Below are 72,089 nucleotides of genomic sequence, written 5' to 3' on the forward strand. Positions count from 1 at the left end.
TCATCAATGATCATTCCATCAGCACCAGACCCTCTACAAGTGATTAACAAAGCTTTAATCTATGATCTCCCACTCAATTTGTATCTTGAAACTGAGAAGGGCGATCTGTTTACTGGATACCACTTTGGTAGCAATATGAATTCCATTACTCCCAAGTGTGCGACCTGCTCAGGAAGGATCAACTGAAAATGAAGTTTGCAACTAATAATGCTAACAAAATAACTAAAAAGCAGGACACAACAACACCAAACTAAGAAAAATCACATCCCAAACAGCCTAGCACAGTTCACACCCCAAAGCAGGACACAACAACACCAAACTAAGAAAAATCACATACCACAGTTCACACCCCAGATTAGCGCACAACTTATAGGGCTTTAAGAACTAGAACATAGATGGCAAAAGCAGCTTGAAAAAGTTTTGAGTTTGACTACTATTCTTCTTGATATGGTTTGAGAAGGGTAGCTAATACATCACCATGCCACCAAAAGTAACTGATAATTCTTTCGCACCAGACCATGTAAGAGTTGCCCTTGCAAACCTGTACTAATTGTGAATGTGGAAAAATGTTCTAAAATATCAAAGAGAAGGCACATCAATAACCTCTCCTTTATCTTCTCAAGAAAATGCCAGCTGGAAAGAGCTTATGTCATGCATGCAGCAAGCTAGATTCTTTTAGCTTCATGGTTTTTGCATGCAGCCTTTCCAGAATGCAGGATTTGCTTTGAGTCGCTGCTTCACATATGAAGTTCGAACATCCTCTACCATTTTGTTAGCCTTTCCAGCCTCTTCAATGAGACCAAATAGAGTCCTCAGGCAGTCCTTCCTATTCTCCTCGCGGTCTTCAAATCTGAGGAAAAAGAAATATTTATTCCTGGTAAGCCTCACAAACTTCAAGTGCGTGTATAAAGGAGCACCAATAAGCAGCAGTCAAATAATTCCTAACTAATTGTTTCAACAGGTAGTTACATAATAAAACGCAGTTAGAAGATAAGCCTAAACATACAGTAACAGTGACCCCGTAACAAGATCAGACATTAGTAATTTAGATGACCCACAATGTGACCTTACCTTTCACTAGTTATTGTAAGCTCGTCTCTCCCAGGATGGTAGTGGTTCCCAACCAATTCTCTTAAGCAACGAAATTGATGTTTTGACAGACCCAACTCTTTCACCGTAACAGCCAATTTGACTTTCCTGTTTTTCGGATGCCATGCATCACCACCAGGAGCAAAGACCACCCTTGTTTGCCATCTAAGAACCGGCCCTTCACCTGGCGGGTCATCCAAATTCTTGTTCTTATCTGGCAACATATTGTCATCAAACTGTGGAGCATCCTTCTCCATCAGTTTTGCGCACTCCACGACCACCCCATCCTCAAACTCCTTGAACAATGCATAGCCTTCTTCAGGAGTAATCTCACCATTTTCAACCCTTTCACCTATCTCATCAAATTTAACTTCCACCTTCTTCTTAATTTCGTCTGGGTAAAATAAAACATCCAATGAGTCAATGAATCCAAATACAAAATAATGTCAAATAGATCACCAAAAACTGACTCTACACTCTGTAAAAGACAAGTTCAGGTATTGTGTCCTAAAGAGACAACGTTACGTGAAACTGAAATATAATAAAGTTTGTAACTTCGTACAAGCTATCAAAAAATTAGCAAGCAAGGATATATATAACTGACTGAAGAGTTAAAGAATTTTGCTATGCAGGTAACATGTAATTTGCTCAATCAAGAAATTTGCATTTACTTTTTCATTGTTTCTACCACACCTCTTTGAGTTTTAATCGTTCTTTTCTTAACTACACCAATTTCATAAGCCTAACGGGAAAGGAATTAGAAAACGAAAATTTATTTAACTATAAAACTCATTGTGGATTTGATACCCTGTGCCCATCAAAGTTCCGGCATTATCAGTAGGATAGCTGAATTGGAGCATAGATATTATATTTAGTTGTTAATTGGAGGAAAGAATTTATGCACCTGCCTAATCTGAAAAACTTTTCAAGAAGTCATAAGAGCATACAGAAGTAGTACCAGGTAGAATTTTATCCCAGCTAAGCATCTCCTGCAAAATCTCCTCACACTCCTTCGTATCCCTAAGATACCCATGCTCGGTAGCCTCTTTTATCATATCATCCCACTTTCTGTCATCCATGTTGAAGAATTGATCAGACGCCATTCTCCTTTTCACTAAATCCGTTGTGTCATACAAATCTTCAATCTCTTCATCAGTGGAGTGAGCATCCTCAAAATCTGATTCAAACTCTTGGTCATTTACATCATCCAGGGGTTTCATTTGAAGCTCCTCCATTAACTCATCATCTGTATGCTCATGCTTTCTCGTCAACTTCCTCTTTAAAATTGCTTCTAGAATTGATGGTAGCGCCTCTTCATTGCCCTTGTTGAAGTACTCCTCAATCCGCGTCTTCAACTCTACAGCAGATATAATAAACAAGATTACTTAATATGAAACCAAGATACACATTTAAATTTAAATATATAATCCCCGATCTTATACAACAAAGTACTCCTAAAGGAATATCCATTGGGCAGAACGCCATGAAAGTTGAAAAAGAACTCCTTTTTCTGGGACATTGCAATTGGAGTAACAAACATAGAGACGATAATAAACTAGAACCCAGAATTCTATCCTTTTTTTATAAGGACTAGAACCTAGAATTATGTCCCTTAAATTGTCTCCAATATCTTATTGTTAGCAATCAGCATTAATTATTTTATTTTTATCTCTTGGTGTCCGTGCAGCTTACGCATCTCAACTATTCCACCAAGTATCTGCTACCTCCCACCAACACAGATACGGGTAACTCAGCATCAATCATAGCAAAAGAGATCCATTAATTTAACCAGAAAAATCACTCTTTTTATAAAGATTAATCAGCAAAATCGCTAAATAATGCAGTTTCCTAGTATACTACATGCATCATAGACCAAAAACTAATTTCGTCCATACTTTTGTCAGCGAGGAAATTAACCCCACAACCCCATTTTCGCATATTTCAGAAATTACAGTCACTGAACCCCCAAAAAAATATGAAGATCAGAAAATACAAGTTTTCCCACCTTTATTGTTGATGTCTTCAACATTGAGAGAGACCTCTTTCTTTGTGGGTTCGTCCAAGCTAGTCTCGGGCGTCTCCGGCTGAGGGCTTGGTTCAGATGCGTTCTGATTCGATGAATCATTTTCTGATGATGAGAAGAATCTAAACTTTGAAGGGAAATGAGAAACAACTGGGGAGTGTATGATTTTACTACTGCTGTTGATATAATTCAAATTTGATTTGAAGTTTTGAGAGATATGGAAATTGCGAGAACACAAAGAAGTCTCATGGTTTTAGGGTTTTAGCTCCCTGTGTGTTACAACTTTGCCTGAAGTGTTAAGTAGATACTATACAGGGAAATAACATAGGAATGACAAAAAAATATTTTTTGTTATAAATAGTTTGTACATATGTTCATGTTGTTAATATCATAGTTTGTACATTGGATGCTACATTGGATATTCATATTGTGAATAGCTTAAAAATTAAATCTACTACTTTATGTCCATCATCTTTACTTTTTATGCCTATAAACAGCTATGTAATTGCAATGGAAATATACAACAAAGTGAAAGAAGAAAAGATTTCTTCCTTCTTTCTATCTCTTCTTATTTACATTTTACTGCATTGCTTTTATTTTATAACACGTTATCAGCACGAAGCTCTAATTTTATTCTTAACTCCCGCTAAGTTGAGCCATATTTTATTAAGGTATGTATCATTATAATCATTTTATTTATGGCAGTACATATCATATGCTCATTGTTTGCAGATTACTTGTGCGCTTGGGCATCTTAAATAGTTTAAGTACATTGCAGTGATAAAATAACTATTTCCTTCCGTACTCAACTCTTAGAGGACCTCAAAGTCATCAAACTAGCTCTGCACTAATGATATACTTATAATATTCATGGACTCCCTAGATCAAAACATATCTTTAAGGCATTTTAAAGAACTGTGAGAAATGAATTGACAGGCAATAATTTTATAGTTTAATTACTTTATATTTATTGGAACATATAAATAATGTTAGTCACGTTCAATTCTATTAACACATATATATCAATAATATAAAGTGAAATGAAACAAGTATGTAATTTCTACTTTATGGCAAGAATAAAATGAAATAGTAGATTGTTAACATGATATAACTCTATTTTCATTTCTTTTACCTTAATCGTTTTGTTTTCATTAATTATTTATTATTATAATTATTTCTCTAACTTATTCATCTTTTATGATAGTTTTCACTATGTCAAATTTATCAAAACTTGAATTTGTGGCACTTGACATCACCAGGAGGAACTATTTACCATGCATCCTTGATGCTGAAATTCACCTTGACGTTAAAGGTCTTGGAAATACTGTTATACAAGGAAATGAAACATCAAATCAGGATAAAGCAAAGGTCATGATTTTCCTTCGTCATCATTTGCATAAAGGGTTAAAAACTAAATATTTAACCGTAAAAGATTCACTTGAATTATGGATTAATTTGAAAGATCGGTATGAACACCTAAAACTTACGGTATTACCGAAAGCTCGGTATGAGTGGATACATTTAAGGCTGCAAGACTTTAAAACCGTAAGTGAGTATAATTCTGTCATCTTTAAAGTAAGTTCTCTATTAAAATTATGTGGAGACACTATCACAGATGAGGATTTATTGGAAAAAAACATTTTCTACTTTTCACGTTTCAAATGTGGTGCTACAACAACAATACCGTGAAAAGGGTTTTAAGAAATATTCTGAGTTAATCACATGCGTACTTGTGGCCGAGCAGAATAATACTCTATTAATGAAAAATCATGAAGCCCGTCCCACTGGGTCAGCTCCATTTCCGGAAGTGAATACTGTAGCAACATATATCAGTTTGAAAGAAAACAAAATAATTACCGTGGTCATGGACATGGTCGTAAACGTGGACGTGGCAGGGGACGAAACAATTATCGTCATTATGGTGGAAATAAATTGGAGAACAATAAGTGTTCTCAAATTAATCATTCAAAAGGTAAAACTAGTATGTGTCACTAATGTGGTATGAATTGTCATTGGGCACACATTTGTCGTACGCCAAATCATTTTGTCAAACTTTATCAAGCCTCCCTCAGAAAAAAAGAAAATAACGTGAAGGCACACTTGACCTTTCAAAATAATGATGATGAAGCAGGTCCCTCAAACAAATATGATTCTAAGGCACATCTTGCATATAAAGATGATGATTTTGGAGGCCTAACAAATATTACTCATTTAGAAACTGGAGACTTCTTTGAGGATATTGATTGAAGAACTAATCATCTTACTGGGGAATGAAGCTATAAAAGTTGTTATTTTTATGTTTGCAACTAGTTTATTTTTCTTGAGTGTATTTTCCTAATGCATCATGTGTGGCTAGTTTCTACATTTCTAATGTATTTCTTAATGTTTTTTTCCTGCTTGTCTTTCATATTTCTTATGATGTATTATTTGTCTTTTTTATGAAGAATATGAAAATTCCCCAGTCTTCAGTTGGACTCAAGATTAATAAAGATGATATATGTCTTCTGGATAGTGCTACAACACACACTATTTTAAAAGATAAGAGATATTTCTCTTATTTGGTAATGAAAGAAGCGAATGTTAATACAATATCCGGTAGTACAAGATTAATTGAAGGTTCTGGAAGAGCCAATTTATTACTACCAGGAGGAACAAATTTGGCTATTGATGAAGCACTATATTGTAGTAAATCTCAAAGAAACTTATTAAGTTTCAAAGATATTCGCCAAAATGGCTATCATATTGAGACTACAAATGATGAAAAGATTGAATATCTTTATATTACTACAATAATGTCCGGTAAGAAATATGTGCTTGAAATGTTACCTGCTCTTTCCTCCGGCTTATACTACACAAGTATTAGCAGGATTGAAACACATGCCGTAGTAAACGAGAAGTTTATTAATCAAGATAATTTTATTATTTGGCATGACTGGTTGGGTCATCCTGGTTCTAATATGATGCGTAAAATAATTGAGAATTCACATGGACATGCAATGAAGAACCAGAAGATTTTTCAATTTAAGGAATTCTCTTGTGCTGCATGTTCTCAAGGAAAATTAATTATTAGACCATCAACTATTAAAGTTAGAATGGAATCCCCTGCATTTCTAGAACATATACAGGGCGATATATGTGGGCTCATTCACCCTCCATATGGACCATTCAAATATTATATGGTTTTGGTAGATGCATCTACAAGATGGTCACATGTGTGCTTACTATCAACTCGCAATATGGCATTTGCGAGATTGTTGGCTCAAATAATAAAGCTAAGAGCACAATTTCCAGATTATGCAATTAAGACAATTCGTCTTGATAATGCTGGTGAGTTTACATCCCAAGCCTTTAATGATTATTGTATTTCAACTGGGATAACAATTGAGCATCCGGTTGCTCATGTTCATACACAAAATGGTCTAGCAGAATCATTGATCAAACGCCTCCAATTAATTGCTAGACCAATGCTTATGAGAACAAAACTTCCCATTTCAGTATGGGGTCATGCTATTTTGCACGCAGCAGCACTTGTGCGGATAAGGCCCACAAGTTATCATAAAGTCTCCCCATTGCAATTGGCTTTTGGTCAGGAGCCAAATATTTCCCATCTTAGGATCTTTGGTTGTGCGATATATGTTCCAATTGCTCCACCACAACGCACAAAGATGGGTCCTCAAAGAAGGTTGGGGATATATGTTGGATATGAATCTCCTTCTATTATAAAATATCTAGAGCCGATGACTGGAGATTTATTTACGGCAAGATTTTCTGATTGTCATTTTGATGAATCAGTATATCCAACATTAGGGGGAGAAAATAAGCAGCTGAAAAAGAAGATAGATTGGAATGCATTACCACTGTCTCATTTAGATCCTCGAACAAATCAATGTGAACAAGAGGTTCAAAAGATTATTCATTTGCAAAATATTGCAAATCAATTGCCAAATGCATTCACTGACCTACCAAGGGTGACTAAGTCACATATTCCAGCTGCTAATGCTCCAATTCGACTTGATATCCCGGCCGGACAATTAATTAAAGCAAATGAGTCTAAGCCATGCTTGAAACGTGGTAGACCAATCGGTTCTAAAGATAAAATCCTCGAAGAAGAAAAGGAGCAAGTGATCAAAGTGAACATAACACAGAGGTAGTGGCTCAAGAAGAGCCCCAAGACGTAACAAATGATAAGACCTTAAGGGAGGTCCAGGTACCTCAAAATAATGAGAATGAAGAGATATCAATAAATTACGTCTCAACCGGAAAAATATGGAACCGAAATAATATTTTTATCGATAACATTTTTGCTTATACTGTTACTGTTGAAATAATGCAACAAGATGAGGATCTTGAACCAAAATCTATCAATGAATGTAGACAGAGAAATGATTCGCCAAAATGAAAAGACGCTATCCAGTAAGAGTTAACTTCACTTGGAAAACGTGAAGTCTTCGGACCCATAGTTCTAACACCTGAAGGCATAAAGCCAATAGGGTATAAATGAGTTTTTTGTGCGAAAACGAAATGATAAAAATGAAGTCGTTAGATATAAGACGCGACTTGTGGCACAAAGGTTTTTCCAAAGGCCTGGAATTGATTATATGGAGACATATTCTCCTGTAGTGGATGCTATCACCTTCAGGTATCTCATAAATATGGCAGTGCAAGAAAAACTTGATATGCATCTAATGGATGTTGTTACAGCCTATTTGTATGGATCATTAGACAACGAAATTTTTATGAAAGTACCTGAGGGATTTAAAGTGCCAGAAGCATATAAAAGTTTTCGAGAAACTTGTTCAATAAAGCTTCAGAAATCTTTATACGGATTGAAACAATCAGGTCGTATGTGGTACAATCGCCTGAGTGAATACCTGTTGAAAGAAGGGTACAAGAATGATCCAATTTGTCCTTGTGTCTTTATAAAAAGGTCTGGATCTGAATTTGTTATAATCGCTGTGTATGTTGATGATTTAAATATCATTGGAACTCCTGAGGAGCTTCCAAAAACAGTAGACTGTTTGAAGAAAGAATTTGAAATGAAAGATCTTGGAAAGACAAAATTTTGTCTTGGTCTACAAATTGAGTATATGAAAGATGGAATATTTGTCCATCAATCAACATACACCGAAAAGATTTTAAAGCGATTCTATATGGATAAAGCACATCCATTGAGTACCCCGATGGTTGTGAGATCACTTGATATAAAGAAAGATCCATTCTGACCTCATGAAAATGATGAAGAGCTTCTTGGTGCTGAAGTACCATATCTTCGTGTAATTGGGGCATTAATGTATCTTGCCAATAATTCCCGACCAGATGTAGCTTTCTCAGTAAGCTTATTGGCAAGATTTAGTTCTTCGCCAACACAAAGACACTGGAATGGTATTAAACATATATTCAGATACCTCCAAGAGACCATTGATATGAGTTTATTTTATTCAAATGAATCCAAGCCATCATTGATTGGTTATGCAGATGCAGGATATTTGTCTGATCCACACAAAGGTCGATCTCAGACAGGCTATTTATTTACAAGTGGAAGTACAATCATATCATGATGGTCGACAAAATAAATTATGGTTGCTACTTCTTCAAATCATGCAGAGATAATAGCCATTCACGAAGCAAGTCGAGAATGCGTTTGGTCGAGATCGATAACTCAACACATTCAACAAACATGTGGTCTTTCTTTGAAAGAGAATATTCCAACAATATTGTATGAAGACAATGTTGCATGCATAACTCAATTGAAAGGAGGATATATCAAAGGAGATAGAACAAAACACATTTCACCGAAATTCTTTTTCACTCATGATCTTCAGAAGAATGGTGAAATAGATATACAACAAGTTCGTTCAAGTGATAATTTGGCTGATCTGTTCACTAAGGCATTACCAACCTCAATATTTGAAAAGCTGATATATAAGATTGGAATGCATCGTATTCGAGACATTAAGCGATTTTTCATCAGGGGAAGTAACTACACGCTGTACTCTTTTCTTTAACCAAGGTTTTGTCCCACTGGGTTTTCCTGGTAAGGTTTTTAATGAGGCAACAAGCAATGCATATTATAAATAACTATGTACATCCCAATATTTTTTTTGTAAGTTCCTAATGAGACACATTATCTTGCATGGATATCCAAGGGGGAGTGTTATAAATAGTTTGTACATTGGATGCTACATTGGATGCCCATGTTGTGAATAACGTAGTTTGTACATTGGATGTTATATTGGATGCTCATGTTGTGAATAACTTAGAGATTAAATCTCCTACTTTATGTCCATCATCTTTACTTTTTATGCCTATAAAAGACTATGTAATTGCAATGGAAATATACACCAAAGTGAAAGAAGAAAAGACTTCTTCCTTCTTTCTATCTCTTCTTATTTATATTTTACTGCATTGCTTTTATTTTATAACAACTTTTACATTTTTACTAATAGAAAAAGAAAACATTGTAGATCGAAAAGAATGTTAAAATGGGGGGTTTTGCTTAATTGTTTTTCCCGACGACGAAGCGTTTATTACTAAAAAATGTACTTTTGAATGTTGACTCTGAAATTGAAATAAATTCTTTTTGGTAAACTAGGTAAAATAAATATTTTAAATGTATATAAAGTTAACTAGTATTTCAGTGGGCATAGCGCATAAATTTCTCTTTCTTTTACTTTTTCTTCTTCTTTTTCTCCTGTCCCTCTGGTTTCCTTTTCATTTTTATTCCTCGTCTTTTGGAATAATTTCTGTTAATGGATAGTTAAGGTGGAAAGAATTGACATTATAAATTATTATTATTTTTATTTCTTTCTCTCGCCACTTCGAAATTTCTATTTATTAAAAGTCTACAAGTATCGCTTCAACCATGAAAAAAGGTCCACCTCGTATTAGTGGTGGAAGTTGATTATTTAACAAACTTAATTTAAAATATTATGTTGCTTTTTACTACATATAGTTTATTTTATATTCTTGTCTTTTTTTTTTGTTATTTCTTATTTTGTAAATGTTTGCTGTTTAATCTTGTTTATTTACGTGGTAAAATAATTGTTTGTTGATATTTTACTCTTGTTATTTTGCCATTTATTTGTTATATCATATTAATGTGAACAATGTCTTTTCACCAATTGTAAAGTAAAAGAAATAAAATTAAGAAATGGAAATTTTAAAATAAAGCTAAAATCAAATAGAGTAAATTTAGAAATCTAAACAAGAACATTAAATTTGCTAAGTTGTTAGCGTTTATGTACAGTAACTAGTTAGAATTTAAATTTTGTAAATCATCTACTTAGCATTTAAGGTATATATATATATAAATATTTACGAATGATAAAGCTGAAAAGGAAAGGAAAGGAAAGATTAAAATTTCAGATTCCACTGGCTCAAGGTAAGCCTCTTGCTATTTGTCATTGGCCATCAAACTCAATTGCTATTTAAATCTTATTACATTATACTATTAAATTCTTTGTTACATAACGATGAAAAAACTTTTTTTATGTAATGACCGATTTGGTGGAGTTATGTTGTTACGGTACTTCTTTTTAAAACTTTGTCCTCAATATAATTCTAATTATTCTTTAACCTACTTTTAATAACTACTCAACCCCATATTCTACTTTGTACAATTATTCTTCAAATTGTTAGCATGTGACATTATGAAACAACAAAAATTATCCAATCTAGTCAAAAATTGTATTTTTAAAATAATATAGTATAATACAATATAATACGACACAGTGCATTAAGAAACAATGTGTAGTAACAACCATCCAAACAAGCTTCAAGGTTTTTCGAATTACAGAAGTAACAAAGCTGAAAGGAAGCTATTTAGAGGAACAAGATCCTCCAGTGCAATTAGTTCCAAACCTACTTTATGAAAATGTGAAAGATTAAACTGCCAATTTAATCCTTTATGCCTAAAACTCATATTTTATGTATTTCACTTGAAACTTAAATTAACTAATTAATACTATTAATACTTGAAAATGTACTTCAAAGATAGGGGTGAGCGTTCGGGCAGTTCAGATTGCATATGAAAATTTTTGTTTGAATTTTAAATTTTCGGATTGAAGAATTGACAATCCAAATCCAATCCAATAAGTTCAGATTGGATCAAATTTTTTAAGTTCGATTTTGGATTAATCGGTTTGGATATTTTGGATTTTCGATTTTGAGCTTATAAGTTGAAATGTTACTTCTTTTTACAAAAATGAATATCCAAATGAAGTACTCATATTAAATTGCCTGAAAAGTTCCTCATTCTCACCGCAATCATCTAAATGAAGTATTCAAGTAAAGAAATAATTATAAAAAAAAATACAATATAGACATTAATACGGTCAATAAAAAGTAGAAATAGTAAAACCATATCCACATAGAAAGTATTCTCATAGTAACTTAGTACTCCCTTCGTTCCAATTTATGTGAACTTGGCACTTAGTTTAAAAAAATGAAGACTTTTATAATTTGTGGTCCTAAACAAGTCAAAAATGATCCAGAGTATTTGTGTGATTATAAAAGCTTCTCATTAAGGGTAGAGTTGGAAGTTTAAGCTAAATTATTTCCAAATTTAGAAAGTGATCATTCTTTTTGGAACAAACCAAAAAAGAAATAGGTTCACATAATCTCAGCAGGAGTAACTAATATTGAATATATGAGATAATATCTAATGAGTAGAGTATTGAACTTATTACTATTAACATATGAATAATGAACTAAATATAAAGTATAAGAATTTTGAATTTGCGGATATCCAAAGTTCCAAGTACCAAATCCAATAACCAATCCGAAATCCAAAATCCAATCCGCAATTCGAAAATCCAAATCAAAAATCCAAAAAGTTCGGATTTGAATTTGAATTTCGGGTTTGCCCAAACTATGTCCACCCCTATTCAAAGGTATTAGGCCATCTAGAGTTTATGCAATTACAATGACGGAATCATGAATATACAAAAACTTGATACTCTGCGCTTCAACTCAATTGGAGTCGGACTCCTTATCAACAACATCATGCTGTCTAGGCTGGGCTTGAAGTTCATTCATTCATTCCTCATCTGATTCCTCACTTTTTCCAGTCAACTTCCTTTTCAATATGGCTTCAAATATTGATGGGAATGCTTCTTCGTCTCCTTCAAAGAATCTATCTATCTGCTTTTTCAACGCTGTAATAATTCGACAAGAATCAATTTCAGATATGAATCCCAATCATTGTTTCAATCCTCTCTCAGTTACTAAAACAATATCACTTTCAACCTAATTATCAAAGTGCTCAGAATCAGAATGAATTACTAGTAATCAAAACTTTAGTAATTGAAATAAATCTAACAAATTAAAAACAAGCTGCTTCCTTTTAGCGGAACTAATCCAAACCTAAGGTGGATCCAGGATTTCAAGAGTATGGATGCACTATTATAAAAAGATGGATCTAGAATTCTCATTTGACGAGTTTAACTTTTGTCACTTAACCTGGACCCACTAAACTTTTGAAATTATAGGCTCAAACTTTATACTTTTTAAATTTTTATTGATTAATACACACACATATATATATATATATATATATATATATATATATATATATATATATATATATTGTACCAATGGAGTTCTTGAGCATAGGTGCACACACATATATTTAAGTAATTTTGAAAAATATACTACTGTTATATATGATTTAGGAAAATAAAGATGGGTTCATTTGAATCGATACTCTAATTGCCAGATACGCCCCTGATCCAAACTAATAAATATTGTAACTTTTGGTAAAAATTCACCCTTATTGCTGATATCATCTTCGTCTTGAAGGTTATTGTCATTGGTATGACCCGAATTTGATTCAGCAGGAGGTTGATTAGGGCTTTTGGATGTGAAACGCCTATAGATGGGCCAAAATGAAGAGGTAGCGGGGTAAGGGTTCGGTGTTAACAAACTGCGCGAACAGAGATAAACACTTCTGGCGAGAGATCGTTGCATCTCGATCTTCTTCGCGCTAGGGTTTTAGGAGGGGTTATTGTTCTTGAGCTTCTATGAATTTCTTTATCGATTCAACAATGTCATATCTTTACCGGTTCTTTCCCCAAATGAACAACTCAGTAAAGGGCCATTTGGCTAAAAGCCCAATGTGATTGTGACCCATGAAAAGATGGAATAATTGCACCAGCGTTTTATTTGGCCGCCTCATTTAATCTAGATAAATTTTCATAAAGCACTATCTTTTAGTGGTAATTAGCTATCTATAGATACTATTTGCTATATTACGGATTGTAGATACGTTTTCTGTTGTTATAAGATGTATTCATATAAAAGATATTACGGATTGTAGATACGTGAATCAGGAAAGTTCAGCTAATCAGTTGTTGTATTCGAATGTATTCGAGTGTATCGACTGTATTCATGGCGTGAAACATGGGATTATAGCTGGACAGATTATTGTATTCGATTGTATTCGACTGTATTCACGGCGTGAAACAGGGGATTACACTGTTTTTAAACGGAAAGTGAATCAATTAATATAATAGACTCCTAATATAACTCAACAAACTCAATTATAACACACAAATTTTGTATTTCCAGTTATAAAAAAGATTCTCAACCGAAAAATACCCCAAAAATATAACAATCTTCAGAGAAATTATATAATACATCTGAATATATAAATTATATTAATTAAAAAATATATATGATTCATGGTATATAGCGAGACAGTGAACACAATGAAATATATATAATACAGCGGGATACATTGAAATACAATAGAAAAAAAGACAGTGAATACAATGAAATACATGGAATATAGCGAGATACATTGAATTACAATGAAAAAAAAGATAATGAATGTAATGAAATACATGAAAATACAGCGTGATACGTTGAAAATACATTGAAATATATTAACATAAAATCAAGTTGCTCAGCCCCAAACTCTGTCGTCTTTGTTCCAGAACAAACCCTAGATTCCGGTGAATTCACCGTCGAGCAAAAATCCTGAATCTCACCGTTCCCACGCATCAAAATTACAAACGGGGTCACGAACGTTGTTGGCCATTCCACGGGCGATATGAAACCCCGAATCTCTAACTCTGGTGTGAGTCATTTTCATCAGTATAAGAAGCTGCAGGAGAAGTGGGAAGAAGTCCAAAGTTTGAATTCCATCAAATCCATCATCTTCTAGTTTTAGGGTTCCTTTTGTTTATGGCTTAAGGGTAGGAGGTGACCATAAATAGATATTTGGCTATAAAAAAATCAATAGGTAGCTATGGAATATAATTTTTTAAAAGGGTATTTATTTAAAATAAATAAGGTATCAACCTTTGCTATAGGAGGTAACTAATCTTTTAATCTATACCTATGTTTTAATTTTTTTTAATTTGTACCCACTGTTTAAAGAACTTTGGACTTTTTTCTCCTCTTTATTCTTCTTCTTCTTCTTCTTCGGGTAACAATAATTTTATATGGTGTTTGTGAATATATTTGTAGGTAATTTATGATATTTTACAATGGTGAGCTATTGTGGCGCTTTATTTTTTACTATTGTTTAAGGTTTTTTCTTTTTCTTTTTCTTAATTGCAAAATGGTTTCATTAGATTTATTGTTGTTTTGACAAATTGATGATTGAGGTTTGTTCTTGATATTTGGACGTTATGTTTCAAATTTGAGCTCATTTGGAGTAGATTTAGGAAAACGTTTGTTGCACTTCAGGCCTTTTGGCCTTAAATACACTTGAAGTGCAATTTTTCACTTCACACTTATTGGTCTTAAGTTTAAAGAAACGTTTGTTGCATTTCAGACCTTTTGGCCTTAAGTGCATCTGAAGTGCAATTTTTGACTTCAGACTTATTTGGCCTTAAGTGTAGGAAAACGTTTGTTGCACTTCAGACCTTTTGGCCTTAAGTGCATCTGAAGTGCAATTTTTCACTTCAGACTTATTTGGCCTTAAGTGTAGGAAAACATTTGTTGCACTTCAGACCTTTTGATCTTAAGTGTATTTGAAGTGCAATTTTTCACTTCAGACTTATTGGCCTTAAGTATAAGAAAACGTTTGTTGCACTTCAGACCTTTTTGCCTCAAGTGCATTTGAAGTGTAATTTTTCACTTCAGACTTATTGGCCTAAGTGCATGAAACCATTGGTTGCACTTTAGACCTATTTAGCCTTAAGTGTATCTGAAGTGCAATTTTTTCACTTCAAACTAATTTTTTTTTAACTTCCGACCTGATAAGTCTAAAGTTGATCTTAAAGTGGGTAGACTTGCAATTTTTTTTGCAAAGTGGTTATAAGTTCAATTATGACCCCGCAACCAGGTATAGATGTAAAAGCCCATGAAAAGATGGAGTTCAGGCTTCATTGATATTTGGGATTTTGGCACGGTGTGACAACGCATTCACATAATTAGCAGAAAAATGACATAATTATAGATATTGGCACCAAGTAGCCAATAAATATATATCACAACATGTATATCAAAATGTATATTACAATTTTATTTTCGTTCTTTGTATGTATCAAAATGAAGACTAAAATTTTGTTTTCCTTCGTTGTATATCCAAACTATGAATTTATAAATGTAGTTATTCAAAATTTATTGTTGTCTCTATACCAATGTATATCATAATAAAAACAACTTTGTATATCGCAATTGGTTGATGTTGAATATGCTTAGTCAAATATTACAAGAGCCAAAATGAAGAAAAAAAAATCAGTATTTCAGAGACTGAAAGTCCGAATCTCGGTAATGAAAAGATAGACACGAGCTTTTACTCCATTGAGTATACGTAATTTGCAAGAACAGTTAACCTTAATCTTCAATGTAGAAAGAGACTGGTTCTTCTGTTGCACTAATGATTAGAAAATGAAATCAATTAAGCAGGTGCAATAGAAACCTTGTCAACCTCAATAATATATTCAAGAGTAGCAGATGGAGGAATTTGTAGCCCTGTTCCTAAATCTGCTCCTTCTTCACCAAATCCCAAATTAGGAGGAATAATCACTCTTCGTTTTCCACCAGCTTTCATACTTTTTAAAACATATTCTATACCTTCACAAATTCCCTTACTATAAGGTCTTGATCCCATTACTAATGCCAATGGCCTCTTTTTCTTGCCATCACCACCAAATGTATCCACAAATACTTGTCCACTGCCTTCTACACTTCCCTTCACATCTATCACTACTAAGTCCCCTGGCCGTGGAGTTGCACCGCCGCCGATTTTCAGTTCATAATATCTGTTGGAAGATTCATGTGTTTTGATATGCAATTACAACTACAGTCAACAATATGGGATTAATTGATAAAACTATTCTTTTTTCATATTAAAATAACTGGACTTAAACCACTATAATAGTAAAATCATCTTGATGGGTAGGTTTTGTTATTATAGTGAGTGAAGTCCAATTACCTTAATGTGAAAAAATAGATTTGCGACTTTACTGGATAAAGTATATACCTTATCCCATTGGGCAAGACCACCTCTTCTTCTTTCTCGACAACCCTGATGATTAGGTAAATAGTTGAAATTTATGGATTAAAGATTTGATGATTATATAGAGAAGAAAAAAAAATGCGAATGCGGAACTACAAAAGATGTAATTTTACCTTGTATTTGTTTCTTGTTGAGACACTTCAAGGCGAGTCTTGATTTGCTCAGAAACAACACCAAAAGCAAGAAAACCAGCCCAAGCAAGTCCAGCACCAAGGCCAAATCTCCTTGTTAAGGAAGAGGCAATCCAATCGGTGGATTCTGCACTCGTCGATAGGCGAGCAGGTTTACTAGGCTTTTGCTGCTGCACATTAGCTGCTGGGGCAGGTGATGGAGGCTCTGAAGAAGTTGCACTTAGATTTTGAGATGGTGGTGGAGTTTGTGGTTGTGGAGGTTGATTTGGTGGCTGAGAAGGAGGAGGAGTTTGTGAGGATAAAGAGAAGTTAGTTCTGGTAATTGGGTGAGACACAAATGGTGGTGATCCAAAGAAGGTTGCCATTTTTTTGGATATGATATGAGCATATGAGAGAGCTGCAGATATTTGTAGTAACTCAACTGCATTCAGTTGTAAATGGTCCCTACCTTATCTTTACATGCCTCATTTTTTTTCCTCCCTTTTTTCTTATAGACTTTAAAAATAGTGGTGTCCGAAGTCCGAACCAATCCTCCTTTTTTTAATATAAAACAGTGTTGTCCGAGCCAACTTATGTACAGTTTGACTATTCCACCGGTACCCATTATTTCTCTTCAGCATCAAAGATTAGAGAGAAAGAAAAAAGACATTGAACGTTCTTCTAGAATTTGAACCTTTGTCTTCCATAATTTTCACCTTACTACATTGACCACTAAGCGACATGCTTAAGGTTTAGGGTTTAAAGTATAAGGTTTAGGGTTCAGGGTTGTCCGGCTTGAAAGTCTTGAAAACTCCTTGTGCCCAAATCATGCCTGCGCTTTCAACTAAAAGCTTCATCAACAGGGTAGATGGTTAACCAAATCTTTAAAAAAAAAAAAAATTAAAAAAGGAAGAACATGGTAACATCTCTGCTTCTGCCACTGGATAATCAACCATCTCAATTTCATTGCTTTTCTTTCGGCATCAGTATTTGATGAAAGTATTCTCAATCACTCTTTAATTACAAAGAGATCCCAAAAATGAATATACATGAGAGAAAATACACAACTTTGAGGACTGTGGGTTGACAACTACCAGAAAACAAAAGTAAGAAAAAAGAATCACAATTGACTCAATATGAAGTATATGTCTTGTTAACAGATCCTTTGGCTTCCTTCAGTTTAGGGTTGAGCAAATATGAACCTGTCTTCATTTCCAATAAAAGATAAAAATTCCGTTTCCCTTCTGTCCTAAACCTGTTGTGCTGCTGGATTATCCAAGTTTCTTTATGACCGATCCTTTTCTTGACCTCTGTTCCCCAGTGGTTTCATTACTTGTGAACTGGTTATAGGTTTTTGCAGTGGTTTCAAAGCAGCCATTATCTCAGCAAATGATGGCCGCAACTTTGGATCTCTGCACATTAAGCAGGAAAAGCAAAAAAAGTATTAAGATTTTAACATCAACAAAAACATAGATGACCTTGTATCCGCACACAGCAAGTACTATATTTTGTCAATACTAATGGCATGATTGTCATGCCGAGGTGCTTTGATACCGACATCATCTATAAGTGACTCACTCCATCTTTTTTTCTTTCTTTCTTATAACGGTGATGTCTAGGCAAACTTGTGTACACTTTGCCTATTCCACCATGTCCAACTACCCAACCAGCATACGTACCGGGTAACTCTCTCCATCAAGGCTTAGGCAAGCAGGAAGAAGTCACCTAGTATTTTTTGTCTCTGCTTGGATTTAATCCCTGATCTCCAAGATTTAAACCCACTTCATGATTACTAGGCCACACCCTTGGATGCAGGATTTTCAGGTATGTTTTTTCAGATACAATCATCAAATTACTCATTTGATTTCATATAGTAGGTTATACAACTATGATCTCCTTGGTAGACTTTAAAAGAAGAGACTCGAACCATTACATTATCTAAAAGTACTGAAGTGGTAAACCCAGCTACATTGACACTTTGAGGTCACTCTACAACGAATCAACAACCCAAGCAACCCTTACTCTTTATAAGTGTGTCATTGTGCAGATATTAATAGAAGCACTGAACACTCTAATGGAGGAAGTGAGCCTGACAACATATGATAAACACTGATTCTTATATTAACCAAAACCATTAGCTTGCCTGATAAGCTCTAAAGAAGTGAGTAAAAGATAGTGGAGGAAGCTCAAATAGGGGCCGAATGACTGAAATATTAAATGTTCTCACGTTTGCCAGCATTTTCTGATGATGTCTGCAATAGCAGGATCCATGTCATCTGGTATGTCAAGACGGCGATGCTGAAATCCAACTGCACCAACAACTTGCATGGGGTTCATTCCCCCCCATGGCTGCTGCAGAGTACAGAGCTCCCAAAGCACGACACCATAGCTATATACATCACATCTGTACGGCATGATATCATAGCACAACATCAACAACCATATATAAAAAACAGCGAAGGAACTCATTGTTGAAATATGCCACCCTAATATTTGTAGGATTCTTCTGATTCTTGCCTCTCTTTTTTTTTGTTTCAATTAATACATCTTTATTAACACTTTGAATAGAGTAATATGGTTTTAAGACATACTTCTCATCTGAAGGCTCATTTCTCAGCACTTCTGGGGCCATCCACTCGGCCTGAAAACAAAAAGATGCAGCAGATTGGTAGTTGACGCAGAAGGACGGAGTAAAGCTAGCAACAACAAGAGTCAAACGTATGAATTATAATGCATCAAACTCTTGCAGAGAATCATGATACAGAAACTTGCCGTACTGTTTGCCGGCTTTAGTTAAACCAAAATTATACATAATACATGAATAACTTTAATTCAGTGAAACTTCACAAAAGCAGCAGTTCCATTACCTAGTATTTTTTGATAAAAGTAAAAACTTACTAATGTGGGAAAACTTACCGTATACAAGTGCTATACAACAGTCCATACCCTAGTATTCGAACAAAGACTAATGGTTTGCAAGCCTTAATTTCTACCATCAAAACTGTGATCATTTTGTGAAGCACAGGCTTAACTACAAGAGTCGTCCAAGTTAATTACAATATAGCAAACTTGTCTTCTGAAAATTGACAGATTCAGCAAGGATATTCCATTATAACTGCTAATTCCCGACATATATCAGCAGAAAGGGAAAATTTACATATGGTATTATGACGAACGGCAATGCATACAATATTAATAGAACTTTCCAACTTTATGAATACTATAACCACTATATAAGATGTGAAGCTCCTCAAACAACGGAAATCTACAGAATTATATTTATGCATCAAGGTTTAAGAGAACATGTGGAACGACATTAGAAATAAGCAAATTATTGTCATCTCGGAACTGCCTCCCACTATATATGTTTAACTACTTCATTCAAAACTAATATATAAAGAGCAGGAGTCCTACTTCTGCAACAAGTCCATCATGCGCTCAGGTAACAAGGTAAAACCTTTTTCACAACTTTAGGATTAAGTTCTGATAATCTCGCAAAGGACTAAAATATGTAACTGGAAGCCTAGATACATGCCATAAATTTAAGTTATTTTTGAATCATGGATCACAGCGACCACCTTTTTGAAGTAGAAACTTGGCAATGTAAACATCTCCGAAAGCCTGAAGTGTTTTAAGACCAACAGCATGGAGCTATCTTCTACAAAAGGGCTGATATAAAATGATGTACAAAAATTAGATGTATGCATGACTGGAACATTACAAGTTCCATCAAGAAAGGCACCATAATGAAATAAAGTCGTGGAAACAAGAAGCACCGTATGGAGAAGAATATCAAGCATTGGAGAATGTCAAAGCATATTGGCAAGACACAACAGCTAAAAGAATGTAGAAACTATGGGAAATGAAAAGACAAAGGTTGAAAGAAGCATGTCCCAAGTAATTGAATCAAATCCCTCCTGCTTACCGTCCCAGCAGTTGACCTTGAAGAAAGAAAGGTGCTCTGCTTCATTCTCGATAACCCAAAATCACATACCTAGAGTCACAAATAGTTATGCGTTACATGGAAATTGAATTGAACGATGCAGTATCATTCCCTAGGTTTCCAAGTTAAGGGACTCCACCTTCACAACCCAGTTCTTATCCACAAGGAGATTTGGAGACTTCAAATCACGATGAACTACCATAGGAGTGCAATTGTGTAGATAGTTCATCCCTCGAGCCTGTTAGTTCAATAAATTACATGCAATAGAAAGTCACCATGTAATCTAGAAGGTCTGAACCAATGGAGAAGTTAAAAAGAGAGAGAGAAGTGGAGCATACAGCATCAAGAGCCATCCTCAATCTTCTCCGTTCATCTAACTGATTGTTGGACCGATGAATTAATCTGTACAAACTACCTCTGCAAACCAAAATATAATTTGAATTCAAGCATTCAAATGGTTAAATCTAAAATTCGCAGCTGACAGACAAATTACATTTAAAATTTTCAAGCTTCATAAAGGCAACTTGACAACTTCAAAAATCTTGGAGGACAAGAAATACCCCAAAACAAAAAATAACAGTGTTTTGATGTACCTATGAAGAAACTCGGTAATAATTGAAAGGTTTGGAGGACGAGTAACAGCACCCATGAACAGGACTACATTAGGATGCCGGAGTCTTTTCATGATCCTCACCTTCCAAGGCAATATTGAGTTCGAGTAAGATTGAGATCTTCATTTTATGCTAAATAACACAACAGTTGCCAGGATTACAGCAATGGCTACTGACTTTGTTAGTGTAAGAAGCAGATTACAAATGGTTAAATGCACAAATATATTTGCAACAACCTTCTGAAAGAAATCCTACTAGGAGTAAAAAAACTATGAAGAATCTTAAAATAGAAGCCACGTAATTTAGTAAAATCACTTAAGATACTGCATCATTAACAGTTCGAATCAGGCAAATCGGTCAAAGAATTGAACTCACTGGAGAAAATTTTCAGCAGCGTTGGATGATAGAAAGGAACTGATAAAAGAATGACTACCTATCATCTATTTAGGACATACTGTCAGTTTGTTACCAAAAGCTACAAAGTAAGAAGAACCTAGAGGAATGATGTAGCTGAATAAACAGCAAACATGAAGAAATGTTTTCATATAGCTTTTGACTCATATGCAAGAACGAAGGATCAATTTAGAAAACAAACAATTTTCTGACAGCTTGAAATTGAAAATTTAAACTCAGTCAAAAAAATAAAAATAGATCTGAATAAAACTTGGTAGCATGCCAGGAAATAAATTCAGAATCATTGAACATATTTACATGATCATCAAACAACTGAGAAACGGGAAGGTTACTTGACTCAATCAGTTAGTCACTGAGAAACGGGAAGGTTACTTGACTCAATCAGTTAGTCTGCCATTACAAACCAGGACATGATGCACAGAAAGCAAAAATGATTTTGCCAATTCTAGTTGGAAGTGTATACTTCCATTAAAGCATATATGCAGCATACTTCCCCGTTTCGATGTTGGCCCAACTTTAGCAATATATTCCTTTTATTACTCTGCATGGGTCACTATTCTTTCACAAAGATCAAGCATTCTCGTTACACCAACCTCACAAAATCTATCTGATGTAATTCCACACTTTTTTCTTTTGACATGGTAAACTCCTCTGTCAGCACCCCTACCCAGGAGCCAACTGTGGCCTATTCCCACTTTGCTCCCCTGGTGGCTTGAACCCCCAAATTTATGATTGGATTATTGGGTCTTTACCACTAGTCCTTCTCTTATCCCATCAGTTGATAATTATAACTTAAAAGCAAGCATTACTTTCCGCCAGTATCCTGTGCTGGACTATAGCGAGTCAGCGACTAGGGCATGAATTGAGCTAGTCTTCTTATTGTTAGGTCTGTAGTACTAGGGCTTGTATCCACATTTTAGTGTTCTTATTCCGGAATCTTTACAGAAAATTAGAACTTCCTTCGGCATTTATTCATTAGCTTTTCAAAATTGTTCACTGACTTTCTAAAGATTCCGAGGCATGCATCATCAAGAAGAAAAAAAATAAGATATCTGATTAAGATAGTAATGATATGAATTGTAATTTACAAAATTTGCTGAAAACCCAGGGAAAACGGGCCTATGCTGGACAAGAAAGGGTATACCTCACTCTTAAATTCTTCAAGGGATTCACCAGTTATATCTTGGTCTATGAATTTCTTCACAGCGACTTCCTGAAAATAAGAAAGTTCTACATTGTATCAGTTTAAGTTGGTGACAATGATGAAGGCTTGTAAGAGCAATTCATTTTTCCCATTTATATTTGACGCAAGTGAAGTATGACTTCATAACCCAAATACAGATTTTAGCAACAACCTGAAGTTAAAACAAAATAAACAGTCCATACCAAACTTAAGATATCAGCTATATCACATTCACCGCTAATCCGCAATAATAGTGGCCGTGAAATCATGAAGAAAGTGATCCAGTAGGACATTTTCCCGAAGAGGCATGGACATTCAAAATTTACAAAAAGAAAAAAGAAAAGGAAACTGCCAAAAAAGTCTATTACAACTTTAAATAATGGTCACATGCTAAACAAAATGTAATTCATAGTGGACAAACTTCTTATTAGTTTGTTTATTTATTTTGGGAATGACAAGTGTAAGAAGATTCAGTAAGTTCAGGAAGAGCAAATATTTTTGTAATTGACTTATTGTCGGCAGCTTCGGCTGACCTATCTATGTTGAATCAACTTAGAGCAATCATGCATGTCCTCGGTATACTAAATCCCACATCAGGTATATACAGGATCTAATAAGGGTTTATAAAGGTCTTTGAATGCCCTTAAATACCCGGTATGAGAATTTGTATATCTCCAACACTATTCATGTAACACTCCTCAAATCTATAAAAGTTTCAAGACACGTTAAATATAGATTATAATTTCTATAATCTTAAATTATACTTCTATTATGGATTTAAACCCTTGTGATTGATTTTTTTTGTTATTTCTCTATTTATAAATAATTGGATATACAATTAGGGGAATATTAATAATTTTAATATTATTAATTATTAAAAACAGGTATAACTAAATACTACTAATTAAGTCAAAATAAAAAAGACAAAAAAAAATAATAATACTAAAATAAGCACGTGCCAAGCCAAGCCCATAAAGGGTTGTTGGACCAAACAGAATAGCCTTACAAGAGGTGTAAACATAATAGCCTTACAAGAAACAAAACAGAATTAACACTCAAGAAACAGAGGCAACAAACTATTCACGCAGGCGACGAAAATTCTAGGGTTTTTCACAACTCACTTATTCTTGAACTCAGAATCAATTATTTGACGGGTATAAATTAGATTGGGGCCTACGTATTAGCTCAAGGAGTTTTGAGGTGAGTTGATATAACCCTTTATTAAAGTAGTTTAACTCACAAAAGCACGCATACAAGGTGTTTGATGAATTGCTTAAAAGAGCTAATATGCACTTAATTGGAGTGTGTGAGTACCTATTAGCTTAGAATTATTTTCCAGCTAAAGTTTAGATGATTATTTTGATATATGTGCATAAATTTTCAGATTTTTGTGTTATGCTTATATGTCATTTTCATGTTGAAAAATCATGAAGAAGCAAGAATCTTTAGAAATAATTTTGAATGTTTATTTCATTCTTATGCCATACCTTACCTTTAAGGATTCCAGAATAAGTATGTTTGAAAGATTTAGACTTGAAAAGTCACAAGAAGAAGTTTTAGAAAGAAAAGATTTTTGAAAGTATCCTCTATTCTGAGAAGGGATCATCGTCCAGGCCAAGGGTCCTGACCAAGGTGTTGATTTCCTGAAACTACTTGTGTCAAAGTAGGGAGCACACGAGCCGAGGGTCTCGTTGCTGAGGATTTTGCCTAGCCAAGCTAAGGTATGGTACATGAGCGCTGAGAACCATGAAGCGAGTGACACCTCGTGGATTGGGCCTATTCGATCAGGTTGGGATCGAACCCGTGCCGATCACATGGTAACTAAGACAGAAATAAGTCAGGATAGTTGGAACTCCCGAAGTACGAAACAACAACAACAACCCAGTATAATCCCACTTAGTGGGGTCTGGGGAGGGTAGTGTGTCCGCAGACCTTACCGCTACCCTGGGGTAGAGAGACTGTTTCCAAATAGACCCCCGGCATCCTTCCCTCCAAGAACTTCCCACCTTGCTCTTGGGGAGACTCGAACTCACAACCTCTCGGTTGGAAGCGGAGATATTTTTTACGAAGTGAAGTATTTTTTTTAAAAAAAAAAAGAAAAAGAAAAGAACTTCTTTTAGAATATTCATAAAGTGCTATTATGCAATTATTTTAGAATTCTTCTTAGAAGCTTTATGTTTCCATGCATTTAGAATCTTTGCTCGTAATGTATATTTTATTAAAGTTTCGTTTCCTGTCTTTGAGCTTCACTGAGTACAATGGATGATACTGACGTTCTCTTTTGGGTACCTACGTTGGTCTGCGGTACAACGTAGGAACCGGTTTTGCAGGCGAGCAGGCTACAGTTTAAAACTTCCCTCCCTTCTAGTGCTATTGATGAGCTCCACTTTTGTTCGTGGAGTATTCCTTAGAGTCATCTTTATTTAGTTATTTCTTTGTTTACTTAGAGAACTGGCCAGGAAATCTCATGTCCTGAGCAGTGCGTCAGTTTATCAGTAGAGGCTTCATAGACACAGTCAGTGGGTTAAGATTCAGATGTTTTTGGATAATAACTTAGTAGTATTTCAGTAGTTACTACGAATAAAGTTTTGGAGTTGATTTATTTTAAATATTTAAATTAATCAAAAGTATTTGGTTAAAGTACTGCCTTGTTGCATATAAAGTATGAAGTTATAATAGATTTAATAAGCACAGATGGTACGCTCGATCATGTTTAGTGATCGGGTGCCGGTCACGGCTTGTTCAAAAAATGGGCCGTGACACTTCAGCATGCGTGACAGAATAGTTTGTCAAAGAATATGAGGATCCAACCCAAAACTTCAAGTCAAAGAATATGGAGCAGCTCAAGGCCATTATAAACTATTCGGGAGACTCTTCAAAGCTAATGTGGTACAAATTTATCTCCAAGAATACGAAATTGTAGATAAAACTTGGCAGTCTTCAATAACTTCACACACTAAGAACCTCCACAAGTTTCAGATGCCCTATATCATTACTCTAACAACTTGCATCTAGTAATTAGATGATAAAAGAAGTTCAAGCTCTCAACTATGTAAAGGAAAAAAATGCAAAAATTCATTACAGAAAAACCTAAAACTAAAGAAAGAAATCTAATTTGCACAAGAATACATAAACTTACAGTTCCGTGCCAGTCTCCACGATAGACCTCTCCATAAGATCCTGCAATGGGAAGATAGTGAAACAATGAAAATGTAACACGACACAGGTTTTACCTACTTTATAGAAGCTTCTACAAATGTAAATATTTAATGCAGGTCAATACCAAGTCCGATACGCTCACCCAAGGTGATATCCTCGAATGGAATCTCACAATCTGCGACATCATCAAGGGTCACATCAGATTTAACACTATCATTACTGGTTGACCTATCTGATATTCTTTCACTCTCAGAATTCACTCCTAATGCCTCATGCACTTGATCACCACTACCCCGCTGCTCATACACAGCACCATCTGCATCTCCATCAACTCTTCCAGAGTCTATTAAATTAAGGAAGAATGCAGGACTATCTGGTGAATGAGCAGACGGCTCCAGGTTTTCGTATTGCTTAGTGACAGCTGCAGTTGTTGCTACCACTGCTGCAGCTGTGGCTGTCACAGCAGCTGCAACAGGGAGATCAGCTTTTGAACCATATGTGGTCTTTGCTGCAGCAACCACCATTGAAGAGGCAACCACAGCTGCTGCTGCCGCAGCAGCTGCAGCAACAGGCATGCTTTTTGTGAATTTCACTGCAGCCAGTTCAGAGTGTGGAGAAACTTGATGCCCACTAACTTCTCCGCCATCAAGATGAGGATCAAATGGCCTAAGGGGATTGGCCTTGGACATACCATGATAAGGCAAAGGAGGCAAGAAACTATTACGATCTAGATCAGCTTGACTCTTGTTTTTCTCAATCTCATCGCTCCCCTTACTTTCCATATCCTCTGGCCCAGATTTTCCCTCCACAGGGGACACATCCAACTCCTCTGTATAGACTTCAGTGAACAGATTTGGTGGTGCAACAACCCCACTTTCAAGTAAAACATCATGAAGCTTTTGAGCTAGCTGTGGATTCTCTTTAGCAGCATCAATCATGTACTGTGAAACATCCTTAACTTTCATTCGCCGTACAGCCGGGGAGCTAACACCTTCAGTCCAGGAAGGTGACCTTGCATGTGTATAAGGAGATCTTGCATGCCCAGTCCCGGGTGAAGTTTCCTGTCTTTGTCCCTTCTTCACGGTCCGAAGCTTTGTAAATTCCTTAGAGGAGTTATTGCATCCTTTCTCAGCTTTAATCTGCTTTTCTGAATTATTACTAGAAGAGGGAGACGCATTTTCTGTGCTGCTTTCCCTGAACCTGGATCTCCTCTCTGCCGTTCCATACTCAGAATGATCTTCTGACGAACAAGCAACCCCGCTACTAGAAGAACCCATATGAGAATCAACATCTTTGTAAGATGGACTGATGGAGAGGATAGATTCCTCATAGTCTACTTGTGTTCCAGATGTATCAGAGGGAATAAGGGTGCCAGGGTCTGCCATCAAATCAACAATATATTCCCTGCAAAGCACATGACCTTGTAAACAAAAGAGGCAACTTCAGGAAGAGTAATTATATCCTAGAATAAACTTCTTTTCCGAGAAGAATTAAAATTTATATTTATAAATTTGTTGAAAAACAGCACCAATCTAAGCACCAAAAGAGCTACAAATATGAAAGGAAAAAAAAACAAAATTAAAGGTTCAAAATAGATCACCTAACTGCTTTAAAGAAAAGTTGTGTATTTAACTTATCAAAAAAGAGTGTAGTAGCAAAAAACAAAGAAGATTATCCAGCAGTGTTGCTTGAATGTTTAAGATGCCCTTGCTTATGAAAATGCTAACTGACTGTATACCAACTAAGTTATGAAAAAATAGGAATCACAAATGAAATTAGTTCGAATAAAAAAGAAAAATGGTAGGAACCTTCCATCTTCAATCTTTACATAGTTCATTGCAACTTCATCTGAACCTGTGTATTCTTGCCCCTTTACTAATCGGCAAGGGAGCCCCACACAATCAGCCAAAACCTGCACGCATTTTCAGAAGTAAATCAAATCATGGCCAAAAGGAAAGGGCATGGTTGACCATCAGCACAAGCCAAGTGATAGAAAATCATAGTAGTAATAATAAACAACTATAAGAACTACATAATGGGGTGAAACCCAAAACCTTTATCAGAGGAGGTGCTATTGTGAACCCCATAATATGTTCTAGACACATGAGAATCCAACTTGATTAGTCCTCGGGACAAGCTACAGGATTTAGCAGCAAATCCTCATGTCATTTTTAGCTATCTTCATTTCTTTCCTTTTTTGGATCCTTACAGGATTAAGAGGAAGTTTACCTTCACTCCTTCAGTATGTTTTACTATTTTCTGTGTTTGAAGGAAAATAAGAAACTGAAATCACACAGACATGTATACAGACACACACAGATAGAGACAAATAAAATAAGTTGTTTGAAGCAAATATTGGCTTTCCTTCTTAGGTGAGATATGTGTTGCCATTCTTTTAGCTTATTTGAATAATATAATTTGTTTGACCAAAAATACATTGCTCAAATATGAAAAAGATGACAAACAATATCTAACTTGAGAAAGGAAACGGCATGGAGATCTAAGCTTTCTTACTTAAGAGAAGGCAAGGAGCAAAAGAATCTTTTTTCGTAGAGAAAAGCTAAAAGAATTCCATCTTGAATGTTTGGCCTGATCTGATTCCTTTCATACTTTTTCTTATTCTTTAACTCTTGAAAACAAAAAATACTGACATCTAGTCTCAAAATTGAGATATGCAATACTAAACACTTTACAACAAAAATAAAGAAAAAGTTGGCAGAATGTGCTAGCCATAGGTGTAACGGAATAAATTTTATTGAGTGAGAGGGTATGGAACCTAAACTTTAAAAACATGAGTGCCTACAAGCTCTGTTTTCTGCAATTTCACTTTTCAAGTCATTTTGAATTAAGATACAGTCAGTACAAAGCTGTTATTCTTTGGCTCAAAATTTTAACGAACGCAGCAAAATTTCATTTTAATCAAATCCGTCGAAGATGAGGGGGATATAGTTAAATATTACTAAAGACTAACAAATTACAGGGGACAAAGGAAAACATACTCTAAGTTAATATCATGCATCAAATGCATCAACAGACATGATGTTTGATATGTAAAGCTACTGATAAGTGACAAGGATATCATGCAGACACTTGCCATTGATTCTCCAGTAAAGATGGGGATATCACTTATGCACAAACAGAAGAAAGATAGATGAGGAATGCTGAACAGAATGTGGGGGACATTACTGGATTCAACTCAGATTTGATTAAGGCACAGCATACTTGAATTGACATCTCTATAAAGGACGGATATAGCACACCTGCATACAACACCAGAAAAGACGGATGTGGAATGCTGAACAGTATATGGGGAGGATGTACTGGATTTAACTCATGTTTGAGTCAAGTACTTCAAACAAAGATTTAAGAAACATTCAAATAAAACTGAACTAAACTCGTCCAATAGCGTATCCGTGGCACACTTCTATTATTCTACCTAAATGAGCTCCATTTGTTTATATTAAGATAGTATGCCCTCTATTATAAAACTAATAAGCTTTCTCAATGTGCATGTAGTCTTCGCTTAATAGAACATGGGTATCATTACAGTCGTGACACAACTGTGAAAGTAAATCAGGCTTCTTACGTAAGATAAGGAAATTCAAACATCTCAATATCATAGTCAACCAGCACTCCTTCCTTGACCAAACAATTACACATGAAACTACTGAGTTTTATATATTTCTCATATACATATATATATATATACACAACAACAACAACAACAACAACAACAACCCAGTGTAATCCCACAAGTGGGGTCTGGGGATAAATATATATACACACTAATTTTAAATGTTTTGAAGGTCAAAAGAGTCAGTACCTTGAATAACAAAGCACGATGACGAGCCAGTCCAATGGTCAAAGAACCGAGAGGCAAAACCATGCTCCCAAAAGTGGCCTTTAGATTATAACTAAGACTTCTCCATGCTACTAACATGCTTTCAGGATCACCAACTCGACCGCCCATGTGTTCAGAAACTAGCATAGCAAGCGTCTGAACCAAATTGCCACCTGTAAAACCTATGGATTCTGACCTGACCTTGACAGATATCTCTAGAGCTTTCTGTTCTAGCATCAACAGCTTGGAGTCCGCAGCTCTATTAACAAGGATAGCTTCCCAAGCGATCTGGTCTGATACCGGTGTTCTTTGTAGATCAACAAGGGAGGGCATTTTTGAGGAATTGGACTCTGTCATGATCCCATACAGATCATAAAAACCATCGAGGATCTCGTCATCAAAGCTTAGAGCATTGTAATTCTGTAAAGCATTCATAATTCTATAAATGTGAGATAATTCATGTGTTAGAATGGAATATGGAACAGAAACATGGATGTTTTCTACAAAATAAGTATCATGAGTTGATCAAATAATAGAGTAAATATTCGAATGTTAGATAATGGTATTTTCTATAAAACCTTGTTCTCTGGCTGTGTTAACTTTATTTTTTTTTTAAATTATTAAAAACAGCTCACTTACAGTTACTAAAAAATGTGTAACAAGAAAATCGGACAGAACAGAAAAAACAGGAATGTGCATGGTAATTACTCTGACAAAATAATAGAGATAAAAAACCCTTGTGTATGAACAATAGCCTTTTTAACAGTGAAATGCCAATTGAGAATTTGGTTATGCAGTTAGGGGTTGATCAGATATAAGGCTTCCCAACCCCCAAACCCAACCAAATAGGAAAATGGAAGTAATGCACATAACTCTTCAACGCATGCCTGCCAGGATTGTACGTTAATTACAAAAGAAAGATTTGGTTACTGAAGTCTATCCGAATGTTTTCTCGTCCGGTTTGTAATTTTAGTCCTTTCCTGATTAATTGTAATTAATTGTAATTTCTGGTCCAGGATTGTTAGTAAGGGTGTGCTTCTATCTTCTTTCAAATCAACGGCATTGAAATAAGAAAACCAGGATTAAAAGAGAAAATGAATCGAAAATGAGAATTAACCATTTTTAAACTCAGGTCATTTCCTTTCATCTACAGAGTGTGAGAAGGACGAAAACAGTGTGTCAGGGAAATGCATTATCTAGTATAAGCGTGTTTTCTATAAAACATGAGTTGAAACTTCCCTTTACTATACTCCTTCATTGCTCACCCTTTAATACATCCATCGAGCAAGCAAGTGCACTATGTTTTCTTTTACTTCTAAGATTTTCCATGAACTTCACTGCCGCATTTGGAGACATGTATTTCAGTAAAAATTCACTGATGAAGTCTTGTCTTGCTGTAACATATCCATTCTTTTTTCCTTTTCTGATAAATGATAACATATCCATGTTTAACAGGTACTATTCAATACGCCGCATCAGAATAACTATAATACACTATAATAATAGTATTTCAGTGTCAACGCATCTTCTGTTCCATGTAATGCCATCGAATTATTCTCCCGTGTTGTTATGTTTCAATGTCTTCATAATTCTGCCATGAAAATTTTGACCTCCAGCTAGCTTGAGACCACATTCGATCTAGAAGAACGAATGGTAAGAACCTAAGCAATTGATTGGGCATTAGGGTTCCATGATCCAGTACCAACAGCTTGAGGAATGCCAAGTACAATCAACGGCAACATAGTGTCAGTACCATTATCATTATTCGACAATGATGGCTCAATGAAGACTGGATTTGCTTAACAGCAACCGCATATTAAACCCCTGTTCCAGGCTTCCAGCAATGCTTAGCTGAAACCAACCTTTGACCAACCAGAACAGTATAACAAACTTGATCACCAACACACAAGAACTTATATTGTCAGACTTTTAAGTAATTCATTAACATGCTCAATTAGGTCCAAAAACGGAAGGGGGCATTGGAGCAACGGTCAAGTTGTCTCCGTGTAACCTATAAGTCACGGGTTCGAGCAGTGGAATCAGCCAATTCCATTGATGCTTGCATCAGGGTAGGCTGCCTATATGCCTACCCTATATCACACCTCTGTGGGATGCGGCCCTTCCCCGAACCCTGCATGAACGCGGGATGCTTATATACTGGGCTGCCGTTTAATTAAGTCCCAAAACAACATGTTCAATTCAATTAGTTAACCTAAACTAAATGCCTATTAATGCAGAGAGGAAGCAAGCTAAAGAAAAAACAATTTAGAAACAACCAAATAGATCAAAACAAACTTACCCAATATCTATAAGCAACAATTTCAGCTGGAGTGTTCTCTGGGGCACAAGAGCCTAAACTTATCTGTTTAACAGCTTCAATCTGAACTGCCTCAGGATCTTCCTTTGCACTCAACTCCAGAGCTAATTGTATTTGATATTCTTCCTCTATATCAGGCTCCCTCGAATTGCTAGACTCCGAATCGCGCCTTACAGAATCTAAAGCAGCATCTAATCCACTACTACTAGCAGAATCACAAGGTTCCATTCTATTATTATTCCCTCTACTCACATTTGAAGATGATGGAGGACTAGGACTATTATGCCTATTAGTAACTGAATTTAACCATCCTGAAATAGCTGAAAAGGGCTTATTATCAGGGAATGAAACATCACTTAATCTCTTGGTCTTTGCTGATGACGTTGACCCTTCTGAATCCACTGATTCATTTGGCACTAAATGGAGTTTCTTGAGAAGATTTTTCATTCTTGTCTTAACTAAACCTCTGAACAAAGTGTTAAAGAAAAATGAAAGCAGGCCATAAACCTCTCCATTGTCTCACTCCAAGCATGAATCTCAATACCAAAAATCACAATAAACAACAAGTACAGAGTTTAATCTCCTTTAATAAGTTCAGGTCAACATCCAAGAACCCAGCTGGCAAATTCAAGAAAATAGAATTATCCCCTTGTTGGATGAACAAAGACTCAATCTTGAACACAATTTAAGAATCCAACCCGGTTGATTTCTCATATATGCACACATGTATTATGTCACGAGACAAATATTCTATCTACTGACAGAAAAAAACATTCCAAAATCAGGAAAAAAGAAAAAAAGGTTGTTCTGTTAATAACTCAGTAACAAGACCAAATCAAGAAAAGGGGGGAGAACAAAAATGCAAGAAAGATATTGGATTGCGTGAAGAGAGAGAAAGAAAGATTGGAGTTTACATGAAGAATGACAAATTCTATACTACTACTAGTACTATTACAAGTCATAGGAGTAATTAAAATTAAAAGCGAAAAGGGGGTAAGTGGTCAGTTGGGAAAAGGGGAGAGGGGGCAAAAGACAGCAAAGACCAACAACAAGTGGTCATTCTCTCTTTATTACTATGTGCCAACTCCTAATAAAGAGAGAATGACCCCACTTCTAATTTTTGTAGCACACCACCCTGGCCTGGATTTCCCACAAAACCAAGCTAAAACGTTTGTAGTGTACTACTACTATATTAATAAATACATTATTATATTATAAACAATTTTGCTACGATCCAAAACCAGCTTGCCTTTCATTCTCACCCATCATTAAATTGTGGTGGAATAAGCAATTTTGAGTTTGAAATTTTGGAAAGAAAAAAATATATTTCCATTTTAATAAATTTTATGGTGTGTGAATTAAAACTTATTAAGATTATGATGCTGATACCAAATACCAGATGAAAAAGCCATGAAAATGGGTTATGATTTGAACCACGAAAAAGTTTCTTGTAGAAATGCAAGGTAAGAGTGCACAAGGACGTACGCAGGAATTTTTGTAAACAATATCGAAATTTATAGAAGAATTGGAATATAAGTTTGATTGTCATACTTTTAGACAAGAACTAGCATTAGTCTATTGGTTTTGTTGAGTCTTAAGTTAGAAAAGGTTCTGAGTTTAATTCTACTTCATCATAACTTTTAACCACAGAGACTCTCTCAAATATATGCCAAAGAAAAATGTGCTAGTTGAGGTTTGAACCTTTGGCCTCTTAGAGCAAAATCAAGCACACAATCAACACACCAAGACACAATTTATGTCAAGTGGTGTCGTTTTTTCCTACTTATCCTTTTTCGTGCAATATTAATGTTGTGAATACAAATCCAGTAAATGCTGACATAGATGACAACAAGGATGCCACGAGAGAAGAACCCATGGGTCTGCCACATAGGAATTCTAGAAAAATAATTGCACCAGCTAGACTTGAGGATTACGTTTGGAAAGGTGGGGGATCGCGTGAATAAAAGGATAGGGTTTGTTATGGGGAGTGAACTATATAAGTACCAGCAGTATGACATTAAGGGCAGACAATTCTGTTATGAGTGAACTCTAATTCCCATCTCCTTTCTTCTGGTTTCTCACCTCTTTCTTCTAGCACCTCACCTCATTCTTCTATCTATCTTTAGCTCTTATTTTTCTGCAATTCCTAATGTCTTATGTTAACTAGTTATGATCTTTTCCTATTTGAGTTGTAATCATATGTCCATCTTATTAATATAGTTGAATCTTTTGGTTACTGTTTCATTAACTTTGAGTTGAGAACTGAGAATATTATAATTAGCACATATATTTAGTAAAAATTTTTGACAAAGCTGTATCGCGTGACACCGCTTCGGTAAGCATGCATCTGCCCCTGAGAGTGCATATTGTTTGACCCAAAAGATATTGAAACCTTTTTGATTAAATTAATTAAAGAAGATGAAGAGGTAAATCTCAGTCAAGTATAATAAACTCTAGATTGAAAGATGCAAGGGATGAACAAGATGAATAATGTTTCTTTAATATCTTGAAACCGAATGATTATGCGTGAATATGACAACTTTGAATGTAGAGAGATATTGTAATGGATGCTCTTATCCAAAGATGAGTAAGAAATTTGGATCCCCCTTTTACAAAGTCTTCCCCTTCTATTTATAAGGGACAACCCCCTCTTGAACCTTAAAAGATATAACATAGAGAATATTCGAAAGTGTATTCCTACTGCCTCCTGTTGAGCGTACACTACTACAAATGTCGTGCGTCTTCTAACTGCTATCAGTCGTCACCGTCTTCAACGACCACATGACGTTGTGTCGTAAGGGTCTCGTCCCTTGTCGTATTCATCAATGGTTATGATCATCCAAATTTGGACCTATACAGTTAGTCCATTTGCTTGTCGAGGTTGCGGCTTGATGCGTCCTCGATAAGCAGACATCGCCCACACTTGCGGAGAAATTTGGTTTACAAATCGTAATGGTTTGGACAACAACGGAAGTTTAGCGTGCTCAACGATATCCTGGGTGGTGTGTCTTATCGGAAAATGATGTCACTTCCACATGCGGTCATCATTATGCGTGTTTTCGAGACAGAGGTTGATGGTTTGTCGCTTCAATTTCGGTGCCTTTTTGCAGCCTCCCGCTTCGATTCTGGTGCCACCCAATCCTATAAATAGGTGGGGGTTTGTTTTTTCAAAAACTCTTGGCCATTTCTTCTTTGGTTAATCCTTCTCATCCCTTCCGCTTTTGCTTTAGCGATTTCTTTGCTTTCTCTCCTCCGTTCTCCGTTCTTAGCTTTTTCTGTTATAGTAACACATCTCCCACCATAGATATGCCTAGAACACATCGATCACGTGAGGGGATTTCTGATGCCACCCCGTTGTCCATGGCTCCCCCCTCTTGTGGTGAGGACATGGCGATGGAGGAAGGGGCAGTTTTCCCATCGTAGAAGAGTTACTACCGAGACACCCCATGTCTCGAAGTGGCTTTCTTAAAGAACCCCCTCCTACTCCCGCCTCAGTATTTTCTGAAACTGAGTAGGTCCATATCGATGCCTTCCGCGCTAAATTCAACATTCCCCCATATTGAGATGGTTCCAGCGGGAAGGGACTTCATAGAAGTCCATAGACCGGGGTACTGTACTTTTTATGAATACCCCTTTATGATTTGTTATTCCGTCCCCCCTTATCCCGTTAGCAGAAGAATTTTGTCGATTCTGTCAGGTTTGCCCGACGTAGCTCTCCTCCTACACGTGCAAAATACTCCTGGTGTTGACAAAATACGCGGAGTTGGCGGGGTGCAAAGTTACCATTCACCACCTCTTACACTTGTTTTCTCCTAGCTTTCACAAAGGTACTATGGTGCATCTGAAGCACCGTGGGACAAAAGGGCTGGTAGTTGGAACTGATGACTGGACGAGTCGCAAATTTTGGCATAAGTACTTCTTCGTCAGAACTGAACACATCGTGTCTGTTACACCCCATGTTTTCGTACGTAAGAGTATGATATAAGTCAATTAATGTAAGCTCAGAAATAGAATCATCTTTGAAAAGTTTACAAAGTTAGTTCATCATGTTAACGTGAAGGTTACAAATATTTAAGATCATTGATACCAAGTAGCAAGAGGGTTTGAAGGATTGGAAGCTAAACAAATTGAAGCAAATAAGTTTCGTCGAAAGTCGACAAGTTGGAATATTTTACCATGTACTTTTGGGGTGAAACTAGGGTTATTAACATTATAAGGAGATTATAATATTAGTTATTTTAGTCATATGATAGTTGATGTTATGTTTTGAAGTCAAGCGAGTTATGGAACAAAAGTTAGAAAAGGTCATCACAAGTTTCATTCTTAAGTGTGCTGAAAATTAGGTCGAATGTAACTGAGCTTTTCTCCCAATATACTTGGAATTAGGGGATGATCTACCTACCAAATTAAAGATCTATGAGTATAGTTTCTAAAGAATTAAACCGTTTTCGATACGTAGTCGGAGTAGAGAGATACTTATATTTTTGCGAGACTGCGCAGGCTGGTAGGTGACAAGTAGGTGCATCACCTACTTGCCAAAATGAGAGGACTCAATTAAAAGCCCCAAAGTCGGCCAAGAGAGGTCTTTTAAGGGATTATCAAATCATTTATTTCACCCATATTCCAGACCTTGAAAACCTAATTGAACCCCTGCAACTCCTCCCCAAAACTCCCACACAAATCCTAGGTTATTCCGGATGTTACGACTCGATTCTAGTGCTGAAAAGTCCGGACAGTTTGCTAGTTTCTCTTTCTCCTTCTATTTTTGATGAAGAAGGACCATATTTCGTGGGTTATACTCAGTACAAGGTAAGGTTATGCTTCTCCTTCCATTATCTATGCGTTTGCGAGTTGTAACTTGATCGTAAAGAATAGACCTAGCTAGTTTCGAAAGAATGGTATGTTGTTTGTTCTTGTGTAATGGTTGGTTGGTTGTGAACTTATTTTTAAGTTGAATTCATGGATGGTTTATTGGATAAGAGGTATAATTATGTACTTTTGGTTGTGTTTCTCAATTTGAAATAAAAGACAAGTCGAAACGTGTTTAAGTAAACTGAAAAATTATTTTTGAGTTGATGAACTTGTGGGACTGTTTTGTGGGCTGTTTCGTGTATCACACCTCTGTTTTTTCCTACACCCCGGAAGGGGCATAAGGGATTTTTTCCAACTTAAAGTGACAATCTAAACAGGATTATTTATTTATTAAATTCAGAGTCGCCACTTGGGATAATTTTATGGTGTCCCAAGTCACTGGTTCAAATCCCGAATCGAAGAAAAGATTGACTCTGTTTTACAGTCCGCGAACACAGAAATCCAGGTAAGGAATTCCGTTAATCCGAGAGAAAGTGTTAGGCATTCTCGGGTTCCGTGGTTCTAGCAGGGTCGCTCAACTGTTATAATTGGCTTATTATCTGATTTTAGTACATTTTTAAACCTAGGTGCCTTTTTTACTTTAAACCGCTTTTATTTAGTTTTAGGAAAAATTCAACGTCACATAAAACGCGTTTTAAACCACGTCACATAAATGCACCTGTAGTCCGCAACACATTTTATCTAACGTTGTTGAGATTTGGATTTGAGTCACATAAATGTGCACCCGAGTTTAGGAAATTAATTATTAAAATAATGCGCCTAAGCAACTACGCATTTGTAATTTTGCGAGGGCCATGGAAAGTTCGCTAAATGGCACACCTCGATATCTAAGGATAAAAATATCAATTAAGCGAGGGCCATGCATTTTAGATTTTGTTTGGCACAGCGCACCTCGATTCCAATTTTAAAAAAGGGATTCAAAACTAAGCTTTTGAGGACCACAAACTACATCTTGTCTATTATGGCACGCCCCAAGTTTATTCAACTAAATAAACTATGGATATTCATATTAAACTAGTTTGAAATTAGGTGTCACTACTACGCCATGGGAACCATACCCGTAATCGTGAGGTTCCAAGTATGCTTAATGCGAATTACTCAAGTCCAATAGCTGATTGCTTCTAACACACGTTCATAATACAAAACGCACCATTTAATTGATTAAAAAAAATCAGAGAAAAACAATGCAGTAGGATTTTAACATCCTTTGGTCAAGATTTCAATTGAAAACAAACATCTACACGAGATATTACCCCACCAAGAACGCATACCAAGACGCAATATTGAATTTTGTTCCATTCCCACCCTTATGCAATTTAATACTTCTACTTTTGCCTAAAATGCACATTGGTCGGAAGAAAGACACTCATATAATAAAAGGTCACTATCAAACAAGACATAATATAGTAAACCTCTTTCAATTTTCCTTACACGCATGTTTCACTTTCCTCTTGTTGACTACAGAACTTTAATTGTCATTTACTAAGCACTTTCACAATAAAGATCCTGTATGCAGTACTTTTAGCTTTTTGAGATATTTTTAGTAATGAAATAAAATCAAGTCAAAGAGACATGTAAAATTCAGTTAAGTACTTCCAAACCTCATAAGCTAATATTTATCAAATTACTTTACTAAAGTAAACGATTTATGCATTAAAATCGTAACCAGAATCATGATAATAATTACGGACGAGAATTAATTGGATTCAAAGAAGTAGAAGAATGCAAAAGCTAGATCTAGAAACAAAGACTTTAACATGAGCATAGTCCAGCAACCTGTCAAACCATAATTCATTATTTGAATCATGGTTCTTCAAGACACAAATGCCTTACTTGAATTTTAACAGACATTGAGATAAAAAAAATTGTAATGCCAGACTCAGATGCTTAAGAAAACTGAACCAAACCTGAAATCAATTTAAACTAGATCTAAAGGTAAAGTGAAGAAACAAATCTAAAGCCACGTTGTAGGAAGGTAGACATGCACTTACGTTGAAACTCATTATGCAAATTCTGCATACTAGATTCAAGTCTATGCTATAGTAAACTTAGAACAACCTTAACTAGTACACATTTAACAATCCAAAAGATCCTGAATCATCTATATTCAACAAGGCTCAAATCCAGACCTTAAAGCAAAAACAGGCAACCAACTGGATACATTTAAAAGGCTTAGACTAAAAGAGATACCAATCCAAACTATTATGTAATCTACAATATTCAGAATATTAATCTCTTGGTCACATATTCAGGGGTAGAGGGGTAACAAGCAGAACTACCTAAATGAAATAGAAATAAACAAGTAAACTAATCACAACACAACTACTAATCAAAGCTCCATAAATCCATTTTTGATTCCAAGTTAAGTTTTACATTAAGTGAAAATAGAAGCATATACATGAACAATAACAAGATAAAGAACCAAAATCAGCCTGAGACTCAGGGCAGCAGTAACAGCAGACCAAACAACAAGGAAATAACCACAACTCTTGATTCAAAACAACCGCAAGCCCAGATGAATCGGAATTGGTTCAAGAGCTCATAAACCTCAAAACTTGAAATTAGAAACCAATGGAATAGTGACTCTTAACAAAGCATGAACCAGAAGACTTTTAAAAAAACTGATATCAATCCATTCCAAATCTCATAATAAGAAAGCTTGCTTTCAGAAAAAAAAACTCAGAAAATCCTGATGAAGCTCAAAGGAACAGTAGACTCAGTCGTTTGTGATTTTTTTTCCTGAAATCTCTATCTTAAAATTCTCTGTTTCTTTTTCTCTCTGGATCTCTATCTCTCTTCTTTTCTCCCCACTTCCTTCTTTCAATTCTGATCTCTATATAGGCAGTAGAAAATACCCACTTGGATTCACAAATGCCCTTTCAATAATTTTTAATTAACTTCACTTAACTTTGTTCTTTAAATTAGTTAGTAGTGCATTCTTAAACCCTACCACTTATTAGAAGCTTCCTAATTCAATTATTGATAGGTTTCCTTAGGCTAGACTACCTAAATTACCCTCAAAGCTTCTGTTATTTATCACTCCTAAACTCTGAGTTCGTATAAACAGGAAACAAACGAGCTAATACAAATGCACTTCAAAATTAAGAAAACATCTAACAACTGAATCATATCAATTCATTGAATTAATCTGCTATAAGACTCTAAATGGAACTAATGACTTCCAAAACATATTCGAATAAGCCTCGACCAATTCAATTAAACCTAGACCTTTCTTATATGATTATAAATTCAAAAATGCTATTGAAATAAGATTAATGCTGATGAAGGAAACAGACTTGTGAATGGAAATAATTTAGAAGAATGCTGAAGAAAGAAAACAAGAAGAAAAGAAGAAGAATAAAAGGTGAAACAAATTAAAAAAAATGAACAGAAAAACGAAAGGGAACTCACCAGATAGGCTTGAATTCACCCTTGATATCACGACTCACACGAAACTGATGATAATCACTTGTTCTTTGTAAAGAACAAATGAACAGCATCAGTTTTATGATGAATTAGCCTTGTAATCATGAAAGGCCAGAGGCCTGGATCGATGCATGTCATCAGTTTCAATGGAATTTGATTTTTGAATTTTTAAGGTTCGAACTTAGATTTAAGATTCGACGATTTCTAGCTAGATTGGAGGGAATATCGTTATGGATTTGGTATGAGGGAGTCATGGGGATTCTATGGTATCAATTTAGAGGTGATTGAGCCACCGGAACCGCCGCGAGGCGATTTCCGGTGGGCGGAGTAAGGCGGAGACGATTTAGGGACGGTGGGGTCTGTGAATTTGATTTGGGGTAAGGGGTCTGAGGTATTTTTTGGGTATATTAAAATGGGGAATTTAGAGCTGTTGGATGATTGAAATCCAACAACTGTGATTAATCCCAGCATGAAACAACGTCGTTTTGGTTAAGCTAGGTCGGGTCGGGTAGGGGAGACAGGTCTGGGCCGGTTTGGGCGGGTAATGGCGGTGGATTTTGCTTGGGCCTGGGTAAAAATGAGAGATGGCCCAACAGATTTTACTCCTCTTTCTTTTCCCTTTTTCTTTCTTTCATTTTCCTAATTTCCATTTGTTTTCTTCTTTTTCTTTTTTTTTTCAAAAATTGAAACTAAAATCCTAAATTAAATAATATTAACTTATCAAAAAATACTAATTAAACCTAAATAATTACCATAATTAATTGATTTCTAAATTAAAAGGGAAAACTACCAATATTTAAAAAGTGCAACATAAACTATTTTTAATCTTTCCATTTTTAAAACAACTAATTAATTAATAATCAATTCTGGAAAATGCAAAGTCAAATCGTAAATGCAAATGTAGTGTATTTTTGTATTTTTTATTAATTAAATAAAATAAACACTCACACACAAATACAAATAATTAACGGAAAATACCACAAAACTCACAAAATTGCTAACAATGAAAAAATATATATTTTATTTTGAATTTGTGGGAGTAATTCATATAAGGAAAAAATCACGTGCTCACAGCTGCCCCTCTTTGTCCGAAAACATAAAGAGTTTTCGTGCAAAGATAAAGTGAGCGGATACGAACGATTTTTACCCGTTTGAATACTCCGTGGGAAGCATTTTTGAAATAGAACCTGATCGAACCTTTGCTTCAAAGGTTGCCTACATATCCTTGGCTATAAAGGAATCAGGTCAGTGTAGTTCTGGAAGTTTCAGTAGCTGGGACTTCCTGGAGTCTGTGATTTCACTGTTGTTGTTGCTGCTACTGCTTGTTGATCCCCTTATTACACCAAGATAGAATAAAAGAAGCTATACTAGCTATGATGTATGCATTACAAGAATCCTATTTATACTTCTTCAAACTTGATCTTGCAGTTTATGCTGCTTTGTTGACTTGTACTCTCTAGGTGAGATTCATTTGTTGCTGTCTTGAATGGTATTTTGGGGTGTTTTCCCTTTGTTTTTCAGGCGGGCACCTGATTGCTGAACTTGAACCGTTTTCCTTTGACCACTGTTGTCTTTCCTTTGTTCTCCAGGTGGGCTCCCGATTTCCAATACTTGAATTGTGTTCCCTTCCTATGAAACTCGAATTGCTTTCCCCTTGAAACTTGAACTGTCTTCCTTTGACCATTGTTGTCTTCCCTCTGTTCTCCAGGTGGGCTCCTGATTGTCAACATTTAAACTGCTTCCCTTCATTCTCCAGGCGGGCTCCTGATTACCAACACTTGAATTGCTTCTTCCCTTCGTTCTCCAGGCGGGCTCCTGATTACTGAAACTTGAATTGTATTTCTTTCCTTGTTCTCCAGGTGGGCGCCTGACTGCTGAAACTTGAATTGTATTCCCTTGCTCTCCAGGTGGGTGCCTGATTGCTTGGGTATGAACTGCTTTCTATTCTTTGAAACTAGTGTTGTCCTTCCTTGTTCTTCAAATGGGCACCTGACTTGCACAAAACAGACAAAACAAAAATTTCTGCCCCAGTTTGGTAGCCGGGCATATCCGTGAGTGTTAATTGAATTCTTCTATCAAATATCTATAAGAATTTGAACACTAGATCCCATTATCCAAGAGGGTCGTGAAAACTTCTAGTAAAATGCATGTTTCAAAGCTACATTATATCTTCTAAAGGTATGACTTCTGTTGAATCTTGTTATCTAAGACAGTCTTAAAACTCATCCCATTATCCAGGAGGGTCCTGAAAATCAAAATCAAGTTTTATCTTAAGAGTGACAATTTTAAGGTTAAATTATAGTCCCTTACAGTAGAACTTACGCTAAATCTTGTTATAATGTAATTCTTAAAGCTAGGTCCCATTATTCAGGAGGATCCTGAAATGTCGAATTGAATCCTATTCTAAGAATGAAAACTTCAAAGACAACTTACATTTTTTTTGAGGTAAGACTTATGCTAGATCTTGTTATTTATAATTGTATTGAATTTTAACTAAGTCCCATTATTCAGGAGGGTTCTGAGAATTTTGCGATCAAACCTGCTTGGTACTTGCTTTCCTTACGGGGGTCTTTCCGAAACAAACGAAATTTTTGCCCTTGTTTCAAATCAAAGAAAATCTTGTCAGTTTAAAATATAGTGGTTAATTATGGCATTCTTGCTGAAGGTGGTTCTTCCTTTGCAATGCTTTGCTTTGACTGGCTGCCTTGAACTGGTCGAAAATTGTTTGACCTTCTGATTGATCCTTAAACAAAGGATCCTAGATGACCCGAGTGCTCTACACCCCAACCGTTGTTTTTCATTTCTGACCTTTCTATATTAGCCTCTGCATCTCCCGCGACATTACTGAAGCATTCCACCGATTTAACTTTTGCTTACACTTTATGTCCCACTTTTCATCACACTATCTCTGGCATGTCCTAACCGCATTTTGCTTTGTACAATTTTGAAACTGGTAGTAAACTTTGAAATTCCTTCTTATTTGTTGAAACAAGGCTAACCTTGGAAGAGCTTTATAGAGTAAAATTAACAACAATGAAATGTGACAATTTTGAGAATTAAGAATAAAGAAGAAAATCCAAATTTGGATGACTGTTGGAGAGAGGAAAAGAAACTTATCTGAGTGGATTAACTGGCACCAATAATCATGGTATGCATTTTGGATTAATCAACCCAGTTTATTTAACCAATAACTTTTCCAATTGTTTTACTTTTTGCTCCAAGATCTCCATAACCCAATTTTTACTTTCTGCCAATTTACAGACCTTGTTCGACTTGCAGTGCCCGGAAGGGTTTTCACCGACAAACCTCTCTCATTTGTTCATTCCTCAATTCCTTGTCACCTCATGATGCCCGTGAGGGTTTTCACCAATAAGACACTCTCATTTTTACTTTCTCTCAGCTTTCGTCGTCTCATGGTGCCCACGAGGGTTTTCACCAATAAGACTCTCTCATTTTTTGATTTCTCTTGCTTAAACCGGAGTGTTGCCCCTGATATAAATCCTCTTTACTTGCTTGACTTGGCATCTCTCGAATATTGATCGGGAGGTCTTTCTTTGGACAGTAATGCAGGCTCTTGGATATGTTCGGAAAGAAAAGGGTATCAAAAAGGCTCAAAATAGCTTAGATGGGTTCAAAATTACAACTTTTGGAATCTGATTTCTTACCACAATCACAACTTCTGCCCAGTTTCTTATTTGAGGATTTTTTATTTTTTATTTTGATATGACCGAGCCGTGAGGCTGCCTACGTATCCTTAACAGGAATCAGGTCAAACGTAGTTCACACGTGAATTTCTTTATTTTGTACTTTCTCTTTTTGCTTCTTTTCTTTTCTTTTCTTCTTTTCTTTATTTTTCTTTTCTTTCTTTTCTCTCTTTTTCGTTTTTGATTCCAAAAGAGGGGGTATGAAATAAAATAAATAAGGCTCAAAAGGGAAAACAAAGGGTAGAGTGTTTAGATAGTAGAACAAATTGCCTTCATCATTCCAATCTTCGAAACAATGCCAAGTACAAGCAATCAACAATTGAACCAAAGAAATCATACATAATATCTCTTGACTGCATCAGAATTGATAGCCATGTCTACACATTTGCCTTCGATAGTTGTTAGATGCAAAGCACCATTGGACAACACTCTTGTCACAATGAACGGTCCTTGTCAATTTGGGGCGAACTTGCCCTTCGCTTTGGCCTGGTGTGGAAGGATGCGCTTTAATACTTGCTGACCCACTTCAAACTTTTGGGGCGCACATTTTTGTTGTACGCTCTTGCCATTCTTTTTTGATATAACTGCCCATGACACACTGCTGCCAATCTTTTCTCATCGATCAAACTTAACTGCTTCAAACGGGTTTTGACCCACTCATCATCCTCAATCTTGGCCTCAGCAACAATCCGAAGGGACGGGATTTCAACTTCCGCAGGTATCACTACTTCAGTGCCATATACCAACGAATAAGGAGTTGCACCTACTGAAGTGCGAACAGTAGTACGATAACCTAGCAACGCAAATGGTAACTTTTCATGCCATTTCCTGGAGCCTTCCACCATTTTTCGAAGTATTTTCTTTATGTTCTTATTGGTTGCCTCGACTGCTCCATTTGCCTTGGGGCGATAAGGGGTAGAATTGTGATGCGTAATCTTAAATTGTTGATATACCTCTTTCATCAAGTTACTGTTAAGATTAGCACCATTATCTGTGACGATCACCTTTGGTATCCCAAATCGACAAATGATATTTGAGTGAACGAAATCGACCACTGCTTTCTTGGTCACTGACTTGAAAGTTTTAGACTCAACCCACTTGGTGAAATAATCAATGGCCACCAGAATGAATCTGTGCCCGTTGGATGCTACTGGTTCAATTGGTCCAACGACATCCATGCCCCAAGCAACGAAGGGCCATGGTGCCGACATTATGTGCAATTCCGATGGTAACAAATGAATTAAATCTCCATGTACCTGGCATTGATGACATTTGCGCACAAAACTGATACAATCTCGCTCCATGGTGGGCCAATAATAACCTGCTCGGAGAATTTTCTTTGCCACCACATACCCACTCATATGCGGTCCACAGACTCCGCAATGCACTTCGGTCATGACAGTTGTGGCTTGTCTAGCATCTATGCATCTCAACAATCCAAGATCTGGAGTTCTTTTATACAAAACTCCTCCTCTGAAGAAAAATCCATTTGCTAACCGTCGAATTGTTCTCTTTTGATCCCCCGTGGCTTGCACCGGATATACCCTCATTCTAATGTACTCCTTAATATCATGGAACCATGGTTCACCATTAAGTTCTTCTTCCACCATGTTACAGTAAGCATGCTGATCGCAGACTTGAATATGCAGAGGATCGACATAAGCTTTGTGCGGATGGTGCAACATTGATACCAAGGTAGCCAAAGCATCGACAACCTCATTATGGACCCTTGGAATATGCCTGAACTCCACTAATCGATACCGTTGACAAAGATCATGCAAACATTGTCGGTACGGTATGAGCTTCAAATCCCGTGTTTCCCATTCTCCTTAAATTTGATGCACCAGAAGGTCCGAGTCTCCCAAGACCAAGACTTCCTGGACATTCATGTCTGCAGCTAGCCTTAAACCCAAAATGCATGCCTCATACTCAGCCACATTATTGGTACAATAGAAACAAAGTTGAGCTGTAACAGGATAGTGATGCCCTGTTTCAGAAACAAGCACAGCCCCTGTTCCAACTCCTTTCATGTTAGTAGCCCTATCAAAGAAAAGTTTCCAACCTAGTTTTTCAGTCTGCTCCAGTTCGTCTATATGCATCACTTCTTCATCGGGAAAATAAGTTCTCAACTGCTCGTACTCTTTATCGACAAGGTTTTCGGCCAAGTGCTTGGGCTTTCATCGCGGTTCGAGTCACATAGACGATGTCAAACTCTATGAGCAAAATCTGCCACTTCGCAAGTCTCCCTGTGGGCATAGGCTTTTGAAAGATATACTTCTACGGATCCAAGAAAGAAATGAGGTAAGTAGTGTAGGATGACAAATAATGTTTCAATTTCTGTGCTACCCAAGTTAGGGTGCAACATGTCCTCTCAAGGTGAGTGTACTTAGCCTCATAAGATGTGAACTTCTTGCTGAGATAGTAGATGGCTTGTTCCTTCCTACCAGTAATGTCATGCTGACTCAATACACAACCAAATGAATTTTCCAGGATTGTTAAGTAATGAATCAAGGGTCTCCCTGGTTCCGGTGGAACCAGCACAAGTGGGTATGACAAGTACCCTTTTATCTTGTCAAATGCTTCTTGACACTCATCAGTCCATTTGACCGCAACATCCTTTTTCAGCAACTTGAAAATTGGCTCACAAGTTGTCGTGAGCTGAGCAATAAACCTGCTGATATAGTTCAACCTCCCTAACAGACTCATCACCTCAGTTTTGTTCCTCGAAGGTGGCAATTCTTGGATAGCTTTGATCTTTGATGGGTCCAACTCAATGCCTCTGGATGGAACGCCAAATGCGCACTTGGCGGGATTAAGCTTAAGGTTGTACCTGCGAAGTCTCTGGAAAAATTTCCTCAAATCTCCGACGTGGTCGGCCTGCCGCTTTGACTTTATGATCACATCATCCACGTAAACCTCAATTTACTTATGTATCATATCATGGAACATAGTAGTCATTGCCCTCATGTAAGTTGCCCCAGCATTTTTCAAACCAAATGGCATTACCCGATAGCAGTAAGTTCCCCATGGCGTGATGAATGTTGTCTTTTTCATATCTTCCTCATCCATTAAGATCTGATGATACCCTGCACAGCAATCCACAAAAGATCCAATCTCACGCTTGGCGCAATTATCGATCAAAATGTGGATGTTGGGTAGTGGGAAATTATCCTTTGGACTTGCTTTGTTGAGATTGCGGTAATCAACGCATACTCTGATCTTGCCGTCCTTCTTTGGTACTGGCACAACATTAGCTAACCAAACGGGATATCGTTTGACCTGAATGACCTTGGCATCCAACTGCTTGGTGATTTCTTCCTTAATCTTTACACTCATGTCAATTTTGAACTTTCTCAATTTTTGCTTGACGGGAGGGAATATCAGGTCAGTGGGCAATTTGTGGACCACCAGATCAGTGCTTAGACCCGGCATGTCGTCATATGACCATGCAAAAATATCTTTGTATTCAATCAGTGCTTTGATTATCTCTTCCCTGATCTTTGGTTCAAGGTGGACGCTTATTTTAATTTCTCTGATATTATCTACGTCCCCTAAATTGATGGCTTCGGTATCATTCAGGTTGGGTTTGGGTTTTCCTTCAAAGTTATTTAATTCCTTACTAATCTCTTCAAAGGCCTCATCCTCATCATATTCTGATTCGTCATCACACTCTACTTCTTGAATTATTATTTCAGAATCAGATTGATTTTTAAGACTAGGCTGAGGATTCCTCACGCATGCCATGTCATTAGAACCAGAGTAAAAAGAACTGTACAGAAAAGAAAAGAAAAACAAAAAAGAAAACTATCAGGAATGATGAAGAATAGAAATTGCATTTCATTGAAGGATAAAAGATAACAAGGCTTGCACACTCAAACAGACTGAAAGATAAAAAAAATTGGATTAATACCCCGGAATAACCCAGGAAAACTGAAGGAAAATCAAAACAAATTACCAAAACTCCTTCCGAGTGGCGAGATGAGTAGCCTTCCAATTGTTAAGCTTCATTTTTGGCCCGATAAATTGCACTTCCACATTGCTAGAACCTTCTCCAATTTTCACCATGTTTACATCGTCGAACAACTTCTCGAATTTTTCAATTAATTCCTTGTCAGGATCAATCACAGAACTGAGAATTGTTGTTACTGGGCGACTTCTGGTACCGGGCTTGACAAATAATTTGGAGAGACATGGGACCGGCTTTGGAAGACCCATACCCTCTGTTTCAATTTTCTGGCTCTTTTTATGTCTGCGGCTGTGGGCTTGAATCCCAGACCAAATGTTCCCAAGTTTTTAGGTAGGGACACTAGCTATATGATGCCCTGCAGAGATGAACCCAAACCCTTGCCTGGTACGAAACCATTCTTTAACATTTCAAAGGCCACTATGACTGATGCGGTGGTTATCTTCAGATTTGGAATGTATTTCCCCTCTAGAATTTTCTCGACCAACATCGTGTCAAAAACCTGGTAGACCCACGGCCCCTTGTCATCTTCCAGTTCAATGAACGGTACAACGGCATTGCTATGAGCGCACAAATTATCTTCGCCGTGTACAACTATTTCTTGTCTATCCCATTCAAATTTGACCATCTGGTGTAGTGTAGATGGGACTGCTTTAGCAGCGTGAATCTAGGGTCGTCCTAACAGCAGATTGTAGGAAACAATTATTTCCAACACTTGGAACTCCATCGTGAACTCAACTGGTCCTATCGTCAGCTCTAGCACTATATCACTAACTGAATCTTTGCCTCCACCATCAAATCCCCGCATGCAGATGTTGTTTTTATGAATCCTCTCATCTTCTACTTTCAACTTGCTCAGAGTGGAGAGAGGGAAAATGTTCGCACTGGAACCATTGTCGACCAATACCCGGGTAACCACAAAGTCCTCACATTTCACTGTAAGGTAAAGGGCTCTGTTATGCTTAGCACCCTCTACAGGCAATTCATCATCGGAAAAAGTGACTCTGTTCACTTCAAAGATCTTGTTGGCTAGCTTTTCCAGATGGTTCACTGAGATCTTATCGGGAACGTGAGCCTCATTCAGAATTTTCATTAAGGCTCGACGGTGCTCATCTGAGTGGATTAACAATGACAACAGTGAAATCTGAGCAGACGTCTTTTTCAATTGTTCCACGATAGAATAGTCTTGCATCTTCATCTTTCTCAAAAATTCCTCTGCCTTTTCTTCAGTTACGGCTTTCTTCACTAGCACTGGGTTATCATTGGAGTTCTTAGCTTTTCTTAACTCTTCGGGGGCAAAGCATCTCCCGGAACGAGTCAAACCCTGGGTTTCATAGACTTCTTCTTTAACTTCTTTTCCTTTGTAAGTCACTGTCACCCGTTCATAATTCCACGGAATACCCCTGATGTTGACTATCGGTAACTGGGTTACTGGCTTGATAATGACATGATCTATGTGGGCGCCCTCCACGATTACGACAGGTTTGTTTGCCACTCATGGCACAACCACTTTTAAACTTTCTTGTTTTTCTGCCACATCACTTGAAGACCCCTTCTTAACTATCATAGATGGTTCACCGTTCCTCTCGCTTGACTTTAGCACTAATCTTTTACTTTTTGATTGTTCAATTGGCTTGACCTCACTGGACCGAATCATTATGACGGTCTGTGAAGGTTTCCTTGGGCTCCCCTTCTTTATGCATTATTTCAATCATATTTGTCTCCTGGTGGGTTGGCATCGGATTCTGGTTGATATTGGGCGCCTCTAGAGCTTGAACTTCAATTCTATTAGTATCAATGAGCTCCTGGATAGCACTTTTTAGGTGCCAGCACTTCTCCGTGTCATGACCCAGAGTACCAGAACAATATTCGCAGCTTACAGAATAATCCAGATATTTTGGGAGAGGATTTGGCAATTTTGACTCGATCGGCCTTAACATATCCAATTGTCTTAGCCTGTGGAATAAACTGGTATATGACTCTCCCAATGGAGTAAAGGTTTTCTTTTTCTGCAACCTCTCACTCTTAAATTCTTGGTTGGGATGGAAACCTGGTCCAGGAGGGTTTCGGTAAATTCATGTGGGTGGGTAAGCATTTTGTGGAATGGGCGCACTCCATTGTGCATGGGTGGGGGGTTGGTTGTATGTTTGGGTGTGGTGGACAGAAAATGATGGTTTGGTGGTGGGTAGTAGTGTTGGGGTGGATTATATGGGATATGGGGTAAGTTTGGTGGTGGGGTCGAGGCTGATTATAGTGGTGAGATGAGCGCCTGGGTCCGAACCAAGCTCCTGAATCAATCGTCGCCACATCCTCTCTCTTTTTCTTTCCGATTATTCCTCCGGTGCCGCCCTGAATGGCCTAAGTGGTTGCCTTAATAGCAGAATAGCTCATGATCTTGTTCGATTTGAGCCCTTCTTCTACCATACCGCCCATATTTACTACTTCATTGAAGGACTTGCCTATAGCTGATACCAGATAGCCGTAATAAGTAGGTTCTAAGACCTGCAAAAAATAATTTACCATTTCACTTTCTTTCATTGGAGGGTCAACCCTCGCTGCCTGTTCTCTCCATCGAAAGCCATACTCCATGAAGCTTTCATTGTGCCTTTTCTCAATCTTTGTCAAAGACAGACGATCTGGGACAATGTCAAGATTATACTGGAAGTGACAAGCGAATGCTTGGGCTAGATCATCCCATGTGTACCATCTTCCGTGATCTTGCCGGGTGTACCATTCCAATGTTGAACCACTCAGACTTTGACTGAAATATGCCATTAGCAATTCATCTTTCCCTCCAGCTCCCCTCATTTTGCTATAACACCCTCTCAAGTGCACTACTGGATCACCGTGCCCATCGTACAAATCAAACTTGGGCATCTTAAACCCTGCCGGTAATTGCACATCTGGAAACAAACATAGGTCTTTATAAGCCACACTTACTTGACCTCCCAACCCCCGCATGTCTCTGAATGACTGTTCTAAGCTTTTAACTTTCCTGAACATCTCCTCCTGTTCGGGATTTTTGGACGGTTTCTTAGTTTCCATAGGAAGATCGAAACGAGGAGTGTAAGAATAGGGTTCCGGAGCTTTGAAAGTGGGCTCCGGGGGGTAATACTGGTTATCATGAGCTTGGAACAAAGGCTCGCTGGAGGATCTGTGGAGTGTAGCGGGAGGAGGTGCCACGAAGATAGGAGTGGCTGGTGGAGAAGGGTATGGAACTGGTTTGGGTGGTGGAGCTAGTGGTGTTTGGGAAGTTATGCTCTAGTAGTGTTGGTAAATGGGAAAACTCGGGGACGAATCGGTGGCAGGATGATCCTGAGACTGAGCCAGGGGCGGGATGAAGGTAGGGTTGGCAGGGTAAGCTGGTGGTGGTTGCCCTTTTGCCCAGGCCTGGTACATTTCGGCCATCTGCTGCTTCAACTTATACATCTCTTCTTTCATCGAATTAACATCCAACTCTTCCACCTCTCTTGAAGGATCGATGACACTCGCATCAAGTTCTTGGTTAGACATGATCAATTCACCTTTGGATCTGGTGTTGTATGGATGGGTTGCCAGAATGCTCAACAAACTAACCACCTGCCTTAGTTCTGAAGCATCGACAACAAACTCGTTAGTGATTAGAGCTTAACAGATTGGTAACCGCATGTTTGTGGAATGCAATGCACCTAAGTAATTAATCATTTCTATCATGTATTTGCTCTATTGCTTGTGTCATCCTTATTTCCATTTGCAACTTCCCTTTGTCTTTCTTTTTTCATTCTTGCCTTTCTTTGCTTGGCTTCTCTTTGTTTTTATTCTCTCATTTCACTCTCTTATTTTGCCATCGTTTCTTTCTCACGGTTTCTTATTTTCTTTCTCTTTTCTTTTGGTTATGGTCGAATACTTTGGAGATTACCTACGTATCATGACCCCACATGAATCAGACCGAGCATAGTTCTGGGGTATAAGTGTAAAAATAAGTAGTAAAACATTTTTGGGATTTTCAAATTTTCATAAAAAGCAAATACTTTGATTATAACGACTCAAAAACTAACAGACTCAAAAAGAAACTAACAAACTCTAATGAAAAGAAAAAAAAATAAACACAAACTAACATACTTCAACAACAGAAAATACAGGCTTGAAAACAAACTGACAGACTCCAACAGAAAGAAAATACAGACTCAAGTAAAAATCATGTATACATTAATGCCTCAAATGCTCCTAGGGCCCTCGGGACATCATTCGATCTCGCCACGGGCCTATATGCAAGATCCCTTTGAAGCCTCTTTAGTCACTCATTATCTATCGGACAAACGTCATCACTGCCATGAAGAAAGTGGTGCGAGTCATATCCTCACATGCTTGGCATTTCATAACAGTGTAGTCGGCGATGACTCTAACCCACTCTCGGATTCTACCTTTTTCCTGAAGCAGACGCTCGACCTGTTGATTCCGGGCTTCTAACACCTGAGTGTCGTAGAGATGTTGATTTTGCAACTGTTGCATTTCTTACTCCATCTAAGCCATCAAATCATAACAGTGTTCCCTATCAGCCTTGAAGTCCTTGGCTTGCTTGGCTGCTTCATTCTCGAGGGTAGTCATTTTTCTCTTCAGGCTGGTGATTGTCCCTTCATATTTTCTTTTCATTTGTTGTACAAACTTTACCCGCTCTTCCGCCTCCTTTGCCCATTATGGCCGGACTCAAGGGCTTTCTTTTTCAGAGTGCTTATAAGCCTTTCATCCGCTCGGCTTCTTTCCGGTTTTCTAGCAGCTGTTCTCATTTTCTGAATTTGGTCTTTGAGGGCTTCATTTTCCTGAGTTAGCTTTTTCATCTCGCCTTCATCTGCGGCGGATTGCAAACCATTCTCAAACTGATGGTCCATGACTTGCTTTTCTAGTCTGCCTATGGTGGCTCTGTACTCATCTTCTTTGGCCAGCCAATCCCATTGCTCTTGTGATGCTCCGACAAATTCTTGAAGATGAGGTCTTTTGGCTGGCCTTCCAAACTCAACTTCCCTTTTATACCAGGCAAGATATCATGGTGCAACTTCACCTATGGATAGATCACGCACTCGAGTGTTCGCCGTCAAGTACTGACATTCGCTCCAAATTTGGCGGACTATTGCTTCATGAAACTGACCATCGTGACCAATCTCGACCACATGGCAACTAATGTCTTTATCCCTGGGAACCATTTGATATCTCCCTAATTGTCTCAAAACCCAGTATGGGGCATAAGGCTGGATACTCCTAAGACCCATCAAAAGGAAATGAGGCCCGGTAGCTGGCATGTATATGATCTCATCTACGGGAAACCACCCAAACGTCCACTCTATTTGACTTGCACTGATGGAACGGAGATGTGATACCCATTCTATAACCCCTTCTGGCAAGCTGATCCCATCAACCCTCGTATAAAATTCCTCTATGCAGGTTTTCTCTGTCGGCCCATAACTATTGAGGACGATGGCATAGATGTTCAATCATCCACATCTGTAGCAATAAGTTGCACCCCTAAAAAAAGTCTCATCCAGCTTTGCGGGCTGTGAGAGCGCGGAAGATTTCAGCTATTATCATGGGTGCGAGGGTGCTTTGGGCCTGAGTAAGCAAAATACTAACAACCCCAGCTATTCGTATGTCGATATTTCCATCTTTCCTAGGAAACACCAGAAGTCCCAAGAAGACTACCATAATATCAAAACACCTGTGTTCTTCCCATTTGAGGCGGTTCCCCTTGCTACAAATTTTGTTTTCTGGATTGTTAAACCCTCCTATGTGGCCGCATCTCTGGTATATGAACTGCAGAGTAGAAAAACCGGCTGCCAAATCTGGGTTGTGGACCCCCTGTTTATCTTTAAGGAGTCTAAGAATCTGTGCACAGCGACGACTCTTGGAGCAACCAGATACTTGTGTCTCAGAGGAACCTCAGCGTTCCCAATATATCCGGCTATTTCTTCCAAAGTTGAGGTGAGTTCAAAATCTGAGAAATGAAACACATTGTGGGCTGGGTCCAAGAATGTGACCAACACCTTTATTATATCTCCTCTAGGCCTAATCTTCGACAACCCGGTGAGACCTCCCTAATAATGTTTGACCTTGTCTTGCCCTGATTTACCCAGATCATCCCACCACATATACAACTCCAAAGGGATCTTGTTCGTGAATGTTATTGGCAAATTTTTACTCGTGCTCATTCTGCACATTTATTAGTGTGATTAAGAAAAAATCATGATTCATTTTGACTCAAACTCAAAGCTGACATTTTTTTCAGACCTTCATTTCAAAAGTAAAAACCCGGCTTTGCAAATACGGCCTTTCAGCACTTTTAGGGGAAGATTTTAAGGTTGTGCTTGCTAACCGGCCCAAAAATTTGAGAAAGAGACCAAAGGCGGCTGTTCTTGCAAAAACAGCCCTCTAGCGTCCTTTTGGGGACATTCGACTATTTTGACAAGAATGACATCCCCTTACTTATTTACAACAAAGTAATAAAAAAATTGTTTTTTTGGCCAATTTTTTGCAAAAGGAAAGTTGGACCCGATGGGGGTTGCCTACGTATCCCACATCCGGTGAGAATCAAACTGGCGTAGTTCGGGCAATTCTGACAAAACAAAAACCAACTCTTTTTTTTTTGTAAAAGGAACACAAAAAATTTCTCTCTTTTTTTCTAAAATTTCGGTACAGTTTCGGTATATTTTTTACATTGGTTTTTAAAAACAGACAGTTATCTCTCTCAGTCCCCACATTGACTTTCCTTTTCAACTTTTCCTCTATGAGCCGGTCAACATACAAATCCGAAGCAAATGAATGCACAAGTAAGATGCATCAGGATGGTCTTTTCATTCCTGGTACACCTGTCCTAGACAGACCCAACCCCTATGTTGAGTCTCCAAAGTCAAATGCACATGATGCAAACAAACGTTCCTACTAGGGATCCGGTAAGAGGCTGAGTTATTCTAGGTTCAACACCTGGGTATATGTTCTAGACTGTATACCCGAGCGGACAACTCGAGCCGAGGAGGGGGATACGTACGGGGAACCAAAAGGTCATCCGACTTAGTAACTTGTCCGAGCCTCTTTCATATTTCAAGGTATAACACTAACAGAATAGGGAGTCTCGACCAGCGAGCGTATCCCCGAAGATGAGAAGAGAAGGGTTTCGTAGCAGTTTATATACAGTTCAAATAATATCAAAATGGTATAAAGCGGCATTTAACACATTAGGCTCAAACATGCAATAAAATCAGATAATAAATAAAGCCAATTACAACAATTATTCTAAGCTCAAATTTTTGAACCCTGAACCAGAAGTTCTGGGTTCGTTCCCCAGTAGAGTCACCAGAGCTGTCACCCCTCCTTTTTCCTACACCCCGGAAGGGGCATAAGGGAGTTTTTTCCAACTTAAAGTGACAATCGAAATGAAATTATTTATTTATTAAATTCAGAGTCGCCACTTGGAAAACTTTTATGGTGTCCCAAGTCACCGGTTCAAATCCCGAATCGAGGAAAAGATTGACTCTGTTTTATAGTCCACGAACACAGAAATACAGGTAAGGAATTCCGTTAACCCGATAGAAGGTGTTAGGCATTCCCGGGTTCCGTGGTTCTAGCACGGTCGCTCAACTGTTATAATTGGCCTATTATCTAATTATAGTACATTTTTAAACCTATGTGCCTTTTTTACTTTAAACCGCTTTTATTTAGTTTTAGGAAAAAATCAACGTCACATAAAATGCTTTTTGAACCACGTCACATAAATGCACCCGCAGTCCGCAACATATTTTATCTAACGTTGTTGAAATTTGGATTTGGGTCACATAAATGTGCACCCGAGTTTAGGAAATTAATTATTAAAATAACGCACCTAAGCAACTACGCATTTGCAATTTTGCGAGGGCCATGGAAAGTTCGCTAAATGGCACACCTCGATATCTAAGTATATAAATATCAATTAAGCGAGGGCTGTGCATTTTAGATTTTGTTTGGCACGACGCACCTCGATTCCAATTTTGAAAAAGGGATTCAAAACTAAGCTTTTGAGGGCCACAAACTACATCTTGTCTATTATGGCACGCCCCAAATTTATTCAACTAAATAAACTATGGATATTCATATTATACTAGTTTGAAATTAGGTATCACTACTACGCCATGGGAACCATACCCGTAATCGTGAGGTTCCAAGTATGCTTAATGCGAATTACTCAAGTCCAACAGCTGATTGCTTCCAACACACGTTCATAATACAAAACACACCCTTTAATTGATAAAAAAATCAAAGAAAAACAATGCAATAGGATTTTAACATCCTTTGGTCAAGATTGCAATTTAAAACAAACATGTACATGAGATATTACCCCACCAAGAATGCATACCAAGATACAATATTGAATTCTGTTCCATTCCCACCCTTATGCAATTTAATAATTCAACTTTTTCCTAAAATGCACATTGGTCAGAAGAAAGACACTCATATAATAAAAGGTCACTATCAAACAAGACATAATATAGTAAACCTCTTTCAATGTTGCTTACACGCATGTTTCACTTTCCTCTTGTTGACTACAGAACTTTAATTGTCATTTACTAAGCACTTTCACAATAAAGATCCTGTATGCAGTACTTTTAGCCTTTTGAGATATTTTTAGTAATGAAATAAAATCAAGCCAAAGAGACATGTAAAATTCAGTTAAGTACTTCCAAACCTCATAAGCTAATATTTATCAAATTACTTTACTAAACTAAACGATTTATACATTAATCGTAACCAGAATCATGATAATAATTACAGACGAGAATTAATTGGATTCAAAGAAGTAGAAGAATGCAAAAGCTAGATCTAGAAACAAAGACTTTAACATGAGCATAGTTCAGCAACCTGTCAAACCATAATTTATTATTTGAATCATGGTTCTTCAAGACACAAACACCTTACTTGAATTTTAACAGACATTGAGATAAAAAAAACTGTAATGCCATACTCAGATGCTAAAGAAAACTGAACCAAACCTGAAGTCAATTTAAACTAGATCTAAAGGTAAAGTGAAGAAACAAATCTAAAGCCACGCTGTAGGAAGGCAGACATGCACTTACGCTGAAACTCATTATGCAAATTTTGCATACAAGATTCAAGTCTATGCTATAGCAGACTTAGAACAACCTTAACTAGTACACATTTAACAATCCAAAAGATCCTGAATCAGCCATATTAAACAAGGCTCAAATCCAGACCTTAAAGCAAAAACAAGCAACCAACTGGATACATTTAAAAGGCTTAGACTAAAAGAGATATCAATCCAAACTATTATGTAATCTACAATATTCAGAATATTAATCTCTTGGTCACATATTCAGGGGTAGAGGGGTAATAAACAAAACTACCTAAATGAAATAGAAATAAACAAGTAAACTAAACACAACACAACTACTACTCAAAGCTCCATAAATCCATTTTTTGATTCCAAGCCAAGCTTTACATTAAGTGGAAGTAGAAGCGTATACCTGAATAATAACAAGAGAAAGAACCAAAATCAGCCTGAGACTCAGGGCAGCAGTAACAACAGACCAAACAACAAGGAAATAACCACAACTCTTGATTCAAAACAACTGCAAGCCCAGATGAATCAGAATTGGTTCAAAAGCTCATAAACCTCAAAACTTGAAATTAGAAACCAATGGAATAGTGACTCTTAACAAATCATGAACCAGAAGACTTTTCAAAAAAAAAACTGATATCAATTCATTCCAAATCTCAGAATAAGAAAACTTGCTTTCAGAAAAAAAAACTCAGAAAATCCTGATGAAGCTCAATGGAATAGTAGACTCAGTCGTTTGTGATTTTTTTCCTGAAATCTCTATCTTAAAACTCTTTGTTTCTTTTTCTCTCTGGATCTCTATCTCTATTCTTTTCTCCCCCCTTCCTTCTTTCAATTCCGATCTCTATATAGGCAGTAGAAAATGCCCCCTTAGATTCACAAATGCCCTTTCAATAATTTTTAATTTACTCCACTTAACTTAGTTCTTTAAATTAGTCAGTAGTGCATTCTTAAACCCCACCACTTATTAGAAGCTTCCTAATTCAATTATTGACGGGTTTCCTTAGGCTAGACTACACAAATTACCCTCAAAGCTTCTATTATTTATCACTCCTAAACTCTAAATTCGTATAAACAGGAAACAAACGAGCTAACACAAATGCACTTCAAAATTAAGAAAATTTCTAACAACTGAAGCATATCGATTCATTGAATTAATCTGCTATAAGACTATAAATGGAACTAACGACTTCCAAAACATTTTTGAATAAGCCTCGACCAATTCAATTAAACCTAGACCTTTCTTATATGATTATAAATTTAGAAAATGCTATTGAAATAAGATTAATGTAGATGAAGGAAACAGACTTGTGAATGGAAATAATTTAGAAGAATGTTCAAGAAAGAAAACAAGAAGAAAAGAAGAAGAAGGAGAATAAAAGGTGAAACAAATTAAAAAAATGAATAGAAAAACGAAAGGGAGCTCACCAGATAGGCTTGACTTCACCCTTGATATCACGACTCACACGAAACTGATGCTAATTACTTATTTTTTGTAAAGAACAAATGAACAACATCAGTTTTGTGATGAATTAGCCTTCTAATCATGAAAGGCCAGAGGCTTGGATCGATGCATGTCATCAGTTTCAATGGAAATTGATTTTTGAATTTATAGGGTTTGAACTTAGATTTAAGATTCGACAATTTTTGGCCAAATTGTAGGGAATCTCGTTATGGATTTGGTATGAGGGAGTCATGGGTATTCTATGGTATCAATTTGGAGGAGATTGAGCCATCGGAACCATCGCGAGGCGATTTTCGGTGGGCGGAGTAAGGCGGAAACGATTTAGGGACGGGGGTCTATGAATTTTATTTGGGGTAGGGGGTATGAGGTATTTTTGGGTATATTAAATTGGGGAATTAATTAGAGCCGTTGGATAATTGAAATCCAACAACTGTGATTAATCCCAGCATGAAATGACGTCGTTTTGGTTAAGCTAGGTCGGGTCGGGTAGGGGATACAAGTCTGGGCCGGTTTGGGCAGGTAATGGGGGTGGATTTTGCTTGAGCCTGGGTAAAAATGAGAGATGGCCCAACGGATTTTACTCCTCTTTTTTTCTCTTTTTCTTTCTTTCATTTTTCCTAATTTCCATTTGTTTTCTTTTTTTTTTCTTCTTCTTTTTTTCAAAAATTGAAACTAAAATCCTAAATTAAATAATATTAACTTATCAAAAAATACTAATTAAGCCTAAATAATTACCATAATTAATTGAGATCTAAATTAAAAGGGAAAACTACGAATATTTAAAAAGTGCAACATAAACTATTTTTGATTTTTCCATTTCTAAAACAACTAATTAATTTATAATCAAGTCTTGAAAATGCAAAGTCAAATCCTAAATGCAAATGCAGTGTATTTTTGTATTATTCATTAATTAAATAAAATAAACACTCACACACAAATGCAAACAATTAACGAAAAATGCCACAAAACTCACAAAATTGCTAACAATGAAAAAAAATTATTTTGTTTTCAATTTGTGGGAGTAATTCATATAAGGCAAATTTCACGTGTTCACATTGTGTTGGTATTGGGTTGTCTCTTTTGCTACTTTTTATGGAGTTGAGAGGAGGAAGGGTGTGGAGAAACACCATATAATGGCAAGGTTGTTTGTTGGCCGTTCGTCGTAACATTTTCGGATTGTTTGACACTATTATGGTTGTCGTGTTGTGTATGAAGTGATAGAGGTATGCTGGGTTGTTTGTGATTATTTTGACTTATGTGAAGTCATATATATAAGGGAGGTGTTGTCCTTTTTATTGTAAAATAGGTTGTGGTCGATACATAATAGTTACGATGCTTAAACGATAACGATAGTGTCAATTCTCTTATTGTAGACTAAGGAGTCGTGACATTTGCATAGCTTGAGGTTGGGCAGTACATATACAAGGTATGTGAGGATAACCTTTTACTTCTTTTGCTGACTCCGATTGTACATAATGTAATTAACGATCTTCCAAATATACTCTACTCTTAGAAGCTAGCAGTTTGATGTTGATGTTGCTTCTCTTATTCTTATGTTATCAATGTTGTTGATACTTCCTGATTCTTATAAGGTTTATAGTGAAGAGTTAGTCTTAATAATGTATATAGAGGATACCGACCTTATGTCACTCTGAAAGGTTTAGAACATGATTCCATGAGTCGAGCATGCATTATACATATGTATCTATTTTACTCTACCGAGCCACGCTATAGTTGGCCGGGTACGGCACCTATTATGCAACCACTGATCAGTGGGGATTACCGAGCTCCACGTGGCCGGGTACGATTCTACCGAGGCTTATGATGGCCGGGTACATTTTTACCGAGTCCTCTTTGAGGCCGAGTATGATATGATGATGCCCACAGAGGCGAATGTTTTTAAAAATTTATGTATATATATATATGTATTATGCATTTCATGTCAGTAGTCCCTAGAGTCACTCAGATGTTACAGGTTGTATCTCCTCTATCTCTCTTTACATTACTGTTCTTATTTATGTTTTCCTGTCTTACATACTCGGTAATTTATTCGTACTGACGTCCCTTTTGCCTAGGGACGCTACGTTTCGTGCCCGCAGGTCCCGATAGACAGGTTGACATTCCTCCAAGTAGGCTATCAGCTTAGCGAAAGGTGTTGGTGCACTCCACTTGCTTCGGAGTTGCCTATTTGGTCAATATACTTTGAATATGTATTGATTGATATGGTGGGGCCCTATCCCGACCTTTATGATATTAGGTAATCTAGAGGCTTGTAGACAGATGTCAGGTGTATGGATACTTTTATGGCCTTGTCGGCCTATGTTTTGAGTTTACAAATGGTCATGTCGGCCTTATAGGCCCGTATGTCACATGTATAGGTTTGCATATCATGTTGGGTCGTCATATATTGAGTATTCCCTTATGTTTCATTCTTGTTATCTCATGACGAGGTTTTTGGCTCATTTACCCATGATAGTATGATAAGAAAGATATTTTACGTTTGTACTCAGTTGAGTAAGGCACCGGGTGCTCGTCGCGGCCCATCTGGTTTGGGTCATGACAAAAGTGGTATCAGAGCAGTTCTGTCCTAGGGAGTCTACAAGACGTGTCTAGTAGAGTCTTGTTTATAGGTGTGTAGTGCACCACACTTATAAGTAGGAGGCTGCAGGGCATTTAGGACTGTCACTCTTTCTTCTTACTCTAGATCGTGTGGTAGAGCTCAATTGTAAGAATTCAAACTTCTAAATTCTATTTTATTTGTAACACAATGATACCTCATCCAAACATATAGTTGGTAAGAGATTAAATGTTGTTGTGGAGGAGTTGAGTATGGAACTCGATTTTGCATAATGCTTATGATGAGTAAATGTAAGGTCTTCAGTAGATTATATATGTACTAAGACGCGTAAGTTTCTTGATAAGGAGGCCTCGGGCATGAATATCTATCCGCCCATATGGTTTAAAAACCAACAAGAGAATCAGAACGTAGATACAAGTTTCAACAAATAAAAGAAGCAAGGTGGCGAAGGTTACGAGGTACCAGTTAGTGAAGATTTTGAGTTTTTACAATTCAAACAGAGAAATATATGTATTCTGAGTTACATTCAACAGTAACAGAGGTATGTACAGTTGGCCACGCCCATCTTAATTATGCCATATGGGAGCTAACAAATATAGTTTAAAAGAAGAATGGGATATCAGGATCCAGCTGGGGTTAGAGTAACCCAAATTTGTGGATGGATTGTTATCATTAGCTAATATTTTGAAGGATAGTGAAAACGTGATAACATATCTCCTTGTGAGACACCCAGATGGTGCACTCTAGAATAGTACAATCATATGTGAATACTAGAATGTTCAGAAATTTTAGAAGATTGGCACTGGAATCCTAGAAGGGATAAATATTTACCTTTGTATGGCTCCCGTTCCTAGTAAAGAGAGAATGCTAGGTGACCTAAAGAGCCAGTGAGATGAAGCAAGGGGAGCTAAAAGTGAAAGAATGATTTGTTTAAGTTATCAGAATAAAGTGATAGACAGAAATATTAGCCGGAGAATAAGAAGAGAGTAAATGAAGCATTATGAGTAAGATGTAATAAATGGGTGATAACAGTAAATCAAAATACGACACGATGAAAGAGTTTATAGTCAAGTAAAGGAAGATACAAGAGGTGACAAGACTTAAGGCAATAAAAGAGTATAAGACATAAAGTCATATTCCCATTTCGAGGAATGATTTGGTGACTCCAACGTGATTACCAGAAGGAAAGGTTAGACCCCAGAGTAATAGAAATCACTATGGACGGGTAAACAAGATAAACTGAATATGAATAAGGGACTGAATGAGTTTATAATAGTCATCATCGTGAGAATTTTAAAGATAGCATTGCAACAATAATAGACTGGACAACAAAAGAATATTCTTTAAGGTTTATTCAGGAAGACGCTTCCCTAAAGCAAGCACAATGAGCAGAGTTAAGCTTAAGGGACTAAGTGTCCTAATTACACTAAGTGTCACCCATGTGCGTAAGAAATTCAAATATCCCCGACATAGAAAGGTTACCTCAAGGTGAGTAAAATATTAGTGAAGATGCGGAAAAAAATAACAAAGATAAAGAGGTAACTATGGGATATTAAAGGAAGCATGTGGTAAAAAGGTGAAAGGAATGAGAATGCATCTATTAAGATCCTACAAATATGATATGACTCCAAAACATTATGCAAGTATGATGCTGGGGAGAAGCAATAAGGGTTCTGCACTCGACGATATTGATAAATAAGTTCAAAATAAACACTTGATACATAAGGAGCCATCACTATAGGTAACTTAAGACAAAGTAAATAACCAAAGAGAGATTACGCGGAATATAGATATGAGAATGGACCAACGAGTAGTTGTAGTTGATTCAGGAAGAGCCATGTTATGGTTAGACAATAGGTTATAAGCAAATCAATAGATCATTCAAGATAAGCGTAGTGAATCCTAATATAGTGAATTCGGTCTCGCAGATATGTCATCATAACCCTTGAGAAGTGCTCAGATAGGAATTGGGGTATTTAAAGGTATTGTATAAGTGTTACGGGAATAATGGAGAGTGCTATTAAGGAAACAATCAAAATCTGAGTTTAGAAGTAACCCTACAAGCACAAGGGCACGGAGGTATGTAACTAAGGATGTTTGTAGGCGAGTAAGAATATTGAAAATTCCTTCGTATATACAGTATAACAAGATCTCAACTTTACAAGATCCAGAAGGCCCCCTAAGTACTACCACAAAAGACTAGCTCAGAAAATAAGGAAAAGGGCTTCAACCTAAGCATATTAACTTGAAGAAGAATTGGTCTGGTAGCAATAGTCTCACTGCAACATTGGATGCACTCCATAAGAAAGTGGCGCCTATAGTGGCTAATGAATGGAAACAAACGAAATCAAAGGTGATGTTTGAGATCATATGAGGTATAGGAAATTATAGTATTCGTGGGCAATAAGACAAGTCAAGTATCCATGCAACAAGTGGCAGAACGACCAGGAAAAGTAATTGCTTACATTTAAAGATAGTTGAGAAGGCACAAAAGGAAATCTGTGGTGCTAGCAAGTTAAAGGAAGGATGTGAGTAGTACAATAGATATGTGTAGGTCGCAATCTAAAGTATGGCAGAGTGATAAGATTTTAGGTATATGGGAGTAAGGATAAGAAAATATGAGTTAGAAGCTGATAAGAATAGGTAAGACCTCAGTATTAAGCCCATCAAACAAGAGAGCTGATGGTTTATGTATGTTATAAAAAGCTCAATATAGCTTGAATTAACACGGAGGAGTCTAAGACTAGGAGCAATTAGAAGAGATGAAATGATGCCCAGTAGTAGAATAAAGGTGTAATTGTGATAGATAAGAGGATGACATTTAGGCCTTTGATTGAGGAATAATTTAAAGAAAAAGGGATTTTATGAATTGCACGGGATTGTAATACCCTCATAAGATGAATCATGTTAGGATGCTATGAAATACGGTTATGGAAGTATAGTATCGTCCCTAGGTGGATTAGACAAATCACTACAGATATTCCCCGATGAGACATGAGCCCTAACGATAATGTACTATGTAAGAGGTTTCAAGTTATCAGCGGTAGATTATGGATCAACATTAAGATGAATCACCAATGGATGGATAAAAGTTGCAAAGTATGAGATAAGATTACCGTCATTATTAAAATGAACAGTAATGAGGAAGCATTAAAGGACTTAGATTTATACATATAGGACAAGCAGCGAAAGAGTAACCCAGAGCTGGGTGGAAGACCTTGGTAATAATAAATCGAAGTAAGAGTTAGGATATAGTATGAAATACCTAGATGTAGTAAAACCATAAGCATAGGTAACCAAGGCTATGAAGCAATGTATAGCAATAGTCGTAAGTTCAACAAAGTACCAAACGAAGAACTTTAGTACACCTATAGATGCCTAGAGGGACATCTTGTCATAGTTCTGTATATGTTCGCAAAGTGAGGCCTAGAGATTAGCCAAAAGCTGGAGGAAAAAGGAGTCTATGCAAACATATAAGTATACAGTTGTACATGATGCATGTCATAAGGTAACAACAGTTATAAGATTAGAAGAATTCCGACCACAGGTCGTGGTATGAGAAAGAGGCCTAAAAGGGGGAATACCCAGGCCCTTGGATTTATTTATAGAACCGTTTCCTAGATGCCAAGGACAATATTAAAGTATTCATAAGAGCTACATGTTATGATACTGATAAGAGCATGAGTCAACATTCGAGGACGAATATTTCAAAGGTGGGGATGATGTTACACCCCATGTTTTCGTAAGTAAGAGTACGACATAAGTCAATTAATGTAAGCTCACAAATGGAATCATCTTTGAAAAGTTTACAAAGTTAGTTCATCATGTTAACGTGGGGGTTACAAATATTTAAGATCATTGATACCAAGTATCAAGAGGGTTTGAAGGCTTAGAAGCTAAACAAATTGAAGAAAATAAGTTTCGTCGAAAGTCGACAAGTTGGAATGTTTTACCATGTACTTTTGGGGTGAATTTAGGGTTATTAACATTATATGGAGATTATAATATGAGTTATTTTAGTCTTATGATAGTTGGTGTTATGTTTTGAAGTCAAGCGAGTTATGGAACAAAAGTTGGAAAAGGTCATCACAAGTTCCATTCATAAATGTGCCGAAAATTAGGTCAAATATAGCTGAGCTTTTCTCCCAATATACTTGGAATTAGGGGATGATCTACCCACCAAATTAAATATCTATGAGTCTAGTTTCTAATAATTAAACCGTTTATCGATACGAAGTCGGAGTAGAGAGATACTCATATTTTTGCAAGACTGCGCGGGCTGGCAGGTGACAAGTAGGTGCATCACCTACTTGCCAGAATGAGAGGACTCAATTAAAAGCCCCAAAGTCGGACAAGAAGGGAATTTTAAGGGATTATCAACTAATTTATTTTACCCATCTTCCAGACCTTGAAATCCTAATTGAACCCCTGTAAATCCTCTCCAAAAATCTCACACAAACCCTAGGGTATTCCGGGTGTCACGACGTGATTCTAGTGCTGAAAAGTCCGGACAACTTGCTAGTTTCTCTTTCTCCTTCTTGTAGCCATATTAAGGAACTTATTTTTGGTTAATAAGGACCATGTTTCGTGTTTTATACTCAGTACAAGGTAAGGTTATGCTTCTCCTTCCATTATCTATGCGTTTGCGAGTTTTAACTCGTTCGTAAAGAATAGACCTAGCTAGTTTCGAAATAATGGTATGTTGTTTGTTCTTGTGTAATGGTTGGCTTGTTGTGAACTTATTTTTAAGTTGAATTCAGGGCTGGTTTATTGGATAAGAGGTATAATTATGTACTTTTGGTTGTGTTTCTCAATTTGAAAGAAAAGACAAGTCGAAACGTGTTTAAGTAAACTGAAATATTATTTTTGAGTTGATGAACTTGTGGGACTGTTTTGTGGGTTGTTTCGTGTTGGTATTGGGTTGTCTCTTTTGCTACTATTTTTATGGAGTTGATAGGAGTAAGGGTGTGGAGAAACGCCACATAATGGCAAGGTTGTTTGTTGGTCGTTCGTCGTAACATTTTCGGATTGTTTGACACTATTATGGTTGTCGTGTTGTGTATGAAGTGATAGAGGTATGTTAGTCTATTTGTGATTGTTTTGTCTTATGTGAAGTCATATATATAGGGCAGGTGATGTCTGTTTCATTGTAAAATAGGTTGTGGTTGATACATAATAGTTATGACGCTTAAACGATAACGATAGTATCAATTCTCTTATTGTAGACTAAGGAGTCATGACATTTGCATAGCTTGAGATTGTGCAGTACATATACAAGGTATGTGAGGCTATCACTTTCCTTTTTTGCATGACTCCGATTGTACATAATGTAATGAACGAGCTTCCAAATATACTCTACTCTTAGAAGCTAGCAGTACTTACATTGTTTCCCCTTTTATGGAACAATTGATGTTGATGTTGCTTCTCTTATTCTTATGTTATCAATGTTGTTGATACTTCCTGATTCTTATAAGGTTCATAGTGAAGAGTTAGTCCTAATAATATGTACAGAGGATACCGACCTTATGTCACTCTGAAAGGTTTAGAACATGATTCCATGAGTCGAGCGTGCATTATATATATGTATCTATTTTACTCTACCGAGCCACGCTATAGTCGACTAGGAACGACACCTATTGTGCAACCACTGATCAGTTGGGATTACCGAGCTCTATGTGGCTGTGTACGATTCTACCGAGCCTTATGATGACCGGGTATGTTTTTACCGAGTCCTCTTTGAGGCAGGGTACGATATGATGATGATGATGCCCACAGAGGCGAATGTTTTTAAAAGTTTATGTATATATATATATATATATATGTATTATGCATTTTATGTCAGTAGTCCCCAGAGGCACTCAGATGTTACAGGTTGTATCTCTTCTATCTCTCTTTACATTACTGTTCTTATTTATGTTTTCCTGCCTTACATATTCGATATTTTATTCGTACTGACGTCCCTTTTGCCTGGGGACGCTGCGTTTCATGCCCCCAGGTTCCGATAGACAGGTTGACATTCCTCTAAATAGGCTATCAGCTCAGCGAAAGGTGTTGGTGCACTCCACTTGCTCCGAAGTTGCCTATTTGGTCAGTAGGCTTTGGATATATATTGATTGGTATGGCGGGGCCCTGTCCTAACCTTTATGATATTAGGTACTCTTAGAGGCTTGTAGATAGATGTCAGGTGTATGGATACTTTTATGGCCTTGCCGGCCTATGTTTTGAGTTTACAAATGGTCATATCGGCCTTATAGGCCTGTATGTCACATGTATAAGTTTACATATCATGTTGGGTCATCATATATTGAGTATTCCCTTATGTTTCATTCTTATTATCTCATGACGAGTTTTCTGGCTCATTTACCCATGATAGTATGACAAGAAAGATATTTTACGTTGGTACTCGATTGAGTAAGGCATCGGGTGCTCGTCGTGGCCCATTTGGTTTAGGTCATGATAGTGTCTGATCCCGCTAGATTCCCGGAGCGATGGAATGAGAATCATAGGTGTCGCAACTCGTTTACTCTCTTTTTTCTTCGTCCAACTTAGTGTTTATTTGCGGCTCTCTTTTTGCAGCTATATGACGTCCCCCCTTCCCATCCTATTGTAGGTATAAGGGATTGGGTAGCCCATTTTCTGCTTCATGCAACGGAGACTCGAGACTGGCCCACTTTTGTAAAATGCTTTGGGCTGAAAGTTTCATCTAGTAAGTGTCTTCCTCTGTATCACTCTTCGGTTATTTACCATTGTCTACTGATACAACTCTTTGTGATGACAGCTCGTGGAGCTTCTAGGCGGAGGGCCCCAGTCCCTGCATTTCTCCAGGCCATCGCCTCTGCAGTAATGCAATTCACTTTGGATGAGTCTGCCCGAGAGGGTCGTGCTTAGCCGGTACCGGTGAGAGACTCCTCTTGGGATATGGTTGTGAGGGGAGAGATCTCTTCTATACTAGTCCATCACCTTGTGGATGAGTCCTCTAATGGGAACGAATCTTCATTGAGAAAAAAAAGGAGGATAGAGCTCGGCAAGAGCGTGGCCATTGATACTAGTAAGAGTGGGACGGGTGCGTCAGAGACGGTACCGGTGCCACGTTTATGGCCGATGCCATCTTGGCGGGGAGATCTTCTAAACAGAAGGGGGTTATCAATGAGGGGGTATGTGCGCTCCACCGAGGGTGGAACATCATCTACTGTCGGAGGGGGCTTACGTGCCGAGGGTGACGACTCGGGCTCGGATGTCGACCCAGGGGATGTTCGCGAGTTTTTGGAGCATCAAACTCACGTAGAGGTCAGAATGGAGGGTTCTGATCTACACATAGTCATTCATGGGGACTATGACTTGCTGTCGAACTGTGATTAGGTGGCATATGTTTTTGCCTCTTTGTGTACTGCCCCTGAGATCGAGGCACTTAGAGCGATGAGTGATACGAAATTGTCTCGGAGCATTCATAGCATGGCTCTACGGGTAAATGTCTTTCTTTTCATTTCGCTGTTGGATCTGTATTACTATTTTGGCCCATCCTTTTGTTTTAACTCTACTTTTTGCGCTAGACCCTCATCATGGAGATCGAGCGTGAGTGTCGGGAAAGTAGGAGGAGGGCCATCTATGGAAAGATGTCTTCCAAGTATCAAGAATATCGCACCAAGCATCGTGCGATGGTCGACATCTACAATCAGGATCACGACTTCGTATACGGCTAGGTAGACCATGAGGCACTCGCCTGGATCTGCTTTGGCGAGTAAGGGTGGCGAAAACAAGTATGCTTTTAGTTTGCTCAGGGCGTCGACACATTTTGAATTCCACTGAAGTCCATTGTCTTCCCTTAATACATTAAAGAATTTATGGCATCTATCCGATGACCGTGAGATGAACCTCGACAAGGCGGTTATCCGTCCCGTTAATTTTTATACATGCTTTTTGTTGGTCAGTGTTTCGGGTATTCCTTTAATGGTCTTAATCTGTTCTGGGTTGACCTCGATGCCTCTTTGTGATATCAGGAAACCGAGGAACTTTCCCGAGTTTACGCTGAAGGCACATTTTTTGGGGGTTCAATTTCATGTCGTACAGTCTTAATATATCGAAGGCTTCCTTCAGATGATCGATATGATCTTCTTTCCTTTTTGACTTAACCAGCATGTCGTCGATGTAGACTTTCATTATTTAACCGAGTTGGTTTTTGAACATTTTGGTGACCAATATCTGATATGTCGCCCCTACATTCTCTAGTCCGAACGACATAACCTTATAGCAGTACGTTCCTTGGTGAGTGATGAAAGTGGTTTTCTCCTAGTCTTCTTCTTCCATGAGGATCTGGTTGTAACCCGAGTAGACATCCAAGAAACTTAGCAACTCGTGTCCTGCTGTTGCGTCGATGAGCTGGTCGATGTGTGGCAATGGAAAAGAATCTTTTAGATATGCCTTGTTTAGGTCCGTGAAATCTACACACATCCGCCACTTTCCATTTTTCTTTTTCACCATGACCACATTGGTAACCCACTGAGGGTATTTTGACTCTCGGGAAGAGCCATTTGCGAGTAGCTTATCGACTTCTTCGTTGATCGTAGCGCTGAACTTCCTTCTTATTTGCCGTATTGGCGGGTAAAGGGGGTCGACATTTAACTTGTGTGTGGATATATCCTTTGGGATACCTGACATATCTGCATGGGAGAAGGCAAACATATCGGCATGGTTAGTCAAGAACTTATGAAACTTACCTGGTTCCAAGAGGTTGTGCCCGATATAAGCCTTTTTTGTGATGTCGTTGCTGTCTAGCGAGATGGGATCAAGATTTTCTATCGTTGACTCGGATGCTTCCATAATGTCGGGGTCCTTGATAACGTTTGTCCGTACGTCAAGTTTGGCTCATGACATTACTGATTGCTATGCTTCCGCATTTGCTCCTTTGAGTTGTTGGGTGTGTGCGCAATCTTGGGTGATGCGATAGCATTCTTGTGCAGTGCAGTGCTATCCTCGAATGATGAATATTCCCAATGGGGTAGGAAACTTGATCACTTGATAGAGACTGGAAGGGACCGCTCGCATGGCGTGTATCCATAGGCTCCCTATGATGGCATTGTAAGTTGTTTCCTGGTTCATGATGTGAAACGTCGTTTCCAGGGTGACTCCTCCAGCTAGGATGGGTAGCACTATCTCTCAGAAGTCCATTCAACTGCATTATTAAAACTTGTAAGCGTTATGCAGTGTGGTATTATTTTGTCTTCGAGTCTCATCTGCACGAGGACTCGAGGATGGATAATACACGCGTCACTCCCGCCATCTGCCATTATTCTTTTTACATCAGTATCTGCAATACGTAAAGTGATAACAAGAGCATCTTAGTGAGGGAAAGACAAACCGTCAGCATCTGACTTATAGAAGATGATACTGTCTTCGAGGTCATCATACCATTCATGGGTGATTGATCATTTGAGTTTATATGTGGTGGTGAACTTGACATGATTAATTGATGTGCCATCACCCCCACCGATGATCATCTATATATTGCGAGCGGGAGAAGGCAGTTTTGGAGGTCCTTGGGGCTGTTCGCATCCGGGGGAGAAGTTAGCCCGTCCTCGATCGCTCAGCAACTCTTTCAGGTGTCACTGACTTAGCATTCATGCTACTTCATGTCGTAGTCCTATGCAATTTTCGATTTTGTGACCCCTTTCTTGGTGAAAGCGCTTGACTTTTGAGTGTTGGGGTCTGACCTCATCTTTTGCGGCCATTGCACCTTTGGATCGAATTTCTCTAGGGCATACACTATTTCTGAAGGAGAAACACAAAAATTGTGAGCGGGTAGGAGTGAAGGCATACCTTTCTCGTGTCGATATGGTGCTGTATATCGAGGAGGAGCATCTTGTGCCACGATTGAGGCAAGGAAGACGTCCTGACATAGGGCTGAGGCCTTTCCCGACCAAGGCAGGGCCCCAACTAATATCTTCGACCGGAGTTGCGACGATCTTTCCTTGCTTCAGTTTGAAGTGACGTCAACTGTTGGTTCGGACCGTTGAGGTCATCCTCGTCGGCTCATACCTCGGTGTAGTAGGAGTTATGGATTTCTTCCCAAGTAGTTGGAGGGTATTTCATAAGCCTGCTTAGCAATTTCCTGGTCACTCTCGACCCGTTTCTATTTAATACGTTCTGAAAGGATGCTACTGTCATTCCTTCTAACACATTCAGCAAGCTCATTCTCACCCTGTTGAACCGAGCTAAGAAGTACCTGAGTCCTTCGACGTGCATCTATCTTACGGAAAATATATCATTTACCCTAGCTTCTGCCTTTTTGGCTCCTGCATGGGCGGTGACGAATATGTCTGCCATTTCCTCGAACGCTACTATCGAGTGTGCCAGTAGTTGAGAGTACCATGTCAAGGCTCCCCCTGTTAGGGTTTCCCCAAACTTTTTCAATAGCTCTGATGGTACCTGCTCTTTTGAAAGATCGTTACCTTTTACGGCTGTAACGTAATGGATGATATGGTCTTCTGGATCGGTAGTATCATCATATATCTTTAAGTAGGGCGGCATTTTAAAGGTCTTTGGAATGGCATAGGGGCATGCTTCTTCATTGTATGGTTGCTCTATGAATCGACCAACGTCGCGTTTTGGTAGCAACTTTGGAGCGCCTAGTATTTTGTCAACCCTCTCTTGGTGTTCCTTCATTTGGTCACAGAGTGCCTTATTCTCATTTTTCATCTCCTCCATTTTCTTTAAAATGGCTGCAAGCATATCATTGCCTTCATCATTAGCAACATAAGTGTTACATGTACGGAGGGCGTCTTGCTCGTCACTGTTTATCGTGACATCTGCATGTGCAACATTCCTATTATCCCTTTGGGCGGGTTTA

At 37.4% G+C, this 72,089-nt stretch overlaps 4 protein-coding genes and 1 long non-coding RNA gene across 7 annotated transcripts; all 5 read right to left on the reverse strand.

Annotated features, from left to right (window-relative positions):
* Positions 1-493: 493 nt before the first annotated feature.
* On the reverse strand, positions 494-4,984 carry LOC104227650 (uncharacterized). The gene is given in 6 exon segments (XM_009779929.2): positions 494-708; positions 711-850; positions 1,072-1,483; positions 2,048-2,446; positions 3,095-3,356; positions 4,970-4,984. Coding segments are annotated over 6 exon segments (1,287 nt in total). The 3' UTR covers positions 494-649.
* Positions 4,985-11,801: 6,817 nt separating this feature from the next.
* LOC104220003 (uncharacterized) lies at positions 11,802-13,186 on the reverse strand. Its single transcript, XR_011405933.1, has 2 exons — positions 12,880-13,186; positions 11,802-12,267 (listed from the first exon to the last, which is right to left on the reverse strand). It is a non-coding gene; the product is annotated as an uncharacterized lncRNA (long non-coding RNA).
* Positions 13,187-15,707: 2,521 nt separating this feature from the next.
* Positions 15,708-17,113, reverse strand: LOC104220002 (peptidyl-prolyl cis-trans isomerase FKBP17-2, chloroplastic-like). The gene is made up of 3 exons (XM_009770785.2): positions 16,697-17,113; positions 16,548-16,592; positions 15,708-16,326 (listed from the first exon to the last, which is right to left on the reverse strand). The coding sequence occupies exons 1-3, from the start codon at positions 17,077-17,079 to the stop codon at positions 15,963-15,965; spliced, it is 792 nt and encodes a 263-aa protein (XP_009769087.2). The 5' UTR covers positions 17,080-17,113; the 3' UTR covers positions 15,708-15,962.
* Positions 17,114-17,634: 521 nt separating this feature from the next.
* LOC104220001 (probable serine/threonine-protein kinase SIS8) lies at positions 17,635-33,198 on the reverse strand. Of its 3 annotated transcripts, none has more exons than XR_011406325.1 (14): positions 32,144-33,198; positions 29,827-30,264; positions 27,812-27,915; positions 26,128-27,407; positions 25,984-26,024; positions 22,806-22,874; positions 21,230-21,330; positions 20,975-21,053; positions 20,776-20,874; positions 20,619-20,687; positions 20,272-20,362; positions 19,285-19,334; positions 18,921-19,097; positions 17,635-18,105 (listed from the first exon to the last, which is right to left on the reverse strand). XR_011406325.1 is itself a non-coding variant. In XM_009770783.2 (14 exons), exons 1-14 carry the CDS (start codon positions 32,606-32,608, stop codon positions 17,979-17,981), a joined length of 2,583 nt encoding a protein of 860 aa, XP_009769085.1. In that variant the 5' UTR covers positions 32,609-33,197; the 3' UTR covers positions 17,635-17,978. The 3 variants fall into 3 exon arrangements, 2 of the variants coding, with proteins under 2 accessions (XP_009769085.1, XP_009769082.1); XM_009770783.2 differs by lacking the exon at positions 20,272-20,362 and having other exon boundaries at positions 26,128-26,178; positions 26,695-27,407; positions 32,144-33,197; XM_009770780.2 differs by lacking the exon at positions 20,272-20,362 and having other exon boundaries at positions 32,144-33,197.
* An 11,471-nt stretch (positions 33,199-44,669) lies between these two features.
* Positions 44,670-45,008, reverse strand: LOC138888599 (uncharacterized). Its single transcript, XM_070170491.1, has one exon. It carries the CDS (start codon positions 45,006-45,008, stop codon positions 44,670-44,672), a length of 339 nt encoding a protein of 112 aa, XP_070026592.1.
* Positions 45,009-72,089: the final 27,081 nt, after the last annotated feature.

The sequence above is a fragment of the Nicotiana sylvestris genome, chromosome 3 (assembly GCF_000393655.2).
Source record: "Nicotiana sylvestris chromosome 3, ASM39365v2, whole genome shotgun sequence".
Lineage (NCBI taxonomy): Eukaryota > Viridiplantae > Streptophyta > Magnoliopsida > Solanales > Solanaceae > Nicotiana > Nicotiana sylvestris.

Coding starts and splice junctions, on each gene's coding strand:
- LOC104220002 (XM_009770785.2), bottom strand. CDS start 17,079: ATGGCAACCTTCTTTGGATCACCACCATTTGTGTCTCACCCAATTACC. Junction 16,593..16,696: donor CAACAAGAAACAAATACAAG/GTAAAATTACAT, acceptor CCTAATCATCAG/GGTTGTCGAGAAAGAAGAAG. Junction 16,327..16,547: donor GTCTTGCCCAATGGGATAAG/GTATATACTTTA, acceptor ATCTTCCAACAG/ATATTATGAACTGAAAATCG.
- LOC138888599 (XM_070170491.1), bottom strand. CDS start 45,008: ATGGTGGAAGGCTCCAGGAAATGGCATGAAAAGTTACCATTTGCGTTG.
- LOC104220001 (XM_009770780.2), bottom strand. CDS start 32,608: ATGAAAAATCTTCTCAAGAAACTCCATTTAGTGCCAAATGAATCAGTG. Junction 27,408..27,811: donor GTAAAGATTGAAGATGGAAG/GTTCCTACCATT, acceptor TGTGCTTTGCAG/GGAATATATTGTTGATTTGA. Junction 21,054..21,229: donor ATTACCGAGTTTCTTCATAG/GTACATCAAAAC, acceptor TTTGGTTTGCAG/AGGTAGTTTGTACAGATTAA.